Source organism: Erinaceus europaeus, chromosome X, assembly GCF_950295315.1.
Source record: "Erinaceus europaeus chromosome X, mEriEur2.1, whole genome shotgun sequence".
NCBI classification, from domain to species: Eukaryota; Metazoa; Chordata; class Mammalia; order Eulipotyphla; family Erinaceidae; genus Erinaceus; species Erinaceus europaeus.
This window is the reverse complement of record NC_080185.1, coordinates 61,628,855-61,700,943: the sequence shown is the minus strand read 5'-3', so window position 1 is coordinate 61,700,943 and position 72,089 is coordinate 61,628,855. Positions and strand designations below refer to the sequence as shown.

The 72,089-nt window shown below is 39.1% G+C and overlaps 1 protein-coding gene and 1 pseudogene across 1 annotated transcript; both read left to right on the top strand.

Annotated features, from left to right (window-relative positions):
• The first annotated feature begins 45,017 nt into the window (after positions 1 to 45,017).
• On the top strand, positions 45,018 to 45,725 carry LOC107523398 (large ribosomal subunit protein eL43-like; annotated as a pseudogene).
• A 7,838-nt stretch (positions 45,726 to 53,563) lies between these two features.
• Positions 53,564 to 54,584, top strand: BEX4 (brain expressed X-linked 4). The gene is made up of 2 exons (XM_007537180.3): positions 53,564 to 53,673; positions 54,004 to 54,584. Exon 2 carries the CDS (start codon positions 54,006 to 54,008, stop codon positions 54,363 to 54,365), a length of 360 nt encoding a protein of 119 aa, XP_007537242.1. The 5' UTR covers positions 53,564 to 53,673; positions 54,004 to 54,005; the 3' UTR covers positions 54,366 to 54,584.
• Positions 54,585 to 72,089: the final 17,505 nt, after the last annotated feature.

The following is a 72,089-nucleotide window of genomic DNA, read 5'->3' as shown; positions in this document are numbered from 1 at the left end:
ACTAATCTTTTGTTGATTGTTAAGTATTAGTTTAATTCCACTGTGTTCTGAGAAGATGCTTGGGATGGTTTCAATGCTCTTAAATTTGCTGATGCTGTCTTTGTGGCCTAACATATGGTCTATCCTTGAGAATGACCCATGTGGACTAGAGTAAAATGTGTATTCCAATTTCTTGGGATGAATGACTCTGAAAATGTCCAATTGTTCTAGTTTATCTATCTCCTCATTTAGCTCCCTAATATCTTTATTGATTTTCTGCCTGGAAGATCTGTCGAGTTGAGAGAGTGGATTGTTGGAGTCCTCTACTATGACTGTTACTGGTAATATATTGCTGTAGCTGTTTCAGTAGATGTTTGATGTGTTTAGATGGCTTCTCACTGGGTGCATAGATGTTAATAATTGTTAAGTCCTCTTGATTAACTGATCTTCTAAGCATTAAGTAATGTCCATCGCTATCCTTTTTAATTTTATCTATTTTAAAGTCTATGGTGTCAGATATGAGAATAGCTGTTCATGCCCTTTTTTATGGGCCATTGGCCTGTATGATAGTTTTCCATCCTTTCACTTAGAGTCTGTGTTAATCTTGTTGAGTTAGATGGGTTTCCTGTAGATAGCATAGTGTTGGGTTGTGTTTTCTGATCCATCTTCCTACTCTGTGTCTTTTAATAGGTGAATTCAGGCCATTGACATTTATTGATATCAAAGATTGAAGACATTTTAATGCTATTCTTGTAGAGTTTTAGGGTGTTCTGATATATGGCCTATTTATGATGGTCTGACTGTGTATAGGAGACATTTCAGAACTTCTTTTACGGCAGGCTTGGTGATAGTTGATTCCTTCAACTGTTGCTTGTCTGAGAAGGTTTTGATGCCTCCATCTAGTCTGAATGACAGTCTAGCAGGATAAAGTAGTCTTGGCTGAAAGCCTTTCTCATTGAGCACTCGATAGATATCTTGCCATTCTCTTCTGGCCTGTAGTGTTTGTGTGCAGAAGTCTGGGGCTAATCATATCAGTTTTCCTCTTTAGATGACTCTGTTTTTCTCTTGCAGCCTTCAGGATCCTTTCTTTATCCTTATTCCTTTCCATTCTATATATGATGTGTCTTGGTGTCTTTTTGTCTAGGTTAATTCTGTTTGGAACCCTCTGGGCTTCTTGAATCATTATGTCTTTTATGTTGTCTAAAATAGAGAAGTTGGGGAGTCGGGCTGTAGTACAGCGGGTTAAGCGCAGGTGGTGCAAAGCACAAGGACCGGCATAAGGATCCCGGTTCGAGCCCCGGCTCCCCACCTGCAGGGGAGTCACTTCACAGGCGGTGAAGCAGGTCTGAAGGTGTCTGTCTTTCTCTCCTCCTCTCTGTCTTCCCCTTCTCTCTCCATTTCTCTCTGTCCTATCCAACAATGACAACAACAATAATAACTACAACAATAAAACAACAAGGGCAACAAAGGGAATAAATAAATAAAATAAATATTTTTTAAAAAGAACTAAAAAAATAATAATAAAATAAAATAGAGAAGTTTTTAGCTATTATGTCCTGAAGAATGCATTCTTTCCCTCCCTCCCCTGGTAAGCCAACAATGCATATATTGTTTCTTTCGAAGACATCACATATGTCTCTGTTGTTGTTTTCAGTAACTCAATCTATGTTTCAGATCTCTTACTTCTTTTTTAGTTGTCTCTAATTCGTCCTTGATCTTGCTAATTCTGTCTTCAGCCTCATTGATTCTATTCTGTCTCCCCTCTAATGTTTTCTGGATTTCATCTATTTTGTTACCCTGTTCTGATACTGTTTTAGCTTGTTCAGCTAGTTGTGTTCTTAGCTCAGCTATTTCAGCTTTCAGCTCTCTAATAACCTTGAGATAATTAGTTTTCTTCTAGATACTCATTAATTGTTTCTGCATTTCTGATGACAATTCTTTCAAAATCTTTACTCACTCCTGTGATTATTTCCTTAACTAGTGTTTGGATGTTTATCTGATTATTCTGTGCTTCAACCTTTGGGGGTGCTTTTAGCTGGACTCTTGTCCTGGTTCATTTCTCCAATATTTCTTCTTGTTGCTTTAACCATTATACATATTACGTTTTTCTTTATATTTTATGGTTATTTATTTATTTTCCCTTTTGTTGCACTTGTTGTTTTTTATATTATTTTTAATGGATGTTGTCATTGTTAGATAGGACAGAGAGAAATGGAGAGAGGAGGAGAAGACAGAGATGGGGAAGGAAAGATAAACGCCTGCAGACCTGCTTCACTGCCTGTGAAGTGACTCCGCTGCAGGTGGGGAGCCAGGAGGCTCAAACCAGGATCCTTACGCTGGTACTTGCACTTTGCGCCACGTGCACTTAAGCCACTGTGCTATTGCTTGACTCCCTCTACATAGTTTGTTATGAGGTCCCTCTCCCAATACTTTTCAAATTACTGATCACTCTCACCTGGATTGACTTGTGTCTAAGTAAGGTACTTAAAGAGTTCACAGCTGTGGAAATTAACAGTTGTTTCAATATTATTTCAATCCCTGAGTTGGAGCACTTTGGCTGCTAAAGCCTCTTTTGTTCTTTTTCTTCCTTGTAGGCTATAGGAGCTTGAGGGCTTTTAAACTATGAGTAGCCTTCTTAGCTTAGTCACTCACTCCTGATGAAGGGGTAAAGCAGGTGGGGAGAGATAGCACAGTGTTTATTCAAAGAAACTCTCACACCACAAGAATCCAAGCTCTGGACTCAATTCAGCTTCTCTGCCTAGCCAGGCAGCACTGCTGGGCCCTGTGTGTTTCTAAACAAGTCCCGATTATAGTCTGTAGGTTCTGAAGCAATTATTCACCATGTTCTCATAAGGTGAACAATGTGGTAAGGCTCCCACTATAATGCCCCATTGCTAGGTCCCAGGGTATAGATCTTCTCCTGAGTTTCCTGGTCAGTTCCCTGTCCCCCTATGTCTGCACAGGGCCTCTCCCCTGCAGCTCGAGCCTCTAAAGTCAGTAGCAATGGAGACTCACAGTTGCATTTGGTGAGTCTTAGGGGAGTCCTTCCTCCCTTCAGCGGTCTTTTTGTTGGTAAAACAGACTGGAGGTGGTGACTCAACTGGTTAACTTCCATACTGTTACCAGATGCTCATCTCCTTAGGCTCCTCTCTCTCCCTGAGCCACACATTTTGCACTCACCGGTAATTTGGTGAGTTCCTGAAGTCATTCTAGTCCAGTCTTACTGCGGTTCCAGGTGATATCCTTTGGTATTTCTCCTTTGTCTTTCTGTCTGAAAAGGTTGGTGTAGTGTAGTGAAGTCTCAGTAGTAACTAAAAAAGTCAAGACAGGAGAAAAAAGAAGTTATAATTGACCTGAAAAAATATATAATAGAATAATAGGATATATGATATATAGTAATATAATATATAATTATGAATAGGAGATATATCTGGTTTGATGGAGGCATACTTGCTTCTGAAACAGGTAACAGGCTATGGAAATTATTATCACTAAACCAGACCTACAAGAGATACTAAAGAAATTCACATAAATTGAAAATATAGAATGATCTTACCCATAGAGGGGAAACAACATCAGGAAAATATTCAAAGCTCAGTAAAGATTGAACTCTAGTAGCTATCTGAGGTTAACAAAGGATTTGAGGGGACTCTTTGGGGGACAGATTGTTCAATATACTTTGGCCAAGGAATATTGCTGTATTTATGAAAGTTGAATGAGGGAATATATATAGTTTCAGTAAATGAAAAACCATACTTTTAAAATACTTATGGGGACAGGGAGATAGCATAATGATTATGCAAGAGATTTCCATGCCTGAGCTGCAAGATATCAGGTTCAGTCCTCAGCACCACAAGTCAGAGTTCTGAAATGCTCTGATTAAAATAATAATAATAATAATAATAATAATAATAATAATAATAAATCTATGGGTTTATAAACCTATATTATCTTGGAAACAAAGTATTATTAAATATTTAATAAAGAAAGCAATCACGTTGGGGATACAGAATAATGGTTCTGCAAAAGACTTTTATCCTGAGGCTCTAAGGTCCCAGTTTCAATCCTGAATACCATCACAAGCCAGAGTTCAGCAGTGCTTTGGTGTCTTTCTCTCACTCTGCATCTCTCCCTCTGTATCTCTCTCTCTCTCTCTCTCTATATATATATATATATATATATATATCCTCAAATTAAATAAAATAATAAAATTTAAAAAATCATCATATCTTTCATATTATAATCACACCATATAAGGAACAGTAATTCCCATTTATGTTTTTTACACAACATCTCCTGTATTCTCAACAAAGTCAGGTAGAATGGTGGTAGACATTGCAATGATCCATAGCTCTTTTCTTTTTTTTTAAATCAAAGTACATAATGCTTCAACTGTGGCATTAAATGCTTTCATTCTTGTTAGAAGGAAGTTCAGAGTTCATAAGTGTGAAAAGTTTTAAAACTTTCCAAAAAGAAGGTTGACTATGAATTAAGAGTGAGGACTATTTCTTATACTCAGTGATTGCATATATGGGTGATGAGACAAAAGACATATGGACTTGTCATTGTGCACTATATCATATAAATGCATTCAACAACCCCTTTTGGTGGTGTATATGATGCTGATGAGTATGCTCATGATGATGAGAAATATGAAATCCTACCTGGTGCCACAACTCTTGGCATGGAAATCATGGTAATTGACTATTTTCAAGCAGGCAGATGGGGTGTGTCTTAATCAGAACAGGTGTTTCCTTTGGGACAGATGAACTACATATAGTGTCAGGTATAAATATTTGAAGAGCAGGACTTCCAGGAGCCATGGTTTATAGAATAGCTTTGATCAGACTGGCACTTTCCACAAAACAACTGAATACAACAAGAAACCGAATTGGACACATAATCTATAGCTGAAAGGTCTATAGTCTCAAGTGTGTACTCTCATGGTTGGGGAAATAAGGGGCAAGGGTTGAAGAACCAATATAGTCAAGCCAGAGCTCCAGGTTGGCACGGCACCAAGCTGCACAATTTTGGACAATGAGCGAATTTATTAGACCCAGAGAAAATAAAAGGGGTCATAAATCCTCTCAATCTTTGACTCAGGGTGTTTTATTAGCCTGAATTGAAGGCAAGGACACAACAAAAACCAGATAATTTTCATTACCACAAGACAGCCCAAAATACCCACCCCACCATCATGGATTATACAAACAAGAGAAACCTAGAAGTCACAACAGCAATATCTTCTTGAAATTAACCAACACCATACATGCATAAACAAAGAAATAAACAACAAAATATACCACGACAAAAAGAGAGAAGCAAAGCAGAGGAAATCCAAGGAATTCCAGATACAGAGAGCCTATCAGAGACAGACTATAGAAAGCTTATTATGAGATCTCTACAAGAACTTAAGCGGGAATTGAAAGAGCATCTTACTTTGGAATTAAGACACACAAAAGAGGGACTCAGAACAGAATTTGAAAAGAAGCTACAAAGCAGAGTTTACTAATCAGTTAGGAAGCATAAAAGAACAATTTCAACAGAACAGAAGAACTGAAAGATACCTTTAGAACAGTTCAGGGTGGGGGGTAGATAGTATAATGTTTATGCAAAGGGACTCTCATGCCTGAGGCTCCAAAGTCCCAGGTTCAATCCCCCGCACCACCATAAGCCAGAGCTGTGCAGTGCTCTGGTATTTCTCTCTGTGTCTTTCTCTCTCTGCATCTCTCTCAAAAATAAAATACTAAAAAAAAAAACAAAAAAAAACTAAGGTTAAAAAAAAAAAAGAACAGTTCAAACTCAGGTAGAAGGTTTAGGAAGTAGACTCACACATGCAGACTCCACAAAAAGGTTGAATGTATGAGTTAGAGGGATACCCATGGAGGATGACTGGCTCAAAGGACCAGAGGCAATTTTCAGAGAAATGTTAGCTGAAAATTTCCTTTACCTAGGCAATCCTCAGAACATACTTAATTTGGAGGCAGGTTCATAAATCCAAAATGAAAAACACCAAGGCATATTATTGTAAAACTTAATGACAAAGGAAATATTTTGCAGGCTGCTAGGGAAAGGAAAGAAGATACATACAAAGGCAGAACTATCAAACTCTCATTAGATTTTTCTTCAAAAACCCTAGAGGCAAGGAAAGAGTGGAATAACATATTCAAGGCACTAAAGGAGAGGAAATTCCAGTCATAAATTTTGTATACTGCAAAATTATCCTTCAAGTATGAGGGAGAAATAAAGTTTTTTTCAAATACTCAAAAACTATAGGAATTTGACACAATGAGCCCCACCTTACAAGAAATACTGAATGGAGTCCTACAAGAAAGAAGGATGCAAAGGAACACACATGCTAAGTGTGGTGAACAGTAGTAGACTATAAACAAGAAAACAATAAAATAGAAAATAACAGCAATAAAAAGGGGAGGGAATTAGAAGACAAAGAAGCCCTATCAAATGTTTCTTAATCAAGATCAAGTTTAAAAAGACTTTTCTTTTTTAATATTTATTTATTCCCTTTTGTTGCCCTTGTTGTAGGACAGAGAGAAATGGAAAGAAGAGGGGAAAACAGAGGGGGAGAGAAAGATAGACACCTGCAGACCTGCTTAACCACCTGTGAAGTGACTCCCCTGGAGGTGGGGAGCCGGGAGCTCAAACCAGGATCGTTATGCCAGTCCTTGTACTTGGCGCCATGTGCACTTAACTCAATGTGCTACCAACTGACTCCCCAAAAAAGTCTTTTCTAGATACACAGTGCTAGTTATAACACACATGGTAACCATGAAACAAAGCAGGAAACAGAGATTTACAGAAAACACAAGAAAAATCTGTGAGGAATTCACCACAGAAACTCATCCATACAAAAAGTCAGATATAAACAAATGGGCAAAGATTCAAAAATTTAAAATAAACTCAAAACAAAAATCAGAATGGAAATAAGCAAACCACATATATTAATAATCACCCTAAATGTGGATGGCCTAAATTCACCTGTCAAAAGACTCAGAGTAGCTAAATAGATTAAAGAACAGGAACCATCCATTATTTGTCTCCAGGAAACACACATCCAAAGAAAAGACAAATGGAAACTGAATATAAGAGGCTGGAACAAGATGTTCCAAGCTAATAACTCATAAAAAAGGGCAGGGCCAGCTATTCTATTCTCTGATAAAATAGACTCTCAGGCAAAGAAAGTATTCAGAGAAAGAAAAGGACACTGCATAATGGTTAAAGGATCAGTCCAATGAAAAGATATAACCATTATAAATATATATGCTCCAAACTTAGGAGCACCCAAATATATAAAACAAACACTTATTGAACTCAAGGGATATATTGATAGCAACAGAATAATAGTAGGAGATTTTAACACACCACTCACAGCAAGAGACAGAACATCTAGAAAAAATCAACAGAGAAATAGGTAACTTAAATGAAACCATAAATAAAATAAACCTAGTAGATATATACAGAACTTTCTATCCCAAAAGTGATGTATACACATTCTTCTCAAGTGCGCATGGAACCTTTACAAGGATTGACCATATGCTGGGCCACAAAGACAGTCTAGACAATATGTAAATATTAAAATTATAAAATTCGTCCTCTCAGACCATGAAGGCATGAAACTAGAAATCAACCAAATAAGGAAAAATTTCCCCAAAGCCTGGAGACTAAACACTAAGCTGCTGAACAATAAGTGTGTCATTGAAAAAATCAAAAAAGAAATGAAGAATTACTTCGATACCAATGTAAATGAAGAAACCAGCTACCAGACCCTCTGGGATGCAGCAAAAGCAGTGTTGAGAGGGAAGTTCATAGCAATATAGGCCCACATTAATAAACAGGAGAAATCACTAGTAAACCATCTAACTACCCACCTCAACCAACTAGAAGTGGAAAAACAAAAAGACCCAACAGTCAGCAGAAGACAGGAAATAGTTAAAATCAGAGAAGAAATCAATGAAATAGAAAACGAAAAAGGACCATTAGTATGATTAATAAAACCAAAAGCTGGTTCTTTGAAAGGATAAATAAAATAGATAAACCACTAGCTACACTCACTAGAAAAAAAGAGCAAATGCTATGGTAAAATCACCCAGGAATGAAAGAGGATATATTACAACAGATGAGGTAGAGATTCAAAGGTTTATGCAAGAATATTATGGACATCTGGGGTGGAGCCAAGATGACGACTTGGAGGCAGCTGCTGCTGTGAGCTCCAACAATGATTGCTGGATAGGGTAGAATATGGGGCCGTCAGCAGGACAGTGAATGAGGGGTCCTAAGTGTGACACCAAGGAGGTGACTATAGCTCAACTTGGACATCTAATCTTTGATAAGGGAGCCCAAAGTATTAAATGGAGTAAGGAGGCTCTCTTCAATAAATGGTGCTGGGAAAACTGGGTTGAAACCTACAGAAGAATGAAACTGAACCACCTTATCTCACCAGAAACAAAAATAAAAGCCAAATGTATCAAGGACCTGGATGTTAGGCCACAGTATCAAATACTTAGAGAAAAACATTGGTGGGACACTTTCCCACCTAAACCTCAAGGACATATTTGATGAAACAAACCCAATTGCAAGGAAGACTAAAGCAGAAACAAACCAATGGGACTACATCAAATTGAAAAGCTTCTGCACAGCCAAAGAAACTATCACACAAACAAAGAGACCCCTCACAGAACGGGATAAGATCTTCACATGCCATACATCAGACAAGAGACTAATCACCAAAATATACAAAGAGCTTAGCAAACTTAGCACCAAAAAAGCAAATAAGCCCGTCCAAAAATGGGCAGAGGATATAAACAAAACATTCACTTCAGAGGAATCCAAAAAGCTAATAAACATATGAAAAACTCCTCCAGGTTGCTGATTGCCAGAGAAATGCAAATTAAGACAACATTGAGATACCACCTCACTCCTGTGAAAATGGCATACAACAAAAAGTACAGCAGCAACAAATGCTGGAGAGGCTGTGGGGACAGAGGAACCCTTCTACACTGCTGTTGGGAATGTAAGTTGGTCCAGCCTCTGTGGAGAGCAGTCTGTAGAACTCTCACAAGGCTAGACATGGACCTTCCATATGACCCAGTAATTCCTCTCCTGGGGATATACCCTAAGGACTCCATAACACCCAACCAAAAAGATATGTGTACGCCTATGTTCATAGCAGCGCAATTTGTAGTAGCTAAAACCTGGACGCAACCCAGGTGCCCAACAACAGATGAGTGGCTGAGAAAGCTGTGGTATATATACACAATGGAATACTACACAGCTATTAAGAACAATGAACCCACCTTCTCTGACCCATCTTGGATGGAGCTAGAAGGAATTATGTTAAGTGAGAAAAAAAATAACAGAAAGGGAAACTCAAGCAGGATTTGACTAAATTTGTATTAGGGCACCAAAGTAAAAACCCTGGTTGGAGGGTGAGGGTGGATGTTCAGCTTCATGGGGTGGGGAGGATAGGCTGGGACACAGTCTTTTGGTGGTGGGAATGGTGTTTATGTATACTCCTATTAACGTGTAGTCATATAAATAACTATTTAAGTAATATGAGAGGGCAAAAACTAATTGAAAGTCTTAAGCTTTTTAAAGCACAGACTGAGTCTTTTTTATTTTTATTTTTTCATTTCTTTATTGGAGAATTAATGTTTTACATTTGACAGTAAATACAATAGTTTGTACATGCATAATATTTCCCAGTTTTCCTTATAACAATACAACCCCCAATAGGTCCTCTGTCATACTTCTTGGTTCTGTATTCTCCCCACCTACTTACCCCAGAGTCTTTTTCTTTGGTGCAATACGCCAATTCCAGTTCAGGTTCTACTTGTGTTTTCTCTTCTGGTCTTGTTTTTCAACTTCTGCCTGTGAGGGAGATCATCCCATATTCATCCTTCTGTTTCTGACTTATTTCACTTAACATGACTTCTTCAAGCTCCACCCAAGATCGGCTGAAAATGGTGAAGTCACCATTTTATATAGCTGAGTAGTATACCATTGTATATATATATATACCCCAACTTCTCAGCCTCTCATCTGTTGTTGGACACCTGGGTTGCTTCTAGGTTTTGGCTATTACAAATTGTGCTGTCAAGAACATGTGTGTACACAGATCTTTTTGGATGGGTGTATTAGATATATATATATATATATATATATATATATATATATATATATATACATATATATATATGTATATATATATATATATATTCCTTAGGATATATCCCCAGGAGAGGAATTGCAGGTTCATAGGGTAGGTCCATTTCTAGCCTTCTGAAAGTTCTCCAGACCGTTCTCCACAGAGGTTGGACCAATTTACATTCCCACCAGCAGTGCAGAAGGGTTCCTTTGACCCCACAACCTCTCCAGCATTTGCTGCTGTTACTTTTTCTGATGTATGACATTCTCACAGGAGTGAAGTGGTATCTCATTGTCATCTTTATTTTCATTTCTCTGACAATCATCCACCTGGAGCATTTTTTCATGTGTTTCTCAGACTTTTAGATTTCTTCTGTCAGTGTCCTCCCCCAATTTTTGGATGGGATTATTTGTTTTCTTGTTGTTGAGATTTGCAAGTTCTTTATATATTCTGGTTATTAGCCTCTTGTCTAGACTGAACCTTTTTAATACACAGGCTGAGTCTTTGATATCTTAACTCTTTTAAAAACTTAATCCAGGGAGAACAAAAGCAACTGGTGGCATAGCTATATGAAAATAATGTATATGAACATAAAAAATGGTTATGGTGTGTATGATACACAAAATCCTAACAAAGTGATTTTTCAAAGTTAACCCAATTGCTAAACAATGTGATTATTGAAATAACTATCAATTGTCATCTTAAACACTAAGACAACAGGAACCTCCCGCTTCCTCTATAGAGCCTATGTTTCTCCCAGTCCTGGAACTTTTGGGGTGGGGCTTCCCTGCATGCTTCTCTCAAGTCATACCAAATGATATTGCATCCACCGATTCCAACCTAATCAATACAATGAGTACCATCTCAGTATGCTTCACTTCAGACTGTGTACAGAGACGTAAGGCATGGAACGCCAACCCTCATCACTCGGGTGAGAACTTTCTTTCATGGTATTATCTAATTCCATTCAAGGAGGTTCACTTCCTATCAAAGTCCCAAAACCTATATATAGGCCAGGTCCTGTGAAATAGAGTGTATGTTCACATGTATCCATAAATTAAGGCAAAATACATACCTGAAAGCAAAAATACACAATAGTCTGTAGTGAGTCAGTACCAAGTCCATAATGAAATAGTGTCCACTTAGACTTAGATACCCTCCTTACGTACTTCCTATTAAGATTTTCTCACTCACTCCAAAGCTAACCTTATCAAAGCAAGGACTTAAAAATCTGAATAAGGGCAACAGACTGGTGCATACTTTAACGATGACTCTTTAGTCACTATCAGGCCACCCTGGGGCCCTAATCAGCTGGGGCCCTAATCAGGGAGTCCTGAGATTCCCAAACAGACTTGATGTGCCTAGAACTTGAATAAGTCCCTCTCTCCATTGTTACTGATCATTTCTATCAGGAAAAACAAAATTGACCCCTTTGTGGACCCCGATAGGACCTTGCCCTCAACTTGGATTAACAGTGGTAGAGAATGTTCCATCCTCTAAAGGGAGGATGGATAACATACTCTATGCTACACCTGAGGAAGATGGGTCCATACTGGGGCATCATGGAATGTTCCTACTTATGACAACAGAATGTGAGCTCAGATCTAGAGGGGTGCAGAGATGACACCCTCAGAGATGACAGGCTCCTAAGCTAATTAATGGGCCCTAGATCACATCAAATCGATGGGATTTACAGTCAACAATATTTATACTCCTTTCCCAAATTAGAGAGCTACTCTTTTTCCTGATGCAGCTTTCTGGTTCTTTTCCCAGTCATGACATCATCTCCTCAGACAATAACTTGGATCCACTTGCATATCAGATTTCAGGCTCAGGCAATAAAAAACCACTAGTATGGCTATAGACCCTTTGAAATATAACTTAAATATGCCTACTAGCTATCAACAAAATGGAGGACCCCCCAACACTTCATCTGCACTATTCCAGCCTTTAGGTCCATGATTGGTCAAAAATTTGTTTGGCTTTGTATGTTAACTCTCTTTCAGCCACCAGGTTCCAGATGCTAGCAGGATGCGACCAGCCTTCCCTGGACAGACAACCCCACCAATGTGCCTTGGAGCTCCACTTCCCCAGATCCCTTCCCCAATTGGGAAAGAAAGAGACAGGTTGGGAGTATGGATTGACCTGTCAATGCCCATGTTCAGCAGGGAAGCAGTTACAGAAGCCAGACCTTCAACCTTCTACATGCCACAATGATCTTAGGTCCATACTCTCAGAGGGTTAAAGAGTGGAAAAGCTATCAGGCAAGGGAATGGGATACAGAAGTCTGGTGGTGAGAATTGTGCAAAGTTGTACCCCTCTTAGCCTGTGGTTTTGTCAATGTTTCCTTTTTATAAATAAAAATTTTTTAAATGATCCCATCCAAAAATGGGCGGAGGATATGAACTTAATATTCACTACAGAATAAATAAGTTTGACATATGAAGAATTGCTTGAGGTCCCTGACTGCTAGAGAAATGCAAGTAAAGAAAACAATGAGATACCACCTCATTCTTGTGAGAATGGCATACATCAAAAACAACAGCAGCAACAAATGCTGGAGAGGTTGTGGGAACAAAGGAACCCTCCTGTCCTGCTGGAGGGAATGTAAATTGGTCCAACCCCTATGGAAAGCAGTCTGGAAAACCCTCATAAGACTAGAAATGGAAATTCCATATGACCCAGTAATTTCTCTCCTAGGGATATATCCTAAGGACTCCATAATACCCAGCCAAAAAGATATGTGTACACCTATGTTCATAGCAACACAATTCATAATAACCAAAACCTGGAGCAACCAAGGTGCCCAATAACAGATGAATGGCTGAGAAAAATGTGGTATATATCAGCTACTAAGAATGGAATTGACTACTAAGAACAATAAACCCACCTTCTCTGACCCATCTTGCTTGGAGCTAGAAGGAATTATGTGAAGTGAGATAAGTCAGAAAGACAAAGACAGGTATGGGATGATCCCACTCATAAACATAAGTTAAGAAAGAAGAACAGATAGGGAAACTGAAAGGAGAATCTGACTGAATTTGGAGTATGACACCAAAGCACAAATCTCTGGGTGGAGAGTGAGGGTAGATGTTCAGCTTCTCTGTGGGGGAGTGGCAAAAGAGAGACACAGACAGAGACCTTTGGTAGCAGGAATGGTGTTAATATACACTCTCATTAACTTATAGTCTCACAAATCACTGTTTAATCAATATTGGATTGGGTTGAATTTTTTCAAATTTACTGATACACAGACCATAGTTCTGAGTATATATTCCTTCAATCTAAACACTTAATACTTCAAATTGGTAATCAGATTGAATTTCAAAACTGGGATCAAATTACTAATTACAAATTACATTCTAATTATGACTTTTTCTTTGATATACTATATCACCTATAAGCTTAGACCAGGGAGAACAGAAGCAACTGGTGGTATCAATTTATAAGATACACCTATATGTAAATAGCATTAAAGGTCATAAATTATGGAGAAGTCTTGTGTGATACAGCAAATATTAACAATGGGACTTTCAAAGAAAACCAATTTTCCAAAAAAATGGTTATAACAATAACTATCTATTGCCTTCTTAAACTCTAAGATAGCAGGAACCATCCCCATTATCTACAAAACACATATTTCTTCCAATCCTGGAAGCTCTGGGTGGGGTTCACTTTGCTACATGCTTCTCTCAATTCATACCAATTGATACTTCACCTGCTGATCTCAGCCTAATCAATACAACCAATACCACCTCGGCATGTGTCACTTCAGACTGTGCAGAGACTTCAGGCATGGAATGTCAGCCCTCCAGCTTCATTATTATAGTGAGACCCTCCCTAGCTCATAGGATTCATTATTCATTTCTGGTGGTACACTTCCTAACAAAGCCTCAGAACCTAGATACATACCAGGGCCCATCAGCTAGGGCTTATGTTAGGGGAAAATATATACCTTAGTACACAATAGTTCACAGTGGCTCAATAAATGCATCAAGTAGAGAAAGACCTAAAAAAGACAGTGTAGTCATATAAACCACTATTTAATCAATATGAGAGGGGGGAAATTGATCATATGTCTAGAACTTTTTAATACATAGGCTGAGTCTTTGATATGCTGACTCTCTCAAAAGTCTAGACCAGGTAGAACAGAAGCAACCGGTGGGACAGCTATATACAAAATGCTGGGTATTATACAACAAACCCTAACAAAGGGACTTTTCAAAGTTAACCCAATTACCAAATAATGTGATGATAACAATAACTATCCATTGTCTTCTTGAACTCTAAGACAGCAGGAACCTCACATTTCCAGAATAGAGCCTATATTTCCCCCAGTCCTGGAACCTTAGGGTGGGGCCCACTTTGCTGCATGCTTCTCTCAATTCATATCAAATAATATTGCATCCACCTATCGCAACCTAATCAACGCAACAAGTGCCACCCCAGCATGCTTCACTTCAGATTGTGTCCAGAGACTTCAGGTGTGGAATGACAACCCTTCAGTTTCATCACTCGGGTGAGACCTTTCCTTTCATAGTATTCTCTAATTCCATTCCAGGTGGTCCACTCCCCAATAAAGTCCCCAAACATAGATATAGACCAGGTCCCCTGAGATAGAGCATATGTTCACACGTCTCCATAAACCAGGGAAAAATATATACCTGATAGCAGAAGTACAGAAGAGTCTACAGTGAGTAACCCCCAACACTTCATCTGCACTATTCCAGCCTTTAGGTCCCTGATTATTCAACAATTTGTTTGGTTTTGTATGTTAACTCTCCTTTCAACCACCAGGTTCCAGATGCCAGCATGATGCCGACCAGACTTTCTTGGACTGACAACCCCACCAATGTGTCCTGGAGCCTCACTTCCCCAGAGCCCCACCCAACTAGGGAAAGAGAGAGGCAGACTGGGAGTATGGATCGACCAGTCAATGCCCATGTTCAGCAGAGAAGCAATTACAGAAGCCGGACCTTCCACCTTCTGCAACCCACAATGACCCTGGGTTCATACTCCCAGAGGGATAGAGAATGGGAAAGCTATCAGGGGAGGGAGTGGGAGATGGAGATCCAACAGTGGGAATTATGTGGAGTTTTACCCCTCCTATCCTATGGTTTTGTTAATGTCTCCTTTCTTAAATAAAAAAAAAAGACATCATAAAGTACCTAATCAAATAGTTTCTACTTAGACCTAGATACCCTCCTCACCTACTTCCTATTTTGCTACCCTCAATCACTCCAAGGATAACCTAGTCAGACAAAGTAAGGACTTCAAAAGCTGGCTAAGGGCAAGAGACTGACATTGTTCAATGATGGCTCTTTAATGATGGCTCTTTACCAAGCCACTCCATCACCTGGGGCCCTAGTTGGGGAATCCTGGGATTCCCACTCAGATATGATGGGCCTAGATCTCTAACAGATCCCCTTCACCACTATCACTGTTCATCTCCATCAGGAACAACATAATGTGCCCTTTTGTTGACCCCCATAGGATCTACCTCACTGTAGATCAACAACAGTAGGAACAGCCCCATTCTCTGAAGGGAGGTTGGGCCAACATAACTCTACCACTCAAGAAAGATGAATCCTGAAATTAGTGCACCCTAGAATGTTCCTAGCCATGACCACAGAATTCAAGCTCAGACCTACAGGGATATAGAGGTTACACAGGCTCCTGTGACAAATATGCGCCCAAGATCAAATCGATGGGATTTACAGTTAACAATATTTATATACTTTTCCCATATTTGGGCACTACTCTCTTCCCTGATCCAGTTTTCTAGTCCTTTTTCCAACTATGACACCATCTTCCCAGACAATACCTTGGGTTCACCTACATGCTGTCAGGCTCAGGCAAAAACTAGTGAAGTAATGGGCCCCTTAGAATATACCTAAAATAGACCTACTAGATTTTTCTGAAATGGAGACCCCAAATCTCATTTGTTATATTCTTGTCTTTAGGTTCCTGATTATTTAACAATTTGTTATGCTTATTCTTAATGCTTTTCAGCCACCAAGTTGCAGATGCTACCTTGATGCCAGTTTGACTTCCCTTGGTAGATGACCTCACTAATATGTCCTGGAGCCCCGCTTCTTCAGATCCCTGCCCTACTAGGGAAAGAGAGAGACAGGCTGGGAGTATGGATCAACCTGTCAACCCATGTCCAGTGGAGAATCAATTGCAGAATTACAGAAGGCCAGACCTTCCACCTTCTGCACCCTATAATGACCCTGTGTCCATTCTCCCAGAGTGATAAAGAATAGGAAATCTTTCAAGGGAGGAAGTGGGATACGGAGTTCTGGTGGTGGGAATTGTGTGGGGAGGGGCCATGGTCTGGAAGGAACTGGCCCATTGGGCTCCCCGATGGCTTGAGGGAGTCGACCCCAAGTCCCCTCATCTGGAGGGGTTGTAGGTGAGTCCTCTCTCAGCTCTATGGACCTAAAGTGGCGCTGGGGATGTCCAAGCCAATGGTTCTTCCTCAACTTCCTCATTCCTGCCCTGCAAATGGGCCCTTACCCAACTTCCTCATCACTGCCCCACTATATAGGATTAGAAGCCATGACCTTTCACTCTCCCCATGCGCGATACACTCATGGCCATATATGGTGCCCTCTCAAGCCTGCACTGGACTCACCACCTGGCATGTTTGTTTAAGATTGATTAGAGGGGGGATTCCGGAAGATGGCGGAATGAGAAGCTGCTAGTGGCTTGAGCTCCAACAGCATCTACTGGAAATGGTAGGATTTGTGCCTTTAGCAGGACAGTCAATAAGGGGTCCTAGCGGTAACACCAAGTAGGTGACTATAACTAAATTTGGGTTAGAAAATAGAGTAAAAAGAAAGGCAAAAAAAATTTTTAATTATTATTCCCAAAGCACACCCCTGACCCCCTCACCCCCATAACCAGTCCCTGGGGGGCAGAGATCTGCTCATAGCAGGTTCCCCTGCTGAGCTTCTTTCCTTACCAAGATTCCTTCTACCAGGGGGTGTCATGCATTATAATTCTATTCCTTTCTGAAACACCTGGCCTTTTTTCTTTCTAAATGGACAATTCCACCTACAAATATTCCACCAAGAAGAGCCTTATTCAGACAGGGAAAGACCACCAGAGGTTTGGTGTTTTTTTTTTTTTTTTTTTGCTTTATTTTCTCAACAATCAGCTGCCTCTGCTGAGGAGGCCTGAAGCAATCTGGATCCATCCAAGCTGAAGACAGGACAGGTTTTTTACTCTGTTCTATTTTATTTTCAATACTAGATAAAAGCGTATCCCTTTCCCTCTCTCCTTCAGGTTGACCAGAATTAACTCTTAGTGTATTTTCCATTGCTAGGGTACTGGGTGTCTTATTCACGGCTAAAGTAACTTGTTTCACTCTTCCACCTTCCCTACCCACTCTCCCCCTTCGCCCCGGCAAGCTAATTAAATAATAAATGAATAAATAAATAAATAACTCTTTCCTTTCACTGCTCTCTCATTACTTTTCTTTTTCTTACCTTTTTCTTTTCTCTCTCTCTATTTTTTCTTCTTTTTCTCATTCTTGTCATCCTTTCTTCCTTCCTCCTTTGGCTTTCTGAAGTCACTGATACACATTTGGGAATTATTTTGGGGACGAAATCTGACTCAGAGTGGACTCTCTCTGTTTGTATCTCTGCTCTAAATCCTTTCCTGCTCTAGTTATGCCTAGAATATACAGTGGGTAGTAGATTTGCATAACTGTCTATTCTTGCTATTCTTGTCTATTCTTGCTATTCTTGGCTATTCCTGAGGTGGTTTTTTTGGGTGGTCTTGTTTGTTTGTTTTTGTTTTGTTTGTTTGTTTTACTTTCTTAACAATCAGCTCCCTCTGCTCAGGAGGCTTGAGGCAATATGGGACACGTTTGTTACCCTGCTCTATTTTATTATTAATATAATATAAAGGTGTATCTCTTTCCCCCCCTTCTTTAGGTTGACCAGAATTAACTCTTAGGGTATTTTCCATTGCTAGAGGACTGGGTGTCTTATCCATTGTGAAAGGAACTTGTTTCATTACTCCTCCCTTCTCTACCCACTCTCCACTTCTCCCTCCTCCTAGCTAATTAAAAAAATAAAATAAAATTAATTAATTAATCAATTAAAAAAACTTCCCTTTCACTGCTCTTTTATTACAGCTCTTTTTCTTATCTTTTTTCTTTTCTCTCTCGTTTCTCTTTTTTATCTTGTCTAACTTTCTTTCTTCCTTCTTCTTTGGCTTTCTGAATTCACTGATATTCATATGTGAATTATTTTGTGTAAGATATCTGACTCAGAGTGGACTCTCTATATGTGTATCTCTGCTCTACTTTCCTCTCTCCTCTTGATACCACTAGAATATACAGTGGATAGTAGATTTGCATTATTATATATTCTTGCTATCCCTTTTTTCCTTTCTCTTTCTTCTTCACTTGGACTTGGTTGCTATTTTTTCAGGAACTGGAGACATTGTTTGGCTAACTGGTAGTGATTAAACTGCTTCAATCCTTGCTTCAGTTGCTATATTAATTTCTGATGTTGGTGATTGCAATTGTCATAAAGGTATTTAGTACAGAGTTGCTTGTACTCAAAACACAACAACTGAGGAACAACAGAACATAACAAAAGGAAACACATAAATTAAAAAGGGTATATCAAGAACAAATAAAACTGCTACTAAAATGAATGAAGACAAGAGCCCAGAAGAAACTATAAATCAACGAGAAGTAACCATAGATAAGAAAAGTATGCAAGCACTAATAAACTTATTAATCACAGAAATGAAAACAACATTGGAGGAAAGGAATGGCAGCATTAGGGAAACAACAGTTGAGACCCCCCAAGGAAAATATAGATTATCTTGAGGCAATTAGATAACTGAAAGCTGAAATAGCTTAACTGAGTAAAGAAGCTGAGGGAAGAAAAAGCAGACTAACAGAAGCAGAAAACAGAATTAGTCAGACAGAGGATGAGTTAGAGAAAACTAAGAAAGAGGTGAAAGAGCTCAAAAAGAGATTGAGAGACACAGAAAACAACAACAGAGACATATGAGATGATCTCAAAAGAAGTAACATTCATATAATTGGCCTGCCAGAGGAAGAGAGGAAGAGGAAGGAAACATTCTAGAGGAAATTATAGAAGAAAACTTCCCAGACCTAAACAACAGAAAGGACATTAAGATTCAAGAGGCCCAGAGAGTTCCAAACAGAATCAACCCAGACCTGAAGACACCAAGACATATCATAGTCACAATGAGAAGTAAGGATAAAGAAAGGATCCTAAAGGCTGCAAAAGAAAAATAAAAAGTCACATACAGGAGAAAACCCATAAGACTATCAGCAGACTTCTCCACTCAAACTCTAAAAGCCAGAAGAGAATGGCAAGATATCTATCAAGCCCTGAATGAAAAAGGGTTTCAACCAAGGATAATATATCCTGATAGACTTTCATTCAAATTAGATGGAGGGATCAAAACCTTCTTAGACAAACAACAGTTAAAGGAGGCAACCATCACCAAACTGGCCCTGAAAGAGGTTCTAAAAGGCCTCTTATAAACAAGAACATCACTATAATACTTGCAATATATCAGAGCAAATAAAAATTTGTTGAACAATGGCACTACAATACATTAAATCCATAATATTAATAAATGTAAATGGCTTAAACTCACCCACCAAAAGGCACAGAGTGGGCGGGGGGGTGGATCAGAAAACATAGCCCAACCATATGCTACTTGCAAGAATCCCATCTGACACAACAAGATAAACACAGATTTAAAGTGAAAGGATGGATAACTATCATAAAAGCTAAAGGACCAAAAAAAAGGTAGAAACAGCCATTCTCATCTCAGACACAATAGATTTTAAATTAAATAAAGTAATAAAAGATAGGCAAGGTCATTACATAATTATTAAAGGATCAATCAGCCAAGAAGACTTAACAATTATTAACATCTATGCACTCAATAAGGGACCATCTAAATACATCAAGCACCTACTGTAAGAACTTCAAAAAATACATCAATAGCAATACAATAATAGTGGTAGACTTTAATACCCCACTCTCACACTTAGACAGATCAACAAAACAGAGAATCAACAAAGATACAAGAGAATTAAATGAAGAGATTGACAGACTAGACCTCTTGGACATTTTCAGAGTCCTTCACGCCAAAAAACTGGAATACACATTTTTTTCAAATCCACATAACACATACTCAAGGATATACCACATGTTAGGCCACAAAGACAGCATCAATAAATTGAAGAACATTGAAATCATCCCAAGTATCTTCTCAGACCACAGTGGAGTAAAACTAGCATTTAACAACAAAAAGAAAATTATTAAAAGTCACAGAATTTGGAAACTAAATAACATACTCATTAAGAACCACTGGGTCAGACAGTCACTCAAGCAAGAATTTCAAATGTTCCTGGAAACAAATGAAAATGAAGACACAACCTATCAAAATATTTGGGACACAGCTAAAGCAGTATTGAGAGGGAAACTTATAGCCATACAATAACATATTAAACACCAAGAAGAAGCTCAAATGAACGACCTTACTGCACACCTCAAGGACTTATAGGAAGAGGAACAAAGGAACCCTAAAGCAACCAGAAGGACAGAAATCACTAAAATTAGAGTAGAAATAAACAACATCAAAAATAAAGAACCATACAAAAGATCAATGAAGCCAAATGTTGGTTCTTTGAAAGATTAAACAAAACTGACAAACCCCTAGCCAAACTCACCAAACAAAAAAGATAGAAGACTCAAATTAATAGAATTGTAAACAATGGAGGAGATATCACAACCGACACCACAGAAATCCAGAAAATTCTGTGAAACTTCTATAAAGAAATATACACCACCAGCTAGAGAATCTGGAAGAAATGGAACAATTCCTAGAAACATGCCCTTCCAAAACTGAACCCAGAAGAACTACAAAACCTAAATGCACCAAACAGACAAAGAAATTGAAACTGTTATTAAGAATCTCCCCAACAACAAAAGTCCTGGACCAGATCGCTTCACAAATGAATTCTACAAAACTTTCAGGAAACAGTACCCATACATATTAAGCTTTTCCATAATATTGAAGAAACAGGAATACTACCTTCTATGAAGCCAACATCACCCTGATACCAAAAGCAGATAGGGACACAACAAAAAAGGAAAACTACAGACCAATATCTCTGATGAACATAGATGCCAAAATATTAAACAAGACTTGGCCAACCGGATACAACAGCATATCAAAAAATTTTTTCATCACGACCAAGTGGGATTCATCCCAGGAATGCAAGGCTGGTTCAACATCCATAAGTCTATCAATGTCATTCACCGCATCAATAAAAGCAAAGCCAAAAACCACATGATTATCTCAATAGATGCAGAGAAAGCCTTTGACAAAATTCAACACCCATTCATGCTCAAAACTTTACAATAAATGGGAATAGATGGGAAGTTCCTCAAGATACTGGAATCCATACATAGCAAACCTACAGCCAACACTCATTGGACAGAAGCTGAAAGCATTCCCCCTCAGATCAGGAACTAGACAGGGCTGTGCATTGTTACCATTACTCTTCAACATAGTATTGGAAGTTCTTGCCATAGCAATCAGGCAAGAGAAAGGAATCAAAGGAATACAGACTGGAAGGGAAGAAGTTAAGCTCTCACTATTTGCAGATGATATGATAGTATACATATAAAAACCTAAGGAATACAGCAGAAAACTACTGGAAGTTATTAGGCAATATAGCAAGGTGTCAGGCTACAAAATCAATGTACAAAAATCAGTGGCATTTCTTTATGCAAACACTAAATCTGAAGAAGAAGACATCCAGAAATCACTCCCATTTACTGTTTCAGCAAAATCAATCAAATACCTAGGAATAAAGTTGACCGAAGAAGTGAAAGACTTGTATGCTGAAAACTATGAGTCGCTACTCAAGGAAATAGAAACTGATACCACGAAATGGAAAGATATCCCATGCTCATGGATTGGAAGAATAAATATCATCAAAATGAATATTCTCCTCAGAGCCATATACAAATTTAATGCAATACCCATCAAAGTTCCACCAAGCTTCTTTAAGAGAATAGAACAAACACTACAATCATTTATCTGGAACCTGAAAACACCTAGAATTGCCAAAACCATCTTGAGGAAAAGAAACAGAAATGGAGGCATCACATTCCCAGACCTTAAACTATATTATAAAGCCATCATCATCAAAACAGCATGGTGCTGGAACAAAAATAGGCACACAGACCAGTGGAACAGAATTGAAAGCCCAGAAATAAATCCCAACACCTATGGGCATCTAATCTTTGATAAGAGGGCCCAAAGGATTAAATGGAAAAAGGAGGCTCTCTTCAATAAATGGTGCTGGGGAAAACTGGATTGTAACATGCAGAAGAATGAAATTGAACCACTTTATCTCACCAGAAACAAAAATCAACTCCAAATGGATCAAATACCTGGATGTTAGACCAGAAACAATAAAATACTTAGAGGAAAACATTGGTAAAACACTTTCCCACCTACACCTCAAGGACATCTTTGATGAAATAAATCCAATTGCAGGAAAGACTAAAGCAGAAAAAAACCAATGGGACTACATCAAAATGAAATGCTTCTGCACATCCAAATAAACTATTAAACAAACAAAGAGACCCCTCACAGAGTGGAAGAAGATCTTCATATGCCATACATCAGACAAGAGACTAATCACCAAAATATATTAAGAGCTCAGCAAACTTAGCACCAAGAAAGTAAATGACCCCATTCAAAAATGGACAGAGGATATGAACAAAACATTCACTACAGAGATCCAAAAGGTTAACAAACATATGAAAAACTGCTCCAGGTCACTGATTGTCAGAGAAATGCAAATTAAGACAACATTGAGATACCACCTCACTCCTGTAAGAATGGCATACATCAAAAAGGACAGCAGCAACAAATGCTGAAAAGGCTGTGGGGACAGAGGAACCCTTCTGCACTGCTGGTGGGAATGTAAATTGGTCCAGCCTCTGTGGAGAGCAGTCTGTAGAACTCTCACAAGGCTAGACATGGACCTTCCATATGACCCAGTAATTCCTCTCCTGGGGTTATACCCCAAGGACTCCCTAACACCCAACCAAAAAGAGGTGTGTACTCCTATGTTCATAGCAGCACAATTCATAATAGCTAAGATCTGGAAGCAACCCAGGTGCCCAACACCAGATGAGTGGCTGAGAAAGCTGTGGTATATATACACAAAGGAATACTATACAACTATCAAGAACAATGAACCCACCTTCTCTGACCCATCATGGACAGAGCTAGAAGGAATTATGTTAAGTGAGCTAAGTCAGAAAGATAACGATGATCTGGGATGATTCCACTCATCAACAGAAGTTGAGAAAGAAGATCTGAAAGGGAAACTAAATGCAGGATCTGACTAAACTGAAAATAGGGAACCAAAGTAAAAACCCTGTGGTGAGGGGTAGACATGTGGCTTCCTGGGCCGGTGGGGGGTGGGGTTGGGTTTGGGTGTGGGGGTGGGGGGTGGGATGGGACAGTCTTTTTGTGGTGGGAATGGTGTTTGTGTACACTCCTAGTAAAGTGTAGTCATATAAATCACAAGTTAATTAATATGAGAGTGGAAAATTAATTGTATGTCTTGAAGTTTTTAAAACACAGACTGAGTCTTTTTAATATATAGGCTGTGTATTTGATATGCGGACTCTCTCAAAAGCCTAGACCAAATAGACCAGAAGCAACCAGTGGTACAGCTATAGAAGATACTGGGTACTACACAGGAAACCCTAACAAATTGCTTCCCCAGAGACCCACCCTCCTAGGGAAAGAGAGAGGCAGACTGGGAGTATGGACCAACCAGTGAACGCCCATGTTCAGCGGGGAAGCAATTACAGAAGCCAGACCTTCCACCTTCTGCAACCCTCAACGACCCTGGGTCCATGCTCCCAGAGGGATAGAGAATGGGAAAGCTATCAGGGGAGGGGATGGGATATGGAGATTGGGTGGTGGGAATTGTGTGGAGTTGTACCCCTCCTACCCTATGGTTTTGTTAATTTATCCTTTCTTAAATAAAAGAAATAAATTTTTTTTAAAAAGATTGGTTAGAGGCCTGACCCCACCCCAATCTTAATGGTATAACTGTTCAGTTGTATACTCAACGAACGAGCTGTCTCTCTGAAGCACTCCCAGAGGTTTGTGTTTTTCTCCACATTCTCACCCTCACCACCGGTTTCTGCCTTGATGGCTTGTCATCTCCCTGTCCCGCTTGCAGGATAGAGCAACATAATTGTACACTTCTTATCCTATGGTCTTGCCAATATTTCCATTTTATAAATAAATGTTAAGAAATAGAATAAATATATTTGATAGAAAAGGAATGAAATAACTATGTACAGTTTCTAGAATCAAGTATACGAGTTCTAGAATTCTGGTTCTGCCTATTAGCAACTGAGTAGAATTAGGCAAGTTACTTAACCAATACTAAACATTTTAGTTCCCTCATTTGCCAAGTGAGTATGGAAAAGAGTACTTAGCTCTCATACTGTGAGGATTTTTTTCTTTAACATTCTCTTTGTTTTTCTTTTCAAAATAAAGATGAAAACAGTGTGTAGAGAAGAATTTCATATTCTGATATACATACATTTTCTTAATATAAAATGCAAAAACGTCATGGGAATATCTAAAAGCAATGTACTAAGAAAATAGTTTGGATGGTGAGGGAGACTTAATATTTACTTAAAGAAAGGTTTTATGTAAAAATTAATTTTATTAAAATATGTGCAACTTATTTTCTTATTTGAATAAGACTCTGGCTAAGACATGTATTATACCCAAACTGTGTGTGTGTGTTATATCTGTATTTGCCCCTTTGTTGTTATTGGTGTATGAAAAATTTGGAGCAGAGATTATTTTAATTTTGTATGTTTTATAATATGTACATATATCAAGACTACAAACTGAAAATCAACCATGGTTGTGAGTGCAGTGTGGAACTATACCCTTGTACTCTTAGAATCTTTTAAATCATGATTAATTACTACTAAAAATTAAAAGTGATAAGCAGGCCCAAAAATAAATAGAACATATGTGACTCCGGAATTAAAAAGGAGCCAAAACAAAGAAGAAAATAAAGAATGATGTACTGAAATAGGTCAATCAGTAGCCACATTAGCAGAAGTGAATGTTACAATAGCTGAACCAATGAAATAGCTGAGCTCAAAGTCACAGTGGCAGAACAAAGCAACACAATAAATGAGCTAAAAGTTATTACAGCTGCACAAAAGCTACAATAGCTGAGAAAAAGTTTGCAATAGCTTATCTAAATCAAGAAACTTGCAATCACAGCAATGCAGACTGAAAAAAAAAGAATCAACAAGTCTGAAGATGAAGCAGGGGAAAGTAAGAAAATAGCAAAAAGATCTAGAAATAGGCTTGGTACAATGAAAACAACACCAGAGGTATGTGTGATAACTTAAAAAGGAACAGCATATCCATATCTATAGACATCTGACTTTTAATGAAGTGGTCAAAAACATTAAATAGAATTTCTTCAACAAATTATGTTGAGAAAATTTGATTGAAACATGCAGAAGAATGAAACCAGAATACCATATTCACCATATTCAAATGTTAGCTCCAAATGGATCAAACACCTGGGTGTTAGGCCAGAAACCATCAAAAACTTAGAGGAAAACTTTAGAAGAATTAATTAATTAATTAATTAATTAATTTTCCCTTTTGTTGCCCTTGTTGTCTTTTTATTGTTGTTGTTATTGATGACGTAATTGTTGGATAGGACAGAGAGAAATGGAGAGAGGAGGAGAAGACAGAGAGGGGGAGAGATAGACAGACACCTGCAGACCTGCTTCACAGCCTGTGAAGTGACTCCTCTGCAGGTGGGGAGCCGGGGGCTAGAACTGGGATCCTTTTGCAGGTCCTTGCGCTTTGCGCCACGTGCGCTTAACCCAATGGGCTACCGCCCGACTCCCAGAAGAATTATTTCTTATGTAAACTTCAGAATATCTTTGATGGCTCCAGTCCAACTGCAAAGAAAACAAAAATAAGCCAATGGGACTACATCAAACAAAAGCTTCTGCACAGCAAAATGAATAACCAGCAAAACAGAGATTTACAATGGAGTAAGCAAAATCTTCACCTTCCAGACATCAAGCAAAGAGCTAATAACTAAAATACATAAAGAACTCAACAATAAAAGGCAACCTCGTTGAAAAATGTGGGGAGGACATAGAATTTTCTCTAAAGATATTAAAAGCGTCAACAAATATATTCTCAAGTCATTGGTGAATGGAGAAAAACAAACAAAAACAATGAGATAACACTTTACACCTGTGAGAATGTCATGCAGCAGAAAAGACAGAAACATCAACTGTTGAAGAGGTTGTGGAGGAAAAGGAGCTCTTCTGTACTGCTAGTGAGAATGTAAATTGTTCCAATCCTTGTGTAAAACAGTCCAATCCTTGTGTAAAACAGAATACTAGAAATGGACATATCCTTTGACCAGAAATTCCTCTCCTGGGTATTACCCAAAAAAAAAAAAAAAGCAAAGATACCTATCCAAAGAGATCTATGCACACTGATTTTCATAGCACCACAATTTGCCCAAACTTGGAAATAACCCAGATGTCCAACAATAGATAAATGGCTGAGTAAGTTGTTGTATATATACACAGTGGACTACTATTCAGCTATTAAAAATGGTGAATTCACATTCTTTACCTTATCTTGGCTGGAGCTTGAAGAAATCTTGTTAAGTGAGATAAGTCAGAAACAAAAGGATGAATTTGGGATGATCTCACTCATAGACAGAAGTTGAAAAATAAGATCAGAAGAGAAAAACACTAAGCAGAACTTGTACTGGAGTCGGTGTATTGAACCAAAGTAAAAGAATATGGGGTGCGGGGGTTTCAGGTCCCGGAACATGATGGCAGAGGAGGAGCTAATGGGGGTTGAATTGTTATGTGGAAAACTAGGAAATTTTATGCATGTGAAAACTATTGTAGTTTACTGTCAACTGTAAACCATTAACCTCCCAATAAAGAAATTTTAAAAAAGACCAGGTGCCTAATTGATGAGTGGCTAAAAGTTTTGGTATATATACAAAATGGAATGCTACTCAGCTGTTAAAAATAATGATGTCATCTCCTTTGCACAATGGATGGAATTGTAGGAATCATCTTAAGTGAGAAAGTCAAAAAGAGAAGGACAAAAGTTGAGTCATCTTAGTCACAGATGGAACTTGAAAAACAAGGGGCCATCAACTGGGGCCCTAGTCAGGGAGCCCTGGAGTTCCCACACAGACATAATGGGCCTAGACCTCTAACAGAGCTCTCTTGCCACTGTCACTGGTGGTCTTCATCAGGAATAAGATAATTAACCCCTTTGTGGGCCCTTATAGCACCTTGCCCTCCATCCAGATCAATAATGGTAGGGAATGTTCCATTCTCCTGAGGGAGGTTGGGCAACATACTCAACCTACTACCTGAGGAAAATGGGTCCCAAAATTAGTCCAGCCTGGAATGTTCCTAGCTGTGACCACAGAATGCAAGCTCAGACCTACAGGGATGTAGAAGTTACACAGGTTTCTGTGCAGAATATGTGCTCCAGATCAAATTGGTGGGGTTTACAGTTAACAATCTTTATATACTTTCCCCATATTTGGGAGCTACTCTCTTTCCTGATCCAGCTTTCTAGCCCTTTTTCCAACTATGACACCATCTCCACAGACAATAACCTGGGTCCACCTGCATATCAGATATCAGACTCAGGCAAAAACTGGTAAAGTCATGGGCCCTCTGGAATATACCTAAAATAAACCTACTAGCTTTTTCTAAAACGGAGAGCCCAAATCTTCATCTGCAATATTCTTGCCTTTAGATATGTGATTATTTAACAATTTGTTCTGCATTATATCTTAACTCTTTTTCAGCCACTAGGTTCCAGATGCTACCATGATGCCAACCTGACTTCCTTGGGCAGAAAATCCCACCATGTGTCTTGGAGCCCCATCCAGATCCCTGCCCCACTAGGAAAAGAGACAGGCTGGGAGTATGGATCAACCTGCCAATGCCCATGTTCAGGGGGGAAGCAATTACCGAAGCCAGACCTTCCACAATGATCCCACAATGATCATTGGTCCATTCTCCCAGAAGGATAAAGAATAGGGACTATATCAAGGGAGGGGATTGGTTATGGAGCTATGGGGGGTGTATTATGTGGAAATGTACCCCTCTTATCCTATAGCCTTGTCAATATTTCCATTTTATAAATAAAAATTTCAAGAAGGGGAAATAAAGTAAAACTCAGATTGGGTGTGATATATTACACCAAGGTGAAGGACTTTGGAGAAGGAAAAGAAGGAAGGTGGCTGGCATGTGGGCTTTGGGTTCCTTTTATACAGTGGTAGAAAAGGACCTGTGTTGAGGGTGAGAGTGTTATGCAGACACCTATCACAGACAGATGAGAAATTGTACCCATGTGCAACACCTGTACTGTAAACTACTAACCTTTCAATAAAATGATTTAAAAAGAAAAATAAATCCCCTGGGCTGTGGCATTTTATTATAGGTCTGAATGGATTAAGTCAGTGGTGAAATAAATAGAGAACTCTTATGTGTTCCTGACTGTTAATCCCAAATACTATACTGCACTATAGAAATCATACAGCTGGACTCTTTTTGAAGATATGTACATTGAGTAAAATAGTCCAGTCTATATCACAAATATACATGAATCTATGCTATATAAATGCCTGTCTGATATAATTACAGAAATTCATGATAGAAGCCAAAATGCCTTCATTAGTCATCCCAAATAGTATATGTAGATATTCTCCCTCCTTGAGGGAGATACTAAATGGAGTGGATCCATTTATTGATCTAAACTCAAAAGATAAAAGTAAATTCAGCTGTCTTCTTTTTAAAAATATATTTTATTTGTTGTAATAAAAGGGGAGAGAGAGGAGAGAGACAAGAACATTTCTCAGCTCTCATTTCTAATAGTGTTGGGATTGAGTCTGAGGTCTGGGGACTTCAGAGCCTCAGGCTAAAAGCACATACAGACAAATGGGACTGTATCAATCACCAAAACTTCTGTGTGTTCAAGGAAACGATCAAAAGTGTAAAGAGGCAAGTGAACCTCCCACCTAATGGACATCTGATTTTTGATAAGTGGTCCCAAGCTATTAAATGGAGAAAGGAGAGTCTTCAATAAATGGTGATGGAAAATAATTGGGTTGAAACGTGCAGAAGAATGAAGCCTAACTACTATATCTCACCAGAAAGAAAAGTAAACTCCAAATGGATCAAGGACCTGGATGTTAGACCAGAAACTGTCAAATACTTGCTCCAAATCATTGATTTTGAGATAAGCGCAAATAAAGACAACAATGAGATACAACATCACCTCTGTGAGATTGTCATACATGAAAAACTATAGCAACAACACATACTGAAGAGGTTGTGGGAACAAAGAAACCCTCCTGCACTGCTGGAGGGAATGTAAATAGTCCAACCTCTGTGGAGAGCAGTCTGGAAAACCCTCACAAGACTAGAAATGGGCCTTGCATATGACCCAGTAATTCCCCTCCTAGGAATATTACTTTTTAAAAAAAATATTTATTTTCCCTTTAACAAAAGGGAAATTTTTTATTGTTATTGTAGTTATTATTGTTGTAGTTATTATTGTTGTAGTTATTGATGTCATCGTTGTTGGATAGGACAGAGAGAAATGGAAATTGGAGGGGAAGACAGAGAGGGGGAGAGAAAGACAGACACCTGCAGACCTGCTTCACTGCTTGTGAAGCGACTCCCCTGTAGGTGGGGAGCCGGGGCTCGAACCGGGATCCTTATGCCGGTTCTTGCGCTTCGTGCCATATGTGCTTAACCCGATGCACTACTGTCCGATTCCCCCTAGGAATATATCTTAAAGCATCAATACACCTATCCAAATATATATAAAAAAGACAACTATGTTCCTAGCACCACAATTCATAGTAGCCAAAACCTGGAAACAAACCCAGATGCCCAACAACAGATGAGTAGCTGAGAAAGTTGTGGTATATATACACAATGGAATACAACTTAGCTATTAAGAATATTGTATCCATATTCTTTGACCCATCTTTGATGAGGCTGGAAGTAATTTTGTTAAGTGAGATAAGCCAGAAATAGAAAGACAAGTATAGGATGATACCACTCATAAACAGAACTTGAGAAAGAAGAACAGATAGGGTACCACAGAGCAGAATTTGACTGAGTTTGGAGTATTACACCAAAGTAGAAAACTCTTTTGTTTTGTTTTGGAGATGGGGAGGGTAGATTTTCAGCTCCACTGTAGGTAGTGGGGTAGGAACACAGACCCTTTGTGGTGGAACTGCTGTTAATATATAATCTTATAAAATTATAATCTTATAAATAACTATTTAATTAATATGAGGGGGGAAACTAGATTGAATGTCTCTAGATTTTTAATGCAAAGACTTCAGTTCTGAGAATATATTCCTTCAGTCTGAGCACTTAAGTTTTCAATTAGTAAACTGATTGAATTTTAACATTGGGCTTAAATTATTAATGCATCCCTAATAATAACATTTTTGAAATATTAAATCACTTATAATATTAGGCCAGGGAAACCACAAGCTACTGGTCCTGTCAGTATATAGATTTAGTTATTTATAAGTAGCATTAAATGACATAAATTATGAGAAAATCTTGTATGGTACAGGAAATCCTAACCATAGTATCAAAGTAAACAAAGTTCCCAAATAACTTGGCTATAATAATAATCATCATTTATTGCCTTCTTAATCTCTAAAACAGCAAGAAACCTTCCTCATCCTCTATAAGACCCATATTTTCCCAGTCCTGGAACCTCTGGGGCTTTGCTTGTTTTCCTTAATGCTTCTCTTGACCCATACCATGTGATACTGCATCTGCTGATCACAACCAAATCAATGCAACCAGTGCTATCTTGACATTTTGCACTTCAGACTGTGTCTAGACACACCAAGCATGGGATGTCAACCCTCCACCTCCAATACTCTGATGAGACCTTTCCTAGTTCATAGGATTCCTTAGTTCCATTTTAGGTGGGGCACTTCCTTTTTTTATTTAAGTAAGGAGACATTAACAAAACCATAGAATGAGATCAATTTCAGGAGCATAATCATGAGATAAAATAGTCACAAAGGACAGTATATGATTCCACTTATATAAGGTATCTTTGGCAATCATGTTCATAGAAAAAGATGGATGCCAGGGCCTGGAGGCATGGAGAAACAGAAAATTGTTAAGTAGAAATAAAGTTTCAGCTTTTAAAGCTGAAAATATTCTGGAGATTAGTTGCACAATAATATGAATATACTTAAAATCACGGAACTGTATGCTTAAAAATACTTAAGTGTTAAAAACAGTACATTTTATAGTGTGCTTTAACTTAAAAACCCACAAACTGTGGGTGGAAGATATCATAATGGTTATGCAAACAGACTCTAATGCTTGAGGCTCCAAGTTCCCAGGTTCAGTTCCCCACCCAACCCCACCATAAGCCGGAACTGAGCCATGTTCACTCAACATTATGTTTTCAAGCTCTGACAACAATATTGCAAAAGAGATGACCTCATAATTTTTATAGTTGCATAGTATAGCTGCATTTTATAGTTGCATAGCACAACTCTCTCAAAAGGAAGAGGAGGAGGAGGAGGACTCAACAAACATTTTTAAACATTGTGAAGATGGAGGCTGTGCTGCAGCACACCCAGTAGTGCATACAGGTTACCACATTCAAGGGCCCAGGTTCAAGTCCCAGATCCCTACCTGAAGAGGTGAAGCTTCACAAGCAGTAAATCACTGCTACTCTGTCCCTGTTCCTATCTATCTCTCCCTTTCCTCTCAATGTCTCTCTGCCTTTATCATTAATTAATTGATATATTAATCAATTGATATATGTATATATTAATTAATTGATATATTTGTATATACATATATTATAATATTATATATATCAAAATTGATATATATTTTAAAGTAAAATTTTTCTGGAAGGATGAAGGGTGAAAACATATCAAAGGATAAAGGTAACGTTAACACTGAAAAAGGCTGTAATTTCTTTTTTTAAATATGTATTTATTTATTCCCTTTTGTTGCCCTTGTTGTTTTTTATTGTTGTAGTTATTATTCTTGTTGTTGATGTTGTTGTTGGATAGGACAGAGAGAAATGGAGAGAGGAGGGGAAGACAGAGAGGAGGAGAGAAAGACACCTACAGACCTTCACCGCTTGTGAAGCAACCCCCCTGTGCAGGTGGGGAGCTGCGGGCTCTAACCGGGGTCCTTATGCAGGTCCTTGTGCTTTGTGCCACCTCCGCTTAACCCGCTGAGCTATAGCCCAACTCCCTAAAGGCTGTAATTTCTATATGGATACCTCAGTATATGTGTAATCTGGGCATCTCCTCTTTATACCTACAATTCAAAAAGCTCTGGAAGATTTGGTTTCACAGCTCCTCCCTCCCATCTTCCTGCTGGAAATGCAGTCTGGAATGTTCAAGATGCAGTTCAGGCTTCTGTCACGAGGTGGCACTAGTGGAACGTTTTTATCATGCTTCAACTATATACTTAAACAGTAGAATAACTATTCCCACAATATCTTATCTTAAAACAAGGTTATTAGTCTATGTATAAAACATTCTAATTCTGTCTTATGAAAATAATAGAGCTGGAAGATAGGATAATGGTTACACAAAAGACTTATGCCTGAGGCTTTGAGGTTTCAGAATCAGTCCCCAGCACCACTAGGCAGAAGTGACCAGTTCTATGGTCTCTCTTTATTTTCCTCTCTGTACCTTTCTCATTAAAATAAAATGTATTTTAAAGATTAAAAATAGCAGTTGATAAACAAGACTATATAAACACATATGCTAAGGTCTTTACACAATAAAACACCAGGTGGCAGTAACAGTCATTGGCTGTCAGTATCAGGAAGCTTAGGAAGTTCGGGGTTAATGAGGAAGAGGAGAGGCAGGGAGCATGTTTGGGATTCATTCAGTGTCTGCGTCATGGAAAAGCAATGACAGAAACAATTGGGAGAATGTATAGGGTTAGTTAATGGAGGCGTGGATTCTGCTGTTTGGTGGGGATCCTCAGCACAGTCCACACTGGACATCATCCCACAGTAATGAAAGAAGAGGCAAGTCAGGGCCCAGCGGTGGCATACCTGGTTGAGTGCCCATGTTACAATGAGCAAAGACCCAGGTTCGAGCCTCCTGGCGCTCTCTCTCTCTCTCTCTCTCTCTCTGTCTCTCTCTCTCCTTCCCTCTCAATTTCTGGCTGTCTCTATCCAATAAATAAATAAGTATAATAAAAAATCTTTTTTAAAGAAATTAAAATTGTAAAAGAACAAGAGGCAAGTCAATGAATGCATTTGGAGTCAAAAACAAATGGAATTGCTTTAACATACTTATGATTTTTTCAAAAATAGATATCATAAATAAATATCTTGTTTGTAATATTTGCTACTTTTTTTTTCAAATGGACTCCTTTCCTTTATAAAAAGAAAAAAGTGGGATGGGTGCCAGTGGATGAGCAGAATCAGGATGTTAGTTCTGAGATTCTCGGGCAAGGAAGATCATCATAGTGGAGAAAGGGAGGGTTTTGTGATTTTGCTTTAGTGAGTTTAACCAGTTTTATGTTTGTTTGTTTGTTTGTTTTTCACCAACTAGCAGATACAATATTTCCATATCAATTATTTTAAAGAGTATTGAGACCTAGTAATAAGGTCCACCCATGGATTAAATTGAAGATAAAATGACACTACTGAGGTGTAGGAGATTAAATAAGAGGAATTAGATATACAGAGAGAGATGGAATGAGAAAATCAGCACCATTCACAATCTATCAATGTTTCATTTCCCCCATGAACTTGAATACAATGACTGCTTTTCCAAGGTATGTGAATGAATAAGTGTACTATCATCTTTTTTCATCAAGAGAGGTCTCATGATCAGTGTATGACATTGCTATATGAAATAGCCAAGATTTGGAAACAACTCAAGTGTCTAATGACAGATGAGTATATAAGGAAGGAATATACATATATATATATACATATATATAACATATAGATATAGAGAGAGAGATGATAAGTCTTTTTTTTTTTTTTGCTGCAATATAGGCCATATTGGGGAAATCATGTTAAGTGATTTAAGCCTGAAGGGGGAGCACAAACATTGTATGATCTTAATCATATATGTTATTTAGGGAGAAAAACAGAGATAAACTTAAATAAACTCTTGTTCTATGTCTGCAGAGCCAAAATTACTTAAAAAGGAGGTGATAGAGGGCTATGAGGGGAGGGTGGACAGGATGAAGGAGTATCTTGTGATAAAAGAGATATCACTTTACTAATGAAGGAGATGTGCTAATGAATACATATTTGAGGGATATGTGGTACTGTGTCCCAGATACAACAACCATCTTGTAACATGTTCTTAATGAAACTGATGAATTTAAACCTTAAAAATAAAAGATGTGGCCAGGGTAGATAGCATAGTGCCTATGCAAAAAGATTTTCATGCCTGAGGCTCCAAAGTCACAGGTTGAATCCCCCATATCACCATAATCCAGAGCTGACCAGTGATCTGGTCTCAATCTATCTGTATCTTTCTCTATGTATCTATTTCACTCATTAAAATCAAACAAATAAAAATAATCAAAATAAAATATGCGTGTTATGGAAGACTACAACTGTCATGCAGAATTCATGAATTTCCCATGTATGGGAAACTCTTAACTGTCTCTTGGACCCTCAAACCCCCCCCCATTTGTTTATGACTACTCTTAATCATTTTCTGCTGTGAACATCCTCATTCTGTGGCCTTATACCAGATAGAAGGGGCAGACATTGGTGGTATTCTGAGATATCTTGACATCTAATCTCTTCTTTGAACTAAGTAAGGAATGTTCAAGAGAATGCTTGACCAGTTCAGCCAGCTTTGATTTCCTGGTCACGTATACCTGCTGATGGTCTTCCAAAACTCTTAAGGGCAGATGGGGTATGTCACTAAGTAACTTCTAATAGTGTCACACGATAGAATGAAGACTGTAGAACTTTGGAATATTTTATCTGAAACTTTGCCCCAGGATTTATTTCTTTTCCTTTTGAGGGTGATGCCCAGAGCACAAATCTCAAATAAAAAATATTCTTAAATGTTTAAAAAGAAGAGGAAATGATTTTAAACAATGAAGATAACATGAGAGAATTACATCAAGAAGAACAATAGTTTCATCTTAAAGGATCAAGAAAGAGAAAGGGACATAATCTTTATTTTTCTTGAATGTTTGTTGATTCAACTCCAGGATAGTTGATTCTTGGAGTGAAGCCTAAAGAAAATATTAACTGATACATAAAGGAATAAAATGAATCCGAATTTAGAAGAGGAAAGGAAAACTAAAAAGGACAAGCTCTCAGTATACAATCATTTAAAATTTTTAAATGCTTTAATCTATTGTCACCTTAATTTTAAATCATTTTATTGGGGAATATGGATTACAGGACAGCTGTTGGAACATAGGTACAACCTCGTATATCCTCATGTATGTGATTGCACACCACTCACCCATGTCTTTCCCCACCATTATACACTGGGTGCCCAATGCTCAAGGGCAGAATTCTTATTTGAAGAAATAATAAACAAACAAACTGAGGAAGAGACACATACTCTCACATTCAAGAAGCTCAAAATGTTTCAAAAATAAATAATCCTAAACAGATGCACACCAAGGTTCATTAGATCTTGCATAGCATAGATCAAAGGGAAAGATAAAATCTTGAAAGAACAAGAAAAAGCAGAGTCATATACAGTAGAAACAGCATAATAAATCCCCAGGTTTCTCATCAGAAACCCTAAAGATCAGATAGGAAGAGAGGGATTGGTTCAAAGTACTGAGCGAAATGGACTTCCAACCAGGAATGTTCCACACAGATACGTTATCATTCAAATGTGAAGGAATGATAAAGAACTTTCAAACAACATTCGAAGGAATCCATTACCCTCAAACCAGATCTGCAAAAAGTACTAAATGGACTTGTTTAAAAAGGAAAGAAAATATGTGGAAATATCAAGACACCTAAAATACATAAAATATCCAAAATAGAGTATTAATAGGGAGGGAGGATTCCTACAATGAACTTCAGATGTACTTGCTTTCAGTGTAAGAAAAAAAAATCTGTAAACAACTAGGGAAAGATAGAAACAGGCTGGGGTACAGATCGATCTGCCAATGTCCATGTCCAGCAGAGAAGCAATTACAGAAGCCAGAAATCCAGCCATATGCATCCCATAAAGAACTTTGGTCCATATTCCCAGAGGGGCAAATGTTATAGGAAGATGACCAGAGGGCTTTGAACTCCAACTCCATCAGGACCCAGATAGAAAAGGGGAAAAAAGACACTCAGAAGTAGTAGGTGTGACTTTGAAAGCAAGGCAGGATCATAGAAAAAAAAAAGGCAAATACATATGTCAATGTAGATAGATAGTTATAGAAATAATAGTAAAAAAAAAGTAACAACAGTCAACCCATATCTGTGACCTTGGGAGAACTAATGAGATTCCAGTGGAGGGAATGGGGACGCAGAACTCTGATTGTGGGAAACGTGTGGAATTATACCCATTATCTTATAATCTTGTACATCAATATTAAATCACTAATAAAACAATAAGCTGTAAATTTTGAAACCCAGACATAAACCTCGAGGCAACTTTAAAACAAAATTACTTAAGTATAAAATATATATATGAAAACAAGAAGAGATAAATGGAATAGTTAATCTTAATACACATAGAAAAATAACAAGAAATTATTTTGTATCTGTAGTTTCACTAACACCAGTGACTTAATCTTGCCTTTCAAAAGGCACAGAGTGGCAGGAAGGATTAAGTGATAAAATCCAGCTTTCTACTATCTAGAGGAAATCCATATATGTACTTCAAGGACAAACACAGGCTTAAACCAAAGGATAAAAACAGTCCTACAGGGCAGATGGTAGTCTAAAAGAGGCAAGGGTAACCATATTTACAACAGACAAAATAGATTTAAGCTTAAGAAATCACCAGAAATAAGAATTGTTGAGGTCAGGGAATGGATAGGGAGAAGCTGGGGAGTACAGACACTTTATTGCACTGCATTTGAACACATGGGGCAAGGAAATTGGGGCACAGGCATATGGAAATCGAGAACTTGGGGACTTGCGCACAAAAGATTAACACTGTGGGAGGACTTTCTTTGGCAAGGTAACCACACCTGAGGTTTCCAAGAGGCCAATAGGAAGTTGACCCAGGTGTGACCTGTGTAAGTTTTAAGAGAAGGATTTCATACTGAGAGGCCTTTTTTTAAATTTTTTTTTATTTAAGAAAGGATTAATTAACAAAACCATAGGGTAGGAGGGGTACAACTCCACACAATTCCCACCACCCAATCTCCATATCCCACCCCCTCCCCTGATAGCTTTCCCATTCTCTATCCCTCTGGGAGCATGGACCCAGGGTCATTGAGGGCTGCAGAAGGTAGAAGGTCTGGCTTCTGTAATTGCTTCCCCGCTGAACATGGGTGTTGACTGGTCAGTACATGTTGTTAAAATTCGGTGGCTCCAGCTGGCCAGGCTAGCTTCACGGGCGGGTAACAGAGACGACCAGAGACATACGACTGGGCAGGGAAGCTGTATTTCTTTATTCAGGAACAACGATTCATAAACTAAACCAAACTAATCACCAAACAGAACTCTGCTGCCTCTTTCCCCGCGGCGCCGCCAGCACTCTCTCTCTGCAACTCTGGAACCCTCTTGGGGTTCCTTGGGGTGGGGCCAAGCAGGCTGGCGAAACTAGCAAGACTGATCCAATTTTCTTGGCAGGGGGAGAACTAGAACAACCTAATGTAAAGCATACAACAATTCCCCCTTTTCTTTTTAACTAAATGACCACAGTATCAGGGGTGTGGGGTGAACAGAAACCTATATCATACAGGCATTTTTAAAAAAAGAAACTGGCACAAACATAGAGAAACATGTAAGCAAGTAACAAGAACCAGTGTGCTGCCAAGGGAAGGCCTGAGGGAGCCATATTTTGCCTCTGTGGGCAAAACTTTATCAGCTTAAAAAAACATTTCTTGCCTCTGGGGGGCGTACTTGCCTCGACAGGCATTTGCATGGGGGCGGGGAACTGCCTAGAGTCCCAAAGGCAGCTGGCTGCAATTTACTTACTATGAAACAAAACTTGTTATTAGCATAACCACAGCACAATCTAAAATTTCTAATAGAGAAGGAATTTGAGACTTTTATATATCAATAACGTCTTTTTAACCTTTTGTTACACCCATTCAAGATGGAGACACACCCTAGGTGTGCGCAGGAAAGGAAACCTCAAGCATGAGAATAATTAGCATAGCCATTGTGCGATCTACCATTTCTAATAGAGAAGGTAATGGAGAGTTTTACATATCAACAAGTCTAACCTTTTGTTTAGACCAACTTAGTTAAAATATATTGATTGTTAACTAATTTTTACCTCAGACTTTAAATGTACGTTAATTTTATCTTTATGAGAATTACGTTGAAAACCTTTTTCATTTAACGTTGACTAGTAAGAATTTAGCCTTAAAGTTACTGTTTACCAAACTTTAAACACACACATAAACATGGTCATTAATACACAAGGAGAGAAACCTTTGTTACGAAGACATGTCATTTTAAACACGAATTTAAATCTGTACTGTCTTAGTTGTTGGGGGGGGTCACCATCTGGAGATGGCTTCCTGCGCAGCTCCACTTCAAGGAATTGCAGGTTGCGATCTCTGCGTATTCCAGCTTGTCTGCCTTCAGACCGTTGCTGAGGATCTCTGCCAGGATGTCCAGTTTCGGCAGGGAGCCCGGGGGTCCGGGAGGTCCGGGATCGTTCCAGAATTCATAGCACGAGGGCGGGTGGACCAGCCTTGTAGAAGGCGTGGGCCGAGGTGCCCAGGGGTGGCGGCCATGATAGGCCGCCGCGGCCCTGCCTCATGGCCCTGTCATATCTGCTGCCCTGCTCTCAGTGGCTGAGCAGTGAGCCACGCGGTGGAGAGCCGGCTCTTGTGGGCTGGCCTCGGGCTCTTGCGTGTTGGCATTGGGCTCCAGCGTTTTGGCATCGGGCTCCAACATGTTGGCATCAGGCTCCAGCGTGTTGGGATCGGGCTCCTGTGTGCTGGCATCGGGCTCCTGTGTGCTGGCATCGGGCTCCTGTGTGCTGGCATCGGGCTCCTGTGTGCTGGCATCGGGCTCCTGCAGGCTGCGGGGCTGCGGGGCTGCGGGCATGGTGCGCGGGGTTGTCTGGGCGCAGCCGGCTGGCTGGCTGTTTAACCAGGTGGAAAAGGCAGCTCCGCGCCTCGCCTCCCGCCCGCTGACCCTTCCCGACTCCTCTGGCTGTTTTGAGTGCGCCCGAGTGCGTGGAAACCACAGAGTGGTCCAGAGATAAATGTTCCAGAAACAGCAAAACAGTCTCGTGAAGAAAGAGCAGAGGCCTTTGGAGATCTCTTCACAAGCAGAAGAGAAGGCCATAGTACATAGGTAGCCAAAATGTCTTCACTTATCTGAGAGATGCGCAGGTCAGGTCCACATGGGCGCCATTTGTTGTTAAAATTTGGAGGCTCCAGCTGGCCGGGATAGCTTCACAGGCAGGTAACAGAGACAACCAGAGACATACGGCTGGGCAGGGAAGCTGTATTTCTTTATTTAGGATCAACGATTCATAAACTAAACCAAACTAATCACCAAACAGAACTCTGCTGCCTCTTTCCCTCGCGGTGGCACCAAGCACTCTGGAACTCTGGAACTCTGGAACCCTCTCGGGGTTCCTTGGGGCGGGGCCAAGTGGGCCCGTGAAACTAGCAGGACTGATCCAATTTTCTTGGCAGGGGGAGAGCTAGAACAACCCAATGTAAAGCATACAACAATTCCCCCTTTTCTTTCCCTTCACGCTGCTGGTTTTTCATAGACTGATCCTGAGTAATTCATAGACTTTACAGACTGTTGCCTTGAGGACTATGTAATGCCAAATAGCCCCTCTGTTTGGTGGCTCATGCCCTCCCGCCTCCCCCTCTTTATGTACCCTTGCCCTTCCCCCACCGCAAGCAGGGAATGTTCCTTTACACACCAATCCTTCCCTTCATACCACACTGGCTTTTACTACTCCCCTACTTGTCCCTTCCTGTTTTGTTATATCATTTAGGCTTATGCCCAAAAGGTTTCTGCTCCAGGATAGTCTTTTACAGACTTTGTACATCTTATGCAATTACTAGATAGAAAGATAGAAAAGATGTAGAGATATTGTGAAGAGATGGTTGAGCAGGCTGCGCTTAAACCTATGAGATGAGTCCCTCCAGGTAAGTCTCTCTCTCTAAAGAGGGGTTGAGCACAGGAGGATGCATAAATCTCACAAGGTTCGCAGCCATTTAAGCCTTCCCTCCTCCACAGAAAGTCCTACATCTTCCCACCTGAGCACGGCATTCCTCTAAAACATTTAAGCCTGCTCCATTCCATTTTCCTTTACTGTGTCCATTTAGATATAAAGGGATAGGAGGAGATGTTGCTGAGGAGTTATTCTGATGCAGTCTCCGCCCCCAGGTTTTACTACGCCCCGCGAAATCCTAGCAGTGCCCCCTTCAACCAATCCTGGCCCCACACATCACCCCTGGTTGTCGCCCAATAAAAGCCCCCTCACCCCCCTTTCTCTCTCTGGGCTCTCAGCTCCCCCTCTCTCAGATCTCGCCCCCTGCTCTCCCCCCCGTGGTCAGGTAGTGGGGACAGCCATTGTCGGCTGGCCCCACGTGGTCTGAACCAACCCCCCCATCCTATAATAAATATTTGTGTACCCCTTTGCTCTGGACATCCACTCTCTTCTCCACGGTGCAGCCCGACACCAGACCGCCACAATAGGTCCATGCTCCCAGTCTGCCTCCTGAGAGGCCTTTTTGAGAACTTCCAGGCCTTCAGTGAGTCTATTCCCCAAGTTTTCCCTTCACTCTAATTTCACTTCTGTACTATATCTACATCATAACTTAATAAAAGAAGATTGGAAACTGCATACTGATCATAGTAATGAATAGAGACCAAAAAGTAGGAACAGAACAGATGATAATAGGGATCTTAGAATGGAAAGAAGTGTGGAAGTCTATTTTCGGTATGTTCCTAGGGAGCTATCACTACGGTAGTTTTTTATTGAGTTTGATAGGTAACAAGGAATTTGGCAAAAATATTGTCTGATGGTGTAATACACCAAAGTAAAAGACTGGGTGGATGGGGGAATGTTCAGGTCCTGGAACATGATGGAGAGGAGGCTCTAGGAGGGTTATATTGCCATGTGGAAAACTGATAAATACACATGTAGAAACCATTGTATTTTACTATTGACTGTAAGCCATTAATTCCCCCATAAAGAATATATATACATAGTCTGAGAATATATTATCAGAGTTGAGAAAAGGGTAGAAAGTTGGATTAAGGCAGAGAGTTGGATTAAGGCAGAGAGTAGCTCTAAATCTTGAAGAAAATCTATGAATAAAATTAACTGTGTATCCCATTCACCTGACCCAGGGCCCATATATATTTAAGTTTAGCATGGGAATTTCTGTAAACTCTGTAAAACTCTGTAAACTTCTGTAAACCCTGCTGGTCTGAGCTCCCAGTTCATAGTCAGAGCTGGAAACACTCTATACTGCACTCATTTCAGAACCAGTGTTCCTTGAGTGGCAGGGTAGGATGACCCAGCCTCCCTTCAAAGAGTGGGACAGTCCCTACTTAGCATTGCTACTTTATAATGAGGGCAAGGTCGTAGAGAGGCCCACAACAGAGCTTAAACTGATGTTCCTGATGTTACCTTGTAGTTCTTTCAAGAAACTCTATGATTAACCCACAGGGAAGGGAGATGGAAAAGGTCCCAGGGGAGGGAGCTAGAAAGGGGAGAGAACTGGGAAAGGTCCCAGTTAGCTTTTCACCCCCTTCAACAGGAACTGGTTGCTATATCATGACTAAGGGATCAATCAACCCATCAAGAGGACTTAACACTCACTAACATATAGGCATCAAAACATATAAAATAACTACTAATAGAACTGAGAAACTATCAGTAGTAACATAATAACAATAAAATATATTAATAACCTATATTTATACTAATAATTCCCACCTTTGTCAAAGGATAACCCAACCAGTTTACTAATTTTTCATTGTCATTACAAAATAAAACTTACTAATGCAAAGAGTAAAGCTGTTCCACTCATGCTCTGGTGAACAATACAGTCTTAGGTAACAGACATGGGTTGAAAAATCACGGATTCACTAAAAAGCAAAATTTCATGGGCAAGATAGTGTCCTGATTTTTTTAGCTGACTCTGGTTAAAAAGTATCTGTATTTCCTACCTTCAGAAACTACATTCTTCTTAAAGATAAAGGTCTTTCAGTAGTTTTGTACTTAGTGTTCTTAGCAAGATTGCTATTTGGGTCATGAGATAGTTTGGCAATTCTTAATCTAAATGTATGAGCCTTTTGAAAAATAAGACTTAAAAGAAAACTTGTTTTCGGGAACTTGTTATTTGAGCTGGAGAGATAGAATTTATGGTTATGCAAAAGATTTTCCTGCCTGAGGTTCTATAGGCACAGGTTAAATCCCACTACCACTATGATCCAGAGTTGAGCAATGCTCTGGTCTCTCTCACTATATCTTTGTATCTCATCAAATAATAACAATATTTTTTTAGACAAAATTTGTTTGGGTTTTAAATTTTAATTAAATGTGAAAAATTAAAATACTAAATTTAAAATAAAACCTGAAAAGTCATGATCTGTTAAAAAATAGTTTTGTGGAAAACCTAGTCAGTAACAAAAACTTGCCATTGAGTGTGAAGGATCCCCCGAGGAAACAAACTTAACAAAGCTTCCAGAGGCAGGAATGGCTAAGTCATTCACATTAACAGGCATGTTTTCTACTTCTTCTTGATGGAAGGTGGATCGAGAAATGATGGAATAGTTTCGTCAAACACTGTCTAGAGTTCTCACAGTATGAGAGCTGAGAACTCCCAGTTATTTTAATGATTTTCTATGGTAGCCTACAGTGACAGTTATCCTGTAGGCATATGTCTAATGAAATTATCTCCTTCAATTTCTGCTCATTTTGAAGAAACTAAAAAGTAACCAAATATTCCTATGAATGTCTCAGTAGTAGAGGAAATTAAACTACACCTCTTTTTACTAGTGCTGTATATCATATTAAACAGACAAGATACTTTTATTTTCTTTGGTAGGAAGTCAATGCAACTTGCTAAAATATATTTTTCAGTGTCTTCCAAATATGCACATACATGAGAAACATTTTGTTTAAATTTAGATAAGACAGGAGCCAGACAGTGGTACACTCAGTTAAATGTACATAGTACTATGTGCAAGGACCTGCAAAAGGATCCAGCTTTGAGCCCCAGCTCCCCACTTTCAGAAGGGACACTTCACAAGCAGTGAAGCAGGTCTGCAGGTGTCTATCTTTCTCCTTTCCTATCTCCTCCGCCCCTTTCAATTTCTCTCTGCCCTATCAAACAAAATAGGAAAATAAAAATAAGTAAAAAATAAAAAAGGATTTGGATAAGACAAAACATATTTTATAGCACTATAATTTTCACAGAATTAAGCCTATTTCGATCTCTATAGTTCAAATCAATGTACTTGAGTGCTAAGAGGATTTGCATTGCTTAATATACTATAGAAACCATGTCTGTTGTTAAGGTCTAATAAAATTGATACTATACTACACATTTGTTACCAAATCCCTTCCCTCCTTTTCTTTTTTTTTATCCCCAGGGCATTATAGTTTCAGCCTATAAGCCATAGGATATAAAATTCACTACATTTCATAGAACAATCAGTTAAACTACATGCTAATGAAAATTCATGGGTTTGTTCTATTCAAATTCACTCAGCTTTCATTATTTATTTTCACTGAGCATAGTGTCTTTCTTGTGAAATAGGAAAAAACTGACTTAGAAGAATTTGCCTATTTCATACTATGATTCTGACATTCACTTTCCATACATGCCCCACATTTCCACCATGCTGAATTCCAAATTCCTTCATGCATATCATGCAGGATGTCATATTTTTATGTTTGTCTTCTTGTTCTAGTTTTATATAAACTTTCATCTGTCATTTAAATAGAGCAGTCATTTTTTATCTCTGAGTTATAATGTAATTGGTATTTCACTTGTTTCCATTTTCACTATCTGAATTCTTACAAAAAAGTTCACTGTAGTGCCATGTTAACGATTAAATAGCAATGTAATATATGGTACAGTGGTCAGTCTACCAGCAGATTTAAAACTAGGTTGTTATTGTTCATGATTACAATGCACTACTTGGAGTAATATAGTAGTGTACAACCCAATACTTACTGTGAATTACAAGTTCGTATTTACAACATCATAATGGAGTATAGGAACAGTGGGGAGAAAAAGTAACAAGGTCTGCAGAAGATGGACAGTTTATGCCTTAGACATTTGACAGTAGCAATAGCATTTCTAATTTTAGGCCAATTTATGGATTTTATTCTTCTTCCTCAATTTTCTAAAAAATATTTTACTTATTTTTGATAGAGACCAAGAAATTGATAAGAAAAAAAAGGAGACTGAGAGGGAGAGAGGGAGAAACCTGTAGCACTTTTTCACTGCTCTCAAAGCTTCCCCACTATAGATGGAGCCTCCCCACTACAGATGGGGCCTGGGGGCTGAAGCCCGAGTTCTTGAACACTATTATGCATGCACTTAACCAGGTGTGCCATTGCATGAAACACAAGAAGCTGAACGCACAGCTAAATTCTTGAATCCAAAAGGGCACACACCAAGACATATCAAAGTCAAACTAATCCAAAATAAGGAATGAATATTCATTTCAGGCTGATTGGGAAAGGAAGAAAGTAACATACAGAGTCAGAAACAAAGGATTTTATCAGATTTCTCATTACAAACCCTAGAGGCAAGGAAGGCATGAAATGGCATATTCAAAGCATTAAAAGTGTTGACTCTCTGGGCTATGACTATGGCCAAGGATACCAAGAAGGTTGGCATCATCAGTAAATACGGGACCCACTATGGTGCCTCTCTCCAGAAGATAGTAAAAAAAAAAAATTCAAGATTAGCTAACACATCAAGTACACCTGTTCCTTCTGTGCTACAACCAAGATGAAGAGCTGAACTGTGGGCATCTGGAACTGTGGTTCTTGCAGGAAAAACATAGCTGGTGCTGACTGATCCTACAATACCACTTCTTTTTTATTTTTTTATTTATAAAAAGGAAACATTGACTAAACCATAGCATAAGAGAGGTACAACTCCACACAATTCCCACCACCAGAACTCTATATCCCATCCCCTCCCCTAATAGCTTTCCTATTATTTAACCCTCTGGGAGTATGGACTCAAACCATACCACTTCTGCCATTGCAGTAAAATCTGCCATCAGAAGACAGAAAGAATTGAAAGACCAGTAAAAGCACTACCACTTGAAACATTACTAGCTGGTAATAATTGGGTTAATTTGTGATTAAAAAAAAAGAATTACCGGACACGAATACCGTATTCTGCTAAATTATCCTTCAAATATGAGTGAGAAATAAAGATCTTTCCAAGCATTCATAAACTGAAGGAATTCACCACTACCAATCCTGCCCTGGAAGAATTATTGAGAGTAGTCCTACGTGAAATGAAGAAGCAAAGAAATTCCAACTTTTAATGAGATAATCAGTAGTAGAACAAAACCATGAACACAACTACAACAGGGAAAATCAGACATGAGAAAAGGAAAAGCAAAATACACAGAGTGATACAGTGCAATGTTGGTGAACCAAGGCTAACTTAAATAAGACTTTAAGATATTGTAAATTAAATACAATACTCATGATAACCACAAAACAAAATACAGCATAAAGACAAATAGAAAACACATATACTGTGAGCAAAACCATTATAGGAAACCATTCACATAAAGTAAGAAATGGGAGTAAACAAGAGCATAAAACAATCTTTAAGCAAAAATACAGAATGGTTATATACAAACCACATTTATTAGAATTCACTCTAAATGTTAAGGGCTTAAGCTCACCAGTCAAAAGATTCAGAGTGACTGAGTGGATTTAAAAAAGCAAGATTCGTCTATTGTATGTCTCCAGAAAACACATCCAAAAGAAAGAAAAACAGAAGCTTCAGGTGACAGGCTGGAACAAGGTATTCCAAGCCAACAGTGCAAACAAAAAGGCAGGAACAGCTGTTCTAATATCAGATAAAATAGACTTTAATGTAAAAAAAAAAAGTGAAAAGAGACAGACATGTATACTACATAATGGTCAAAGGACCAATCCAACAGGAAGACATCACCACTGACAATGTATATGAGCCCAATATGTGTACACCCAAATGTGTGTGTGTGTGTGTGTGTGTGTTTGTCTGAAAAAGTACTTACTGACTTGACGAGAGACATTGACAGCAATACTGTATTAGTAGGAAACCTTAAGACACCACTCACAGAGATAGATCACCAGAACAACAACAAAAAAAAAATCAACAAGTACACAGAGGCCTTGAATGAAATCATAGATGAGATGAAACTAACAGATACATTCAGAACCTTTCATCCTCCCCTCAAAAAATATGCATTTTTTTCAAGTGCACATGGAATGTTCTCAAGGATTGGCCACGTGTTGGAATACAAAGACAGCCTTAATAAATATGTGAATATTGAAACAAAGTATTTTTTTCTGACAGTGAGGTGGTGAGTTTAGAAAACAACCACAAAAAGAAATAAAAATAAATAAATAAACCTGGGGGCCACACAGTGGCTCACCCGGTTAAGTGTACATAGTACTTTGTGTAAGGGCCTGGGTTCAATCCCCACTCCCCACCTGCAGCGTGGATGCTTCACAAGTAGTGAAGCAGATTTGTAGTTTCTACCCTTCTCTCTCCTTCTCTACCAGCCCCTCCCTTCTCAATTTATCTCTGTCCTATAGAATAAATCATTTTAAAAGGAAAAAAAAGTAGCCTCTGGGAGTGATGAATTCATAGTGCTGGCACCAAGTCCCAGTGAAAATCCCAGGAGGCAAATAAATAAATAAATCCAAACTGTGGAACCTGAACAATTCACTTCTGAATAACACTTGGGTCACTGAAAAAAAATCAAGAAGTTAATAAGAGATGAAACACAAATACCACATGGTCTCACTTATATGTTGTATCTAGAGGTGAGATACACATGAACTTGAACTTGAATTAAGGGAAAAAAAACAGAATCAAGCAAATTGTTTCTCATTCTTGTGAGAACTATGGTGGTTATCTTTAGGAGGTGGGGATGTGGAGACACAGAACTTTAATGGTAACTGTGCTGTGGAACTATATGCTGCAATCTTATAATATTGTAGCATACTATTAATAACAAATAAAAAGCTATAAAAATAAAAGATATCAACTACCAGCCTCACATACTTTAGCCTGCAAAAATATTGTTCAAATATGAAGGAGCAATAAAAACAGAACCAGACTTAGAAAAAATAAAGGAGTTTCCCATTATCAGATCTGCCTTACAAGAGTTACAGAAAGGAGGGCCACAGAGAAAGAAACAACAACAACAAAAAAAAACATTTAACTCTCAACAAAGAAGGCAGGCGAGACACTAAAAATTTTAGAAAGACTATCTTTCATCTATTCATATAAAATATATTTTTATATAAATTATGTAATATATTTTTGTATAGCACACATGCATACAGTCCTCTATGTTTTGTCAAATGATGTTTATTTTGCTCTCTAGTATTTTTTAATCTTTCTTACATCTTTTTTAGTTATTCTCATCCTTCTTATATGTTACCTTAAGGTTCTTTAATTTGGTGTTTGTATACAAGAACTTTAATTGCTATAGGTTATATCTGTCACTAAATGATCTCCATTTCTATAAAAGACAACTACTGGATGGTTTTGCTCATATGTGTAATACAGAGAACTGAAACAGGGCAGGGGTAGATAGCATAAGAGTTATGCAAAGAGACTCTCATGCCCAAGGCTCAAAAAGTCCCAGGTTCAATCCTCTGCACCATAAACCAGAGCTGAACAGTTCTCTGGTAAAATAAAGAGAAAAAAAAAGCATATGATAGAGAGAACTGAAACACATGAGCTTGTTAAAAAGAAAAAAAAAACGATTTGAACTGTCAACAAGAATTTATGAAAACTATGGTAGTTATCCTTGAGGGTGAGGAAGGAGAACCAGCATGGGAGGAGGAAAGTGCACATAACTGTGGTGTGTGCAGTGTGAAAACTATACCCCTGTGATGTTAAGGTCTTGCAATATATATGATATAAATTAAAATGAACATAAACCATGACATGGGAGGTAGTGCAGTGGCTAGAGTTTAAAGGCATGAGGTCTGAAGTTCGATTACAGCATCGCATGTGTCAGAGTGATGTTAATAATAACACCACTAAGATGCAAACTGCGGAAAAATATAGGCACTCTGTTCTTGCCAACTCTGTCTTCTACTTCTGTTTTTTATCAGGAAAATAATGTATGATGCGAAAAGGTATATTCCAACAGACTGAGCTGACTCCAGCTTGTGCCCAAGGCTCAATCTTATAGAACTTTTAACTCTCTCAAAACAAACAAACAAACAAACAAACAAACAAAACCTAGCTACTGGATAGAATCAGTTTCTAGCTAGACATAGCCTTTTCCAAGAACTATGCAAAGACATCTTTCCTTATTCTTCTCTCCACAGTAAACAAGAACATTGTGAGTTAAAGTCAATGAATTGTACCAGCTGTAATCTAAAATCATGTTTTTGCAATTTTATCATCCCTCTGCCATCTTTTCCCATTAAAATTCTCCTTAAACAAAGACTACAGAGGGATACAATTTGAACTGATACCTGAATTTGTGCTCTCAGTTTGGCAATCTAAGATATCCCCCATCCCAACCCCCCCTCCCAAAAAATACCCATCTAGCTAAATAGATGGGAACAAGGAAAAGCATGCTGTCTTTGCTAAGCATACAGAAAATCATCAAATTTGTCATAGAAAGGCAAGCCTACATTTAAAATTGTGTTCAGGGCACAGTAAGAAAAATTCCAAGTGTTCAGCCTCCTTCCCTTCAGACATTTAACCTTATTGTGTTTATAAATTACAGGATGCAACAGGAAAGCATCACAACAGCAGTGTGGGAAATATACACATAAATCTCCATCTTATCAAGCAATTCTCTTTTTAATTTATTTTTTATTTAAGAAAGGATAAATTAACAAAACCATAGGGTAGGAGGGGTACAACTTCTGTCAACCTCTTCTTTCAATATCTTTTTTACTCTAGGTTACAAGATGTAACACCCCCCCCAGTACAATCTGAATAAAATCAACAAAACTTGAAGGTATTACATCTATTTGAACAAAATTGAAGACCATCAGAAACAAGAGGAAACAGGAACTGCGAGATATAAAGGCAACCCTAACTACACTTTTATTTCATAATCCTGTAAATCACTATTATATCACCAATATTCTCCTTAAATATAGGCAACCCTAGATGATAAACAACCATCTGAGATTTTCAGCAATAGCAGACTGTGCATTTATATTCTCTCTTCTTACCTAGTCCCATATAATGTATAGCAAAAATATATAATAATAAAAGATTTGCTCCTCCCACCATGTTAATTTACTGTCACCATGGCAATTGCAGAGGGAAGAAAGCACTGCACATCAAAGAAGCCTTGTCCTCTGACAGAGAGACAAACACTTCACACCCAGAACTTTTCAGACTCTAGAAAAATTTCATGAAGCAAAAATTCAGGGCTACTCATCCCAGTCAAATAGCAACTTAAATTAATTCTCCTATCCTTCCTAACCTCTCTCAATAAACATATCTATAATCTGAAAATTGTCTCTGAATCTTTTCAGATAGCAATAATCATATTAATTATCAGTATGGTGATATGGTATCCAAAGCACATATAGCCTTTTTTAGACATTAATTTTGAAATATGTATGCAAATGGGGCAGAGATATAATTCACTGGTAGGGTGCAAACCTTGCCATATGCAAGGCTCAATTTCAGGGCGGAGAGAGAAAGAAAGAAAGAAAGAGAGGAAAAACATCACTCTGGAACATTTTATGATGGGGATCAAACTCAGGACCTTATGGGAGAGAGTCCAACACCTTGTGCAAGGAACCAACCTTCTGTCACCACATTCCACTTTCAAGTTCTGACAGCACATGACACTGCTAAGACATCAGTGATTGATCCAGTGCCAAGGGGAGCTTCCAGTACTGTGGCATCTCTCCCTCTATCTATTGCAGTAAAAAAGTGAAATCAGAAGAGTCGGACGGTAGTGCAGTGGGTTAAGCTCACATAGCGCAAAGCACCAGGATGGGCATAAGGATCCCGGTTCGAGCCCCAGGCTCCCCACCTGCAAAGGAAGTCGCTTCACAGGCTGTGAAGCAGATCTGCAGGTGTCTTTCTCTCCCCCCTCTGTCTTCCCTTCTTCTCTCCATTTCTCTCTGTCCTGTCTAACAACAACTGCATCAATAAAAACAACAATAATAACTACAACAACAATTTAAAAAAAACAAGGGCAACAAAATGGAAAAATAAATATTTTTTTAAAAGTGAAATCAGGTTTTAGCAATAAGAATGACTGAGTTTGGAGTAGGGCACCAAAGTAAAAAATCTCTGGGTGGAGAGTGAGGGTAGATGTTCAGCTTCACTGGGGGAGGGGAGGGAAGAGGGAAGGGGGAGGGACACAAACCTTCCTTTGGTGGTGGAAATGGTGTTAATATACACTGCTATTAAATTACAGTCTCACAAATAACTATTTAATTAATATGAAAGGGGGAAATGGATTAAATGTCTCAAACTTTTTGATGCACAGATCATAGTCTGAGCATATGTTCCTTCAATCTAAGCACTTAAGACTTCAAATTGGCAATCAGATTGAATTTTAACAGTGGGCTCAAATTGTTAATACATTTCTAATAATGACTTGCTCTTTGAAATATTAAAACTCCTGAAAGCTTAGACCAGGGAGAACAGAAGCAACTGGCAGTGTTACTTTTTTAAAAAAAGATTGTTTACTATTTATTTATTCCCTTTTGTTGCCCTTGTTTTATTGTTGTATTATTGTTGTCATCATTGTTAGATAGGACAGAGAGAAATGGAGAGGGAAGGGGAAGACAGAGAGGGGTAGAGATAGACACCTGCAGACCTACTTCACTGCTTGTAAAGTGACTCCCCTGAAGGTGGGGAGCTGGGGGCTTGAACCCGGATCCTTATGCCAATTCTTGTGCTTTGCACCACCTGTGCTTAACCTGCTGCGCTACCACCAGACTCCCGGTTGTTTTACTTCCTAAGTTATAGCTATATGTAAATAGCATAAAAGGACATAAATTATGGTGAGGTCTTGTATGGTACAGCAAATCCTCACAATGGGATTTTCATAGTTAACCCAATTGCCAAATAATTTGGTTATAGCAATAACTACTATTGCCTTCTTAAACCCTAAGACAGCAGGAACCTTTCCCTTTCTCTATAAAGCCCATATTTTACATAAGTTACAATGTGCAAGTCCCCACTCCTCACGTGCAGGGGTTGGGGGGGGAAGCTTCAAGTGGTGAAGCAGTGTTTCAGGTGTCTCTCTGTGTCTTTTCCTCTCTATCGCTCCTTTACCTCTCAATATCTGGATGTCTCTATCAAATAAAGACTAAAATTTGTTTAAAAAGAAAGGATGGAAGGAAGGAGAAAACAAAGACTTATGATAATGTACCTAGGATTTGCTTCAAACATAATTTCTAAGGGCAAGCAGTGGGTAATTACTGATGCCTAAATGAATTAAGATTATAATAGACTAAACCTGAGAGCAACCTAGATGTCCAACAACAGATGAATTACTAAAAAAGTTGTGGTATATAAGCACAAAGTAGAACGTGAACTAGATTTGCTGTTTTGTACCCAAAAAGGACTCTGGGAGAAGGAAAGTAGCTTTTTGGTGCTGGTGGTACATCATATTGGGAGGAGAAGCTAGGCTGGGGGTGACAATGCTTTACAGAAAAGACAGAAATATTACACGTGGCAACAACTGTATTTACTGTAAAGCACTAATGCAAATAAATAAAATTGGCCAAGAGCTCTTAATTGTGGGCCCTGGGTAAGAAGTGTATTCACTGGTTTTCTTTACACTGTTGTATTTTCCCATGTTTAAAAATCTCTCTATAACAACTGTTAAAGCAAAGTCTATGTAAATTATGAAAATTAATTTTTAATTTTACAAACAAACAAAAAAACAGAAAGACTTTGAGAATCAGGAAAAAATTCATCATACAGAAAAAGTAGGAATTGGTAGTAGAGTCCCAACAAGCTGGAAGTGGGATTGGGTGGGATATGTCATTGCAATAATAAAAATGTTTAACTATTAGAACAAAAATGTGACTTATCTTCATTACTAGGCTTTTCTAAAATCCTTTAAACTTTCCATCCCAAGTCTGGCAAGTTGTAGGAAACTATCCCAGAGGCAGTGGAGGGGAAGAGGCAAAGTCCCCAGAGTGGTGGGAAAATCCAAGGGCCCCCCTGAGAAGACAGCAGGCAGACAGGCAAGCAGAGAAAGGGCCAGGAATGCACAGGGAAAGGGAGCAGACAGAGGCCAGGCAGAGGGTGCACAGGGAGGCACCCCTTGCACCAGGGCCTGGGGTTTGCACACAGAGGCAGGAAGCAGCGATTAGGGCGGGGCGGGGCGGTGGGGCCGGGGTCGTCCGCAATTATGTCATCGTCACGTGACCGGCCGGTGCCCTTTAGAGCTTTCTCGCGTCCCTCTGTGACGTCAGAAGCGCTGGACACTCGCGAGGTGGTCGGTTCCAGCTCCCGGCTGCCCCGAGGGCGAGCGGGCCGGGGCGCCCCATAAGCGGGCGGCGGCGGCGGAGGAGGGACTGCAGGTAAAGGGCTCCCGGGAGGGGTGCGGTGGGGCTGGGAGCGGAGGGGCGAGCTGGCGCGGCCCGGGAAACCCCTCGGCAGTGTCGCGCCTCGCCGCCTGGAGAGCGAGCCCCTCAGCCTGCACGCCACCAGCCGCGGCCCCGCGTTGGGCGGCCTCTGGGCTGTTCCCGCGTGCCGGCCGGCCGGACGCTGCCTAACAAGCCCCGCGGGAAACCTGCCGGTGCGGCCCGCGAGCGCGCCGGGTCCCGCGACACGCCCCCTGGCCGGCGGGCTGCGGCGCGGCGGGGCGGCCGGGTGCTGGGAGACTGGCGGGGGTCCGCGGGAATCGGGGCTCGGGGGTCCGCGGGGCTGTAGGTCGGGTGCCTGCAGCGGCGTCCGCCTCCCTCGCCGGCTTCTGCAGGTCTGCGGGTCCGAGACTCTGGGCGGCGGCGGCGGCGGGGCCAGCGCGCACTTGAGGGAGAACCCGGAGGACGACCATCAGCCCAGGTCGGTGCGGGCGGCGGGGGGGGCTCAGCCCTGCGTCTCCATCACCCCCCTCCCCAACCCTGTCCTCCATCTTGGCGCCTGCTGAGGCCGCGGGAGGCGGCTGCAGGGAAAATGGTGGGTTTGGGGCGGGGGAGGGGAGCAGAGGGGAGGGGGCTGCGGAGAGCTGGGTCGGGCCCTCTAGAGGGCAGCAGCGCTGGGAAAGATGCCTGTGCAAGGCCTTGCCCCTCAGGGCCCAGGGAGCCTGGCAAATGCGTAGTAGGCCTCTGTCCTCGGTGCTGATCGGCCCACCCAGCAGGCTGACCCTTCTCTGCTTTTTTTATCTCCCGGCAGCAATGATGTCCAAAGAGAAGCAAGCCCTGAAAAACCTCAAAGTGGAAGAAAATGACCAAGAACAAAATGAAGGAGTGGAGCAAGCTGCTGCACCGAATGGAGAAGAATCACGTCATTTAGGAGGAAAGGGTGAAGGCCAGAAACCTGCAAAGCGTGGGCTGGTTAAGAGATTTGTCCCTAGTTTCCGATGGATCATACCTAGCAAGCATACTGATCGCAGTGAAGTAAAAGATGATGCAGAGAGGTTTGTGGGGCAGATGATGGAAGTTAGGCGGAAGACTAAGGAGCAGCAAGTGAGGCACTATAAGCGCTTTCAAACTCCTGAACCTGATAATCATTATGATTTTTGCCTTATACCTTGAATCCTACAATTTTCCTATGGTTCATTATGTGGCCTCTGTTCTCCAAGCTTGTAGTTCTGTACTTTGCCTCTTTAAAAACAAAAAACAAAAAAACCTTTTCATGCTTGCACTTTTCAGTTTCTAATTTTGTCTCAATGTAAAACTTCAACAAAACAGTTTCATCCAAGTAATAAGATACTGTTTTCATAATGTACAATTAATAAAGCAGCTTAAAAAGCAGTCGTCTTCCACCTTGTTCCTTATTTCTATAGATATTTCTTATTCTCTATCTACCTAAACATGTCATCTTGATAGTTTACTGTTTCTCATCCTCAACCGATGAGAAAAGATTCTATTCATAATTCAACATTTTATATTTGAAGAATTTGTTTTATTTATCAATGAGCTTGTGTCTACCATCTATATAGAACCACCTATGTGGGAAAACTTCAGAATGTAGGGTGTCTGGCACCTATCCTCCAGCCCCATGGAGTGGGACTTCTCTAGATATTCCTTTTTTTTTTTTTTCAAAATATGCTCCCCATGTAGTTTTTTGTGTGGTGAGTGTATGTGCATATCAGGTGTAAGTAATAAAATATGATATGATTAATTCTCTTCATGGGGAAAAAGGATTAAAAAGCAAAAAGATGTGAGGCCTTAAAATAGACTGAAGAGGGGCAGTAAAATGACTCACTTGGATAGCATACTGTCTTGTCATGTGTGTTACCGCTACAAGCCCAGGCCCCACCACATTGGAGGAAGTTTCAGTGCCGTTCTCTCCCTCTTTACCTCTCCATTTCTAACGAAAACAGGCTGGAGTAGTTTGCTAATATATAACCTAAAGTAGGCTAAGAAGATTATGAGGTAAAGGTAGTGAGGTTAGACATCCTAAGTAATAAGGGCCCAGCAGTGGCTCATTTGGTTGAACGTACATGCTATACTGAGCAAAGACCCAAGTTCAAGCCCCCAATCCTCACCTACAGGAGGGTAAGCTTCAAAAGCGGTGCAAGTAGTGCTGCAAATGCCTTCCTCCCACTCTTATCTCCCCCATTCCTCTCTTGATTTATCTCTGTATCAAAATTTAAAACTCTCCAAAAAATTTAAAAGGAATACTAAGTAACATTAAGCTAGGGAGATAACATGGTGATTATGCAAAAGACATCATGGTCATGGCTAGGAACATTCCAGGCTGCACTAATTTCAGGACCCATCTTCCTCAGGTAGTAAGTAGAGTACGTTGTCCAACCTCTCTTTGGAGAATGGAACATGCCCTACCATTATTGATCCACATTGAGGGCAAGGTTCACAGAGGGGTCCATTATGCTGTTCCTGGTGGAGATGACCAGTGACAGTGGTGAGAGGGATCTGTTAGAGGTCTAGGTCCATCACGTCTGTGTGGGAGCCTCTGGACTCCCTGACTAGGGCCCCAGGTGATGGGGTGGCCTGATTGTGACTAAAGAATCATCATTAAGGTATGCCAGTCTCTTGCCCCTGTGTTTTCGTTGTCCTTACTTTGTCTGACACGGTTATCTCTGGAGTGATTAGGGGGCATGTAATAGGAGGTAAGTGAGGAGGGTATCTAGGTCTAAGTAGAAACTATTTCATTAGGTACTTTAAAGTGTCTTTTTCTTTCTACTTTCTTGCTTCATTAACTCACTGCAAATTATTGTGCACTTTTGCTTTAAGGTATATGTTTTCCCCTGACTTATGGATACATGTATATATGCCCTATCTCATGGACCCTGGTCTATATCTAGGTTTTAAGGTTTTGTTAAGTTTTTTTAATTAAAAAGAAGTGTGCCACTCGAAATGGAGTTAAGGGGTCCTATGAGGTAGAATGGTCTCACCAGAATAATGAAGCTGAAGAGTTGACATTCCAAGCCTGATGTCTCTGACACAGTTTGAAGCGAAGCATGCTGAGGTGGTACTGGTTGCATTGATTAGGTTGGGGAGATGTGATTATCAGTTGATATGACTTGAGAGAAGCATGCTGGAAATTGAGCCCTACCCTAGAGGTTCCAGGGCTGGGAGAATATGGGCTTTATAGAGGAAGAGGAAGGTTCCTGCTCTATTAGGGTTTAAGAAGAAAGGATTTAAGAAATTGTGTGCACTTGTACCACTCTTACCTATGATCTTGTCAATATTTTTTATTTTATAAATAAGTTAATAGCAATAATTTGTTTCAAAAGGTGGGGGTGGAAGTGGGAAATAGGAAGATACCAAAGCACTAAAGCTTCTCCCAGTGCTGTAGGGGCCAGACTCAAACCTGGGTGCTGTGCATGAGAAGCCAGTCACTCCCAGTTAAGCTGTCTCACTAGCCTTAGAAGGAAATCTTGGCCTTCAATCCACTGTTAATAGGTAAAGACCTTGTATTACAGCTCTTGAAATCAACTTTGTGGCCCACTATAACCAATTAAAGAAGTAGGACCAGGGGACTGGGTGGTGACACTGTGGGTAAAGTACACACGTTACCAGAAGGGGATGACTAAATATAATCTAAACATGAAAAGTGAACTTGGGAACTTCATAAAGGTTAGCTCACTGGTATTTATGAATGGGCTCTGAGCCCTCTTGAATTCAACACCAACCCTAGATTTCCCAATGTAACCTCAATTAAGAAATAACTGATGGTAGAGGATGAGACCAGAATTTGACTGCGAGAAGAAATGAAGGATGCTTCATAACCAGACATTTTTTTAAAAGATTTTATTCTTATGGGGGCCAGGTGGTGGCGCACCTGGTTGAGTGCACATGTTACAGTGCATAAGGACCCAGGTTTAAGCCCCCGGTCCCCACTTGCCAGGGTGGAGGGAAGCTTCACAAGTGGTGAAGCAGGGATGCAGGTGTCTCTCTATCCCCCCTTTTTCTCAATTTCTGGCTTCTCAAAAAAATAAAGATCAAAAAAAATTTTTTTTTAAAAGATGTTATTCTTATGAGAGAGTGAGAGAGCAAACCACCACTGGACTCTTATGGTAGTGTCAAGGATTGAACCTGTAACCTCTGGGCTTTCAGGCATACAAATCACGACTCTCAGATTTTAGCTATCTCCTCAACCTGGGGGTGGGGTAGTCCACCTCAGTATAGTTCCAGTTAGCTGCAATGCTACTGAATCCCCGGGAGATTCAGTTTTTCATTCAAATGTTGTAACTTTTGCAATAGTGATTGGCAGTCGGTATGATTTTAAAAATGCCAATTTCTTATATATGATCGAATTTATTTATTTATTTACATATAGATGATTATAATATTCTTGTGATCTTTTGGAAGGCAGCTATGCTCACCACTATACCACCAACGCAACTACTCTCGTGATCTTTTGTATCATCCCATCATCCGTTGTAATTCTTCCTCTCCTTTTCTGATTGGTTCTATCATAGCTTTCTCTTTTCATCTTCGTGAGGCTAGCTGATATTTTATCTATTTTATTTGTTCTTTCAAAGAAACAGCTCTTAGTTTCAGTGATTTTTTAAAAATTTTTTGTCTGTATTTCACTGACTTATCTAACATTGACTATTTTCCTCCTGCTGATGACTTTTTGTCTCTTTGTTGCTCCTTTTATAGTTGCTTCAGTTCTTATGTTAGCTTATTTGGGATCTCTTTTTTTTTTAGGATTTTTTAAATAATTTTTTATGTTTATTTGTTTTCCCTTTTGTTGCCCTTGTTGTCTAACATTGTTGCATTGTTGTGGTTATTGATGTCATCGTTGTTGGATAGGACAGAGAGAAATGGAGACAGAAAAGGAAGACAGAGAGGGGGAGAGAAAGGCAGACACCTGCAGACCTGCTTCACCGCTTGTGAAGCGACTCCCCTGCAGGTGGGGAGCCAGGGGCTTGAACCAGAATCCTTATGCTGGTCCTTGCACTTTGCGCCACATGTGCTTAACCCGCTGTGCCACTGTCTGACTCCTAGGATCTCTTATTTTTTAATGTGAGCCTGTATTGCTATGAACTTCTCTCTTAGGATTGCTTTCACTGAATCTCATTAGATCCGGTGCTGGTCTTTTCATTTTCGCTGATATTCAGATAAGTTTAAATTTGTTTCTTGATCTTTTCAATGACCCATATTTTGTTCAGAAGCATGTTGTTAATCTTACAATTTGGATCGTCAATCTCTCTCTCTCTTCATTTTTGGTTGATATATATATATGTATGTATGTATATGTATATATGTATATTATTTATAAAAAGGAAACATTGACAAAACCATAGGATAAGAGGGTTACAACTCCGCACAATTCCCACCACCAGATCTCCCTATCCCATCCCCACCCCTGATAGCTTTCCTATTATTTAACCCTCTGGGAGTATGGACCCAAGGTCATTGTGGGATGCAGAAGGTGGAAGGTCTGGCTTCTGTAATTGCTTCCCTGCTGAACAGGACGTTCCATACTCCTGGCCTACCTCTCTCCCTAGTAGGGTGGGGCTCTGGGGAAGTGGAGCTCCAGGACATATTGGTGGGGTTGTCTGTCGAGGGAAGTCTGGTCAGCATAATCTTGGTCTCTTCAATGACCCATATTTTGTTCAGAAGCATTTTGTTAATCTTACAATTTGGAGTGTCAATCTCTCTCTCCTTTTTTGGTTGATTTCTAACTTTGTACCAACATGGTGTGTGAAAAGACGCTTTTTGTGATTTCAATATTCACATATATGTAAAAATTGTCTTTGTGACCCAACAGATATCCAATCCTTGTGAATGTGGTATGTGTACTTCAAAAAAATGTGTATTTGGTTTTTTTGGGGGGATGGAAAATTCTGTATATATCTACTAGGTCCATCTCATCTATGGCTTCAGTTAAGACATATTTCCCTGTGTTTTTTGTTTGTTTTATCCGGATGATCTGTCTCTTGCTGTTAGTGTTATTTTAAGATCTCCTACTATTATTGTTGTTGTTGCTGTCAGTGTATATCTTTGAGTTCAGCAATTACTTGTTTCTTATATTTGGCTGAACCCATGTTTGCAGCTTATATATTAATGATGGTTAAACCTTCTTGTTGAATTGATTATTTTATCATTATGTACATTATTTTATCATTATGTACAGCTTATATATTAATGATGGTTAAATGATGGTTGCAGCTTATATATTAATGATGGTTAAACCTTCTTGTTGAATTGATTGTTTTATCATTATGTACTCTCCCTATCTGTCTCTGATTATATTCTTTGCCTGATAATTATTTGATAATTATTTGATAATTATTTTATTTGATAATGTTAGTTATTTCTGGGTTTTTTTTTAATATTCATTATTGACTTGGAACCTCTTGTTCCAGCCTGTAACTTTGAGCTTTTGTGGTCTTTTCTCCTTACGTGTGTAACCTGTAGACATAGACATTTCTTGTTCTTTAATTTAGTTATTCTGAGTCTTTTGAAAGATGAATTGGGTCATTCATATTTATGGTAATTATTGATAAATGTGTCTTACTAAAAGACGCTCTGATCTTTGTTTTGGAGTTACTTTACTGTCATTTGATTGCACAGCTTTGTTCATTTTCCTCATCCCTTACCTATTTCATTTTTCTTTCTTGTTGTTCTTGTGTCCTTAGTTCTATTTTACTTCTGATAACCTCACTTAGAATGTGTATTCCTTTGCTTCTTTTCTTGTGGGACTCCTTTCAGGAATTCTTGCAAGGCAGGGTTGGTGGTGATAAATTCCTTTAGCTTTTGTATGTTTGAGAAGACCTTTATTTCTCTTTCATATCTGAAGGATAATTTTGCAGGGTAGAATATCCATGGCTGGAAATTATCTTTAAGTACTTTGAATATGTAATTCCACTCTCCTTACCATTTGAGTTTGTGATGAGAAGTCTGGCAAAAGCCTGGTCATTCCACCTTAGTATGACACTTCCTTCATTTCTCTAGCAGTCTGTAACAGTTTTATTTTTCCCTCATTTTCTTACATTTCTATATTTAGAAGCTTGCCCAAGTGTGGCAATTTGTATGCCTGGGGCCGGGCAGTGGCACACCGGGTTATGCACACATAGTGCTAAGCATAAGGATCCCGGTTCCAGCCCCTGGCTCCCCACCTGCAGGGGAGTTACCTCACAAGCAGTGAAGCAGGTCTGAAGGTGTCTATTTTCCTCTCTGTCTCCCACTCCTCCCTAAATTTCTCTCTGTCCTATCCACTAAAAACAAAAATGCCCTCTAGGAGCAGTGGATTTGTAGTGATAACACTAGGGGCAAAAAAAAGGGGGGGGGGTTGTATGCTATGATTTCTTTGAATATAATCTCTGTTCCCTTCATCCCATTCTCCTCCTCAAAAATCCCTCCTATTATTATTGTGTTGCTGTCCCTGTCTCCCTTGAGGTAAATAAATGCTTGTTTTACTTTTTTTATTTTATTTATTTACTTTACTGGAATTTTTTTTATTAGTGAGTTAATAGTTATTTACAAGATTGCAGGATAATAGGGGTATAATTCCACACCATTCTCACCACCAGAGTTCTCTGTCCCTTCCCCCAGTGGTAACCACCACAGTTCGCCTAGGATCATAGTGATGGATTGACTATGTGTATATATATTCAAGTTCATGTGTTTCAATACTCTATGTTCCACTTATGAGTGAAAACATCCCATGGTTTGTCTTTTTTTTTTTTTCCCTCCCTCTCAGCGCCTCTCTTCCTTAGGTGTTCATCAGAATCTCTTCCAGTGGAGTGATAGTGCAAAAAAAGAAGGTTCCTTGTAACAAAATCTCCTAGTCTCAGTGAAAATGAGATTCAGAGCCCTCTGGTCATCTTCCCCTAACATCGCCCCCCCCCCCCCGCCCCTGCCTTCTGGGAGCATGGACCGAAATTCGTTTTGATGTGCAGAAAGGAGTCTGACTTCCATAATTGCTTCTCCACTGGACATAGAAGTTGGCCAGTCAATCCATACCCCCAGCCTATCTCTATCTTTCCCTGGTAGGGTAAGGCTCTGCAGAGATAAGGTTCTAAGACACAGTGGGGAGGTTATCTGTCTAGGGAGGTCAGGATGGGATTGAAGTAGCATCTGGAACTTAGTGGCTGAAAAGCAGTAAGATAAAAAGCAGGACAAATGTTTAATGAACAGGGACCATGGAATACATGTGTCTAGGCCTAAGTAATAAATATTTAATTATAGAATTTATGATGCCTTCTTTAGGCCATTCTACTGTATTTTCAAATTTATTATGTCTAATTACAGAGAATTATTAGCACTTTTACTTTAAAGTATACAATTACCCCTAACTTATGAAGATAAAAACACATATACACAGTACCATAGGCCTTAGCCTATATCTAGAATCTGTAACTTTGTTGGAAAATGTACAAGCCAAACTGGAATTGAGTAGTCCCTTATGTTAGGAAACATCTCACAGGGCAAAAGAAGTTAGGAGTTTTGTATCTCTGGAGACAATCCACATCAGAAAGGCAGTAGCATCATGAACTGACATGGTGGTACAAATAGCATAGATTTAGTTGAGACCATCAGAGGCAGTATAATATGGTAAGACATCAGGAGAAGAGACATCAAGACATACAAGTAAAGTCCCAGAGGTTCCAGGACAGGAATAATATGGATTTTAAAGGGGGTAGGGTGAGGGTGGGGGAAGGTTCCCTATAGTTTTAAAAGGAATTTAAAATTATAACAGTCAATTATTACTATAACCAAGTTAGTTTTTATTTTTCTTTGATAACACAATGATTAGAATTCACCATAGTTTACTTGGCCTTACCATGTTTTATACAATTTTAGTATATCTATTAATAACAATGTCTTAAACAATGATAAAACCAAATGATTTTGACCTGTTATGTGTGAGGTTGAAGGTATATTAAGTAATAAAAAGAATATTTTTTCTCTTAGAACTCTAAAGCAATTTAAGCCCTATGTCAGAACTCAGTCAGCTTACAACTTTGAAGCATTAAATATTTAGAGAAAAAAATACACTTAGTGAAGCTGAACATCTACTCAGCTTCACTGAGGGGATGGGGTGGGGAGGGGGACAGGACACAGTCCTTTGGTGGTGGGAGTGGTGTTTATGTACACTCCTAACAACTTGTAGTCTCATAAATCATCGAATGTCTCAAACTTTTTAATGCACCGACCATAGGCTGAGTATATGTTCCTTCAATCTAAGCACTTACAATTTAAAATTGGTAAACAGACTGAATTTTAACAGTAGGCTCAAACTGTTAATACATTTCTAACAATGACTTGTTCTTTGAAATGTTGACCCTCCTAAAAGTTTATACCAGGGAGAACAGAAGCAACCAGTGGTGTTACTTTATAAGACACAGCTATATATAAATAATGTCAAAGGACATAAAATATGGTGATGTCATGTATGATACAGTGTTGTTGAGTGTGGGCCGCGGAGAAGAGAGAGGGGGTCCGGAGCGAAGAGGAAACACAAATCTTTATTTGCGCTGGCACCTCAGAGTTGGGTACTAGAGAAGCAGGTTGGGCCACGTGGAGGTAGCGAAAATGGCTGCCTCACGCAGTAACCTTTCCTGCTCTGAACACCGGTAGTGAAGCATTGGCAAGAAGAAAGGCTTTTATAGGAGCAGCTTTCGTGACAATGGGAAGGGGGAGGAGTAACCATAGCACTCCAGGATAGGATAATAACTCTCGTGAGAATGGGAGGGGGGAGGAGTAACCAAAGCACTCCGGATATCGCGGAGATATAGACAATGCCCTGAGGGCATAACATGGTGGAACAGGCACTCCGAGAATGTCCCAACTCTCGCGGGAACTAGCAGTAGCCTGAGGAGACAACATGGCAGATGTGACTGCATCAGCATAATTTCCCAGCAATACAGTAAATCCTAACAATGGGATTTTCAAAGTTGACCCAGTTGCCAAATAATTTGATTATAGCAATAACTATCTATTGCCTTATTTAGCCCTAAGACAACAGGAAACTCACACTTCCTCTCTAAAGCCCATATTCCCCCTAGTCCTGGAACCTATAGGATGGGGCTCACTTTTCCTGCATGCTTCTTTCAATTCATACCAACTGATACTGCATCTGCTGATCCCAACCTAATCAATGCAATGAGTACCACCTCAAAATGCTTCACTTCAGAATATGTCCAGAGAAGTCAGGCGTGGAATGTTAACACTTCAGCCTCATTACTCGGCCACCAGGTTCCAGATGCTGCCATGATGCCAATTGGACTTACCTGGGCAGACACCCCCACCAATGTGTCCTGGAGCCCTGCTTCCCCAGAATCCTACCCCACTAGGGAAAGAGAGAGACAGGCTGGGGGTATGGATCGACCTGCCAACACCCATGTTCAGAAGGGAAGCAATTACAAGAGCCAGACCTTCCACCTTCTGCACACCTGAGTCCATACTCCCAGAGGGATAAAGAACAGGAAAGCTATAGGTAGGGGAGGGGATACAGAGTTCTAGTGGTGGGAATTGTGTGGAATTGTACCCCTCTAATCCTATGGTCTTGTCAGTGTTTTCATTTTATAAATAAAAATTTAAAAATACACTCAGTATTAAAATTTAGGCAGTTCAAGAACTTGAAGTGTTAAATGTTTTATTTTGACACAGTGATTTGTAAGACTATAAGAAAATAGGGTTCTAATTCCACACCACTCCCAATACCATACATAGATCTGTGCCTCTACCCCTCATCCCCCCAATGATACACAGTCTTAGATGTTGACATTTTCCCCTGTAGTTCCTGTGTTCAATTCTCTATATTCCACCTATAAGTTGTCCATTAGCCCTGCATCTCTACTTTTCACTAAGCATAACCTCCTCTATTTCTATCCATTTTTTCCAAAGGATACAATACCATTTTTTTTCATTGGCAAGTAATGTTTCATTGATATATATTCCACAAATTCATTGTCCAGCCATCTGTCAAGCAGCATTTAGGTGGCTTCCATATTTGGCTATTGTGAATAATGCAGCTATGAACATAGGAGAGCATAAGTCACTCTGAATGTGTGTTTTCATTTTTTTTGATAAGTGCCTAAAAGTAGAATTGCTGGATCATAAGGTACTTCCATTTGTATTTTCTTAAGGATTCTCCATACTGTTCTCCATAGTAGCTATACCAGTTTGCATTCCCACCAAAAATGTAAGAGTTACCCTTTTTCCATTTCCTCTCCAACATTATCCTCTCCTGTTTTGTTTATGAAGGCCAGGTGTAAGGTGGATTAATAATTTGGGTGTTTTTTTTTTTGCATTTCTCTAATGATGAGTGTAGTGGACCATTTATGCATATGCCTGTAGGATATATATATATATATATCTTCTTTGGATAACTATTATCTTCTGCCCACTTTTTTTTAATTTTTACTTTTATTAGCAAAGTTAATTGTTTACAGTAAACTAAGTTGTTCATACCCGTGTAAAATTTCTCAGCTTTCTGCAAAACACTGTCATCCCCAGCCTACACCCTCCTCTCCCATCATGCACCAGGACCTGAAAGCCTGGTCCCAGCATCCTTTACCTTGGTGCATTACTTCAAACCCAGGTCTGAGCTCTACTTTGTGTTTGCCATTCCTCTTATTATTCCTCAATTTCTGTCCATGAGTAAAATCATACTACATTCATCCTTTACTTTCTGGCTTATCCCACTTAACATGATTCTTTCAAGCTCTACCCAAGAGGAAATGGAGAAGGTGAATTCACCATTTTAAATAGCTGAGTAGTATTCCATTGTGTATATCTACTTCAATATAATCATCCACTCACCTATTGTTGGACACTGGGTTGTTTTGAGGGTTTGGCTATTAAAAATTGTGCATCTATGAACATAGGTATACACAGATCTTTTTGAATGGATGTATGATTCCTTAGGATAACCCCCAGGAGAGAAATTACCAGATTGTACAGTAGGTACATTTCTAGCTTTGTGAGAGTTCTCCAGACTGCTCTCCACAGGGGTTGCACCAATTTACATTTCTACCAGCAGTGCAGGAAAGTCACTTTATCTCCCTCCCAATCTCTCCAACATTTGTTGTTACTATCCTTTCTGATGTATGACATTCTCATGGGAGTGAAGTGGTATCTCATTGCTGTCTTTATTTGTATTTCTCTGACAATCAATGACTTGGAGCATTTTTTTATGTGTTTGTTAGCTATTTGGATCTCTTCTTTGGTCAATATTCTGCTTATATCCTCTCTCCATTTTGGGTGGAATCATTTTTTATTTGTTTTGTTGTTGTTGTTGCTGAACTTGGTGAGCTCTTTATATATTTTGGTTATTAGCCTTTTGTCTAATGTATGGCATGTAAAGATCTTCTCCCATTCTGTGAGGGGTCTCTTTGTTTGGATGGTGTTTTCTTTTGATGTGCAGAAGCTTTTTAATTTGATGTACTCCCACTGGTTTATTTTTGTTTTAGTCTTCCATACAATTGGACTTGTATCATTGAAGATGCCTATAAAATTGAGATGGAAAAAGAGTTCTGTTCTTTCCTCTCAAGATTGTTTTGGTAATTCTAGGCATTTTCTGGTTCCAGATAAGCATTTGTAGCTTTTGTTCTAATCTCCTTTAAAAAATCGGTTGAGATCTTGATGGGTATTGCATTAAATTTCTATATGCCTCTAGGTAGAATATTCATTTTGATTATGTTATGAACATGGAATATCTTTTTACTTCTTTGTATCTTTTTCTATTTCCTTGAATAGTGACTCATAACTTTCAGTATAAACGTGTTTCACTTCTTTTATTAGGTTTATTCCTAGGTATTTTATTTTGTTCCTGTAGCAAATGGAATTGATTTCTGAATTTCTCTTTCTTACATAGTGTTTGCATAAATGAATGTGACTGACTTTTGAATCTTAATTTTGTAGCCTGACACCTTACTATATTGCTTGATAATTTCTGGGAGCTTCCATCTGGATTCTTTGGGATTGTTCTATGGATACTATAATATTGTCTTCTAATAATGTCAGTTTAACTTCTCTTCCAATCTTTATCCTTTTAATTCCATTCTCTTGCTTGATTGTTATGGCAAAAACTTTCAACACTATGTTGAGTAGTAATGGTGACAATAACTGTCCACTTTTTTTATTGGGTTGTTCTTTTTCTTTTTCTTGATCTGTATGAGTAGTTCATAAGTGTTTGATTTCAATCTTGTTGAATGTGTGATGCACAAATATCTTTAATCAGTTGCTGAATTTCCTATTTATCTTTATGGAATTTTCTTTTGATGTGTACAAGCTTTTTAATTTGATAAAGTCCCATTTTTTTAGTACTGTTTTTATTTCCCTTGCCCATGAAGTGGAGTATCCAAATATATCTTTGGTGTCAAGGTTCTGAAATGTTTCTCTGATAGTTTCTTCTATGCATTTTGTAGTTTCAGGTCTAATATCCGGACCTTTGATCCATCTTAAATTAATTTCAATGCATGGAATTAACTGGTGGTCTAGATTCATTTTCCTACATGTGGTTTGTCATATTTTAGGTGCCTATACATGTATGGGTTTAATTCTGGGCTTTCTGTCTTGTTCCATTGGTCAGATGTCCATTTTTGTTTCAGTGCCACATTGTTTTAATTAGTTTTGCTTTGTAGTATAAACTAAAATTGAAAATTGTGGTATGTCAAATTTTCTCCTTTTTCCTTAGAAATGTTTTTGTTAATTGTGTTTTTAATAGTTTCACACAAATCATTATATAAGTTGTTCAATTTCCTCAAAATATGACATTGGGATCTTAATAAGGATTGCATTGAATCTATAAATTTGCTTTTGCAAGACAGTCATTTAATCATGTTTATTCTTCCAATCCACAAATGGAATAGTCTTCCATTTCTTTTTTATGGTCTTCCATTTCATTGTGTTATCATCTATTTCATTTAACAATATCCTATAGATTTTTTTGAAAGGTCCTTCCCCTCCTCTGTTAGATTCATTCCCAGGTATATTAATTTAGGTTCAATTGTAAATAGTATTTCTTCCTTTAGTTCTCTTTTCTGACTCATCCTTAAATAGTCTTTCAATGCTTAAATATGATTCTCTACACTAAGCTTAGATTCTTGGGTAGCCCTTATAAAGAGTTTTCTATAGTCATTCTCTGACAGGTCCTCCAGTTCCATAACTTCCTGGTGTCTTTCTGTTTCATTTATATCTGTAAGATCTGTGATTTGGGGGAGTGGTTGGTTTCTACAAATACTTTGTTGTTTGCACATCTCATGCTATTTAACTATTTTTTACCATAATATGTCTTGTGTACTAGTTCTGGTTCAGGAATTGGGATGTTCATTCAAAATTCCTGAATATCTATATTTTGGGCATTTCCAAAGTGTGGATAATTTTCTGCTATGACTTCTTTGAATATTTTCTCTGCTCCTCTCTCCCTCTCTTCTTCCTTAGGGATCCCAATAACTCTCACATGTGGTGAAACAGGGCTGCAGGTGTTTCTTTTTCTCTCCTCCCCCTCTCGACTTCTGACTGCCTCTACCCAAGAAATATATATTTGTCCATACTCCCAGAGGGGGAGGAATGTTAGGGGAAAATGACCAAAGGGCTCTGAACTCTAGTTTCATCAGGATCCAGAGAGAAGAGGAAATAACAAAGACACTTGGAAATAGTAATAGGAGTAGATGTGACTTAGAAAGGAAGAGAAGGCAGGACAATAGAAAAAATTGTTTTGTCAATGTTTCCTTTTTATAAATAAAAAAGAAAAAATGGGCAAATATATATAAATATAGACAGATAGAAATAATAGTCAATTCACATCTGTGACCTTGGGAGAACTAATGCAGTTTCCAATGGAGGGAATGGGAACATACAACTCTGGTGCTAACAGTATGGTATTATACCTCTGTTACCCCATAATGTTTTAAATCAATATTAAATCACCAATAATAATTGTGCTTTCTATAAGAAATATGGTGGCTGAGGAGGTATTTTAGCAGTGGAACACAGGACTTGCAAATGTAAGACCCCAGGATCCATCACCAGCATCATACATAGTGGAACAATAATCTGGTTTATTCTGTATTTCTCTCTTAAAATGAATAGATCCTTTGTTCAAAACATACGCTGAAGGTCACTGAAATAGTTCACTGGGATAGTGTGCTGCTTTCCCATGTGCATGACCCAGGTTGGAGCCTGTGCTCCATAGCAGTGAAGACTGAAGGAAGCTTTGGTGCTGTGGGTTCTTGTTTCCTCTCTCTCTCTCTCTCTCTCTCTCTCTCTCTCTCTCTCTCTCTTTCCCCTCCTTCTCTATCTCTTTTCTGAAAACTATGTGCTGCCTAATCCAAGGCTGAAAATATTTTCTTTTTTTATTTTTATTTTCTTTTTTAAATTTTTTCCCTTTTGTTGCCTGTGTTGTTTATCTGTTGGGCTAGTGTCGTGCGAGAGAGAGATGACCCAGGAACCAAGCTTGTGGTGGCAGGACAATTCAAATCTTTATTCATCTGAGCTTCCCAGAGTCAGGTGGTAGCACATCTGGTTAAGCCACATTGTGCCCACTGCAATGGCCGGCATCAGCCTCTCTGTCTGCAAGCCCGCCCTCCTCCAGCTCGGACTTGGAAGACACAAAAGACAGAAACGGAAGTGTCTTCACAATACCACACATGATTAGGGAAGGGGTGGAGAAAGGCAAAAGGGGCTGGGAATGCTATGGACCTCCTCAGCAACTGTTGCTAGGGGTTCAACTGGAAGGACTAGCAATAACGTGGGGATATAAGAAGGAGACCTTTAGTCATTTGTAAGACAAAGCAGAAGATTGATATGTAGATAATAAAGGGACAGACATAGTAGCGGGGAGTGTAGGGTGCTTTGTGAGCCCTGCCAAGCTCAACCACATCTGCACAATTTCCCAACATTTATCATCATTGTTGTTGTTATTATTATTGTTGTTATTGCTGTCGTTGTTGTTGAATAGGACAGAGAGAAATCGAGAGAGGAGGGGAAGACAGAGAGGTGGAGAGAAAGATAAACACCTGCAGACCTGCTTCACCGCCTGTGTAGCGACTCCCCTGCAGGTGGGGAGCCGGTCCTTGCACTTTGCACCAGCTGAGCCACTGCCCAGCTCCCGAAAAGATTTTCTCCTATAATTTCTTCTAAGTTTTTTTAACTAGGCAGGATCTGTTATTTTTCCTATTTCTAATTAATTAATTAATTAATAATGGTTTACAGGATTATAAGATTCCAAGGTAATTCCATACCACAACCACCACTAATGTTATGTACAACCACACCCAACAGTGAGAACCACCATAGTTTTCACAAAGTCTTAGAGACAGTTTGGTTACTTTTTTTCTCAGGTTTCTGTGTTTCAATTCCCTATATCCCACATATGAGCAAAACATTTTTTTCACTTCCTTCTTTACTTCATTAAGCATAATCACCTCCAGTTTCATTCATTTTGTCCCAGAGGACATGTATCACCCTTTTAAATTATCAGGTAGTATTCCATTAAATATATATTCCATAACATATTTATCTAGCTGTCTGTGAGTAAGTTGCTTCCATTCTCTAGAAATTCTAAATAAAGCAACTATGAACACAGGGAAGCACAGGTGCCTTTGAATTAGTGTTTGTACATCCATTGGATATATCCCTAGGAGTGGTATTACGGGATCATATGGTTTTTCCATTTTTATTTGTATAAGAACTTTCCATAATGTTTTCCAAAGAGACTACACCAGTTCCTTTTTCTGCAATCAGGACAGCACACTTAGTTGTTGTTTTTTTTTTAAAAAAAAACCTCCTTTTGTGCTTTTCCCAGAAGTAAAATGCTTATCTAGTGGTAGATGTGTTTCTATGCTATCTCTTCTGTCATACATATCAGTTTATCTTTTTATCAGTATCAGAATGTTTTGATAACTCAAAATATTTTTGATTGTTGTAACTTTATAGAAAGTATTGAAATTAGATATAAAAAGTCCTGCTACTTGGATCTTTTGATTTAAAATTGCTTCGACTACTCTAGGTCCTTTGAATTTTGATACTAATTTTATTTTATTTATTTTAAAACTGAGACAGAGAGGCAGATGTCAGAAATTGTGAGGATGTGGTTGAGCTTAGCAGGGCTTGACCTGAGGAGTATGTCTATCTTATCAGTCTCTCTACCGAGAGGTTGAGCAAGGAAGGAAAGGAGTAACCCCAAAGGTTTGCCCCGTCTTATCAGACTCCCTACCTCATAAAGCACCCCACATTAGATAAAAAGAAAGGGGGAGATGTCCTGAGGGGAGCCTCACAAAGCATTAAGCCAGCTCCCCCTGCTCCACCCTGCATTCCTGATACTATGGCCTATCTACATAATCATTGTTTTGCCTGAAAGATTCCCACCCATGCCATTCCTTTTATCTATCTTCTTTCTACCCTCAAGACCCTCCCTGCCAGCAGGGTCGTATTAATCCTACCAGTTAAAACCCTCGCAACAGTTGCTAAGGAAGTTCCTAACTTTCCAGCCCCTTTTGCCTTTCTCTGCCCCTTTCCTAGTCATTTCCGTTTCTAACTTGCCACTTCTGGGTCTGCCCTTTAAAAGCCTTGGCTCTCTGATCAATAAAGATATTTTTCATTGCCTCCTACCCACCTGTTTGGTTCCTGAGTTGTCTCCCTCGCGTTGCTGAGTGAGTAGCAGCCCAGGCCAGCTCTGGTTGCATTTTCTCCAACTCAGAGAGTATGCACCCGGGAAGAGGCACCCCCATGCTAGCCCAGCAGGCAGAGAGTGACAGGGGAAGGGGGGGAGAGAGAGAAGCTACAATACTAAGGTTTCCTTCAGTGTGATGGGAGCTGCATATACTAGTTTTAGAACTATCTAGTTATCTAATTTTTAAGCCTTCTGGAATTTTTATTGAAATTTATTTATATCTGTAAATAAATTTATAGGAAATGGCTCATTAATAGAATATCTCAATACAAAACCAAGGCACTACTTCAATTTATTCAATTCAATAATTTTCTCAGCAAGCAATTACAGAAGCCAGACCTTCTACCTTCTGCACCCCACAATGATCCTGGGTCCATACTCCAGAGGGATAAAGAATGGGAAGCTATCCAGGGACGGAATCAGACATGGAGCTCTGTGGGTGAGCATTGTGTGGAAATGTACCCCCTCTTATCCTATAGTCTTGTCAATATTTCCACGTTACAAATAAATATTTTAAAAATAATTTTCTCAGCAATGTTATACAGTAGTAATTTGGGGCAGTCTTACAGATATTTAGATATTTAAATTTACTGTTTGGTGTTCTATGTTTTTGTAACTGCTATATACAAATTTTTAATCTTAATTTTTCATTAATTGCTACTGGCATCTAAGACTTTTTCGATAATAACTTTATATCCTATGTCATTGCTGAATTCATTTATTAATTTCAGTAGCTGATTATAAACTACCTGCAGTTTTCTACATTAAGCACTCGCATTAGCTGCTGACAACTCCAGTGGTAGGGATTTTATGGACTTGTACCCCTTTTATCCCACAATCCTGTCAATAATTAGTAAATCATTAATAGTAAAAAAAATAAATTGAAAATAAGAAAACACAAAGCAAAACATGAACTAGGTTTGGTATATTGCACCAAAATAAAAGACTATGCGGTGAGAAGGGTTCAGAAACATGATGGCAGAGGAAGACCTACAGGTGGTTGAATTGTTGTGTGGAAAACTCAGAAATGCTAAACATGTACAAACTACTATATTTTACTGTTGACTGTAAACCATTAATATCCCTCCAATAAAGAAATTAATTAGTTGCCAATAAAGAGAGACTTTCTTATCAGGAAAAACAGGAGTGTTGTCACAACATTCACAGGTAAAGTCCCTAGGGTCTCCATAGACTGAAATAATCTGGAAAAAAAT

What these genes read in the sequence shown, in the direction of transcription:
- BEX4 (XM_007537180.3), top strand. Translation starts at nt 54,006, where the DNA reads ATGATGTCCAAAGAGAAGCAAGCCCTGAAAAACCTCAAAGTGGAAGAA.